The sequence below is a fragment of the Pinus tabuliformis genome, chromosome 9 (genome assembly GCF_031772625.1).
Source record: "Pinus tabuliformis cultivar Carrire ecotype Pingquan chromosome 9, CPIR1, whole genome shotgun sequence".
NCBI classification, from domain to species: Eukaryota; Viridiplantae; Streptophyta; class Pinopsida; order Pinales; family Pinaceae; genus Pinus; species Pinus tabuliformis.
Window position 1 is genome coordinate 1,566,662,059 of NC_142307.1, and position 72,089 is coordinate 1,566,734,147.

Here is a 72,089-nt window from a genome sequence, read left to right on the forward strand (position 1 = left end):
AAGGATTGATCTGATGGATGCGTACCTTGCTATAGGAGCAAAGGTCACCTGATAGCCAGTCCCCTCAAACTAAGAGTACCCCTTGGCCAGAAATATGGCCTTGTACTTTTCTATGGTTCCGTCTGCTCAATGCTTCACCTTGAAGATCCCTCTCGAACCCGCAATTGATTTGTCTGCTAGTCTTTGGACCACTTCCCAAACACTGTTGTTTACAATGGATTTGTACTTCTCCACAACTGCATCAATCGATACTGGTTTCTCTACTTCTTCCTCTAAAAAGGATGGCCAAGTATCTACTAGCTCATTCATTAGAGCCATGTATCCAATGTACTGATCTCATGACCTTCTCTGCCTGCGCTGATTTGAAGGAGCACCCACATTCTCCCTCACATCCTACACAAGTTTCTTAGCTTCCCTGGTTCTCTTCATGCCTTTCCTAGATGGTTCTTGTTGAGTGGCTGTCTCCACTCTCTACTCCTCAACTTGTGGCTTCTCCACATCATCATGAGGCTCCTCCATTGGATCTAAAATATCCTCCTCTACTGGGATATGAAGCTCCCTCTCAAGAGAGAACCATATGGATTTTTCTTCATCAAATTTGACATCCCTTCATGAAACTTTCTTTATGAGGGATGAAAAATACACACAATAGTTGTGGGGAGTTTCTGTTTAACCCACAAATAACCCCAACCCTATTATTGGCTCTAGCTTCTTCCTTGATTATTTAGATACATGGAAGTAAAGAGAGGCTCCAAAAATTCCAAAGTGTGACACATCTGACTTCCTCCCTAAGAAAGCCTCCTTCTACGCGATCATGCTAGGAATCTGATGAGGATTCTGTTGGGCCTCCAAAATGTCTTCAAAATGACATCCACTTTCACCTTTATCGCCACCATTTCACTCACATGTTGCAACTCCATAACAATATAACCTTTCATTAGCCACCATTTTCATAAATATATGGGTTAGGATCCTTATTTACCAAAGTTATTTATTTTATGTGTTTAAAGTGAATTTATGATTAAAAACTAGGAAATTAACATGGTTTCATGTATCTATATATGTGGCTTGAGTTTCATGACATGTGTAGGTCATTTGGAAGCTTCCAAGGCACCCTTATGTGGCCTCAAATGCTCAAATTCGAATTCCCTTCAAAGGAGATTTGGATAAAGGTCAAAGAAGGATATGTGTCCTATTTGGATTGTAACTCTATGAAGTGTCTCATCATTTCTTAGTTGGATTAGAACTCTATGAGACACTTAGGGGATATGTGTCTCATTATGAGCTATTTGGTTGTAACTATATGAGATTTTAGTGGATCTTCATTAAATAGGGTAACTTCTTATGTTTTTGTATAAATAGGAGAGCCTTCTTCTTTGAAAGGCATGTGTAAAGTTGGAGAAATTCTCATGTTTTTAATAGAGAATTTGGAGCTTATACTTGGAGATTTGAAGATTTAGTTTTGCTTGCATATGGAGCTTCTTCACTTGCCATCCTCATACACCATTGGAATGACCATATAATGATTGTGAGATTTAATTGCTTTTATAGATTAAAGTTCATTTGCTTTCTTAGTATTAGTTTTAGAATGACTATGTAATCCTTGCTTTTCTAAAAACATTTCAATATGGAAGATTTATGTATTTTCTAATTGGATTAAGTTTGAGGCAAGGGCTCATAGTTATTTAGTTTCCTTTCATGTTCTGTTATTTACTTTCTTAGATCAAACCATCAATTCATTGTATAATTGAATAAAGGATCAGGCCAAGAAGGTGACTTCAAATTGGGTGATTGAATGTTCAACCTATGCAATCATTGAGCTTTACTTTTTCGTGCTTTTATATTTGCTTTTAAGATCCTCATTTAAATGCATTCACTGATATTCCTAAAGATCATTCTAAGAAATTGATTTAATCATATTTCAAGATTGAATGGTTGAATATTTGATACATGCAATTACTGAGTTATTTTATGCACACTTTACTTGCTTTTCTAGGACATTAGAAGTTAAAGTATAAATAGTTTCTTACACATTATCTCAAGAAGGTAACACTTCATAATTGAATGCTGGAGTAACTAAGTATACATTAGTTGTTTTCTATTTCATAGGTTAGTTGAATTTCATTTTCATTATTTGATTTCATAAATTAGATGAATTGGTTTTCATTATTTTGTAGTTAGATTGAAGTAAACTAAAAGAAAATTTCTAGCACATACAGTGCATGCATGCTTCACAAGTTTACGAAACCCCCTGGTTGACAAATTAAATGATAGGCAATAATTTTTCCCCAAGATTTTGGCGCCATTGCCAGGGAAGTGTGCATAGGAACTAGCTTTTAGTTTAGAGTGTAATTTATTTGTTTTTGTTTTTACTAACCATTTATGGACAAAGGGTCTAGAATGCAGCCCAAAGACTACATTGAGGAATGGTATCAAAAAGCAGTTACACCACAATATTCATCCATTCTTCAAGAGATCCTTGCGGCAAATCGAAAGGTCAAGTCGATTTCGCATATCCTTACAAACAATCAGGTACATTTTTCAAGTTGGGATATGAGCATTTCAAAAATTCTAATCTGTAAATGGCTTCATTGGAAGCATGAATATACTTTAAAAAAAAAAAGGTTTTTAGATAGATAGGAAAAATAAAAATAAATTTTTATAGTTTTTAGGATAAATTTGATGTTTTATGGTGCAGTAAGAACCACCCATCTACTAACCCTTGGTAGGAAAAATTTGCAATAAAACAAATGGTTGAGAACAAAGAGCACAAGCGAAGATCACAAATGATAATTTAAGGTATGAGATCAAGCCTTTTCATTTTATTTTTGCAAAATTTACAGAGGAATCAATTGATAAAATCTTGACTATGCTAACAAAATAAATCTCTCAAGTATGCTCTCCTTCTGCACTTCATGTGACCTGGAGGATCAGAAAAAAAAATTGTTTTGTTAGTATATCATAAAAATTATTTAGCTACTGCAAGACTTGCAAATCCATGTGCAAAAATCCTTACCTCTGTAATGCAAGAGTTTTCTGCGGGATTACAAAAATGATGCGGTTAGATTTCTTCAAAGCGTTATTCCATATTTTCTCTCATTTCAGATTTTGAGTATAGTTAGATCTTATCTTTTCCTTTGCTAGAAGACATCCACGTAGCCACAAACCCAACCTTCAAAACCTGCAAATCAAAAATCATGGGAACATTTCTAGAAAACGCAACAGCATAAACACACGATTTTAAAATGAAAATTCTGAGCAAACCAAGGTGAATATGAAAAAACTGAGACATGGGTTTTCTCTGGAACAGGGGAAATTAGGTAACCTATGAATGATTTCCTAGATTTTGCAACCGTTTAGGAGAAATATGAAATTGATTTTTGCAAAAAATGTAATTTCCAGAAATCGTAAATTGTCTTGACACCCGATTTTAAAACGAATTTTCTGAGAAAACTAGGGTGAATATGAAAAAACTGGGACATGGGTTGTTTTTGGAATGGGATGAATTTAATAACTTACAAACGTTTCCTCAGATTCCTAACCATTTGGGAGAAATTGAGGGTTCTTCAGAGCTCCATTTTGTAGATTGCGTGAGGGAAAAATGATTTGTTTTGAACTGTTTTAACATGGCAAGTTGAAAGTAGAAAAATCCAAGTGAATAACAAGCTTTGATCCACATGGCATGTCGTCTAAGAGTCCAATTTGATTTTAAAAGAATCCAAGTGAATAACAAACTCTGCTCCACATGGCATGAGGTCTAAGAGTCCAATTTGATTTAATAAATTTGATTTTAGACACATATGTGTCTCATTCCCTATGTGTCTCATGATTTAAAAAAAAAATTCATTTTCTTTATTATAATTTCTTTTTTATAAAGAAAATTAAAAAATTAATAAAAAAAAAATAAAAAAATTATAAAATAATATAATATAATATATATATATATATATAATATATATATATATATATATATATATATATATGTATATGTATATATATATATATATATATATATATATATATATATATATATATATATATATATATATATATATACATATACATACATACATATATATATATATATATATATATATATATATATATATTTGCAATGATGCAATCAACTTTTTTGAAGAAATTTATAAAAATGAAAAATACTTGCAAAATTTGATGGAAATATTTTTTTTTTTGTACAAGTACTTTTTCATATTTTTGTCGCTTCAAATATTTTTGACACCATGTTATTTTTGCAGCACAGATGACGATTTAATAATGGCTTGCAGTTCAATTGGAAAATTATTTAGATGATTTATGAACATTTGGCATTAATATTATTGCTGTGTATTTTTCTATGAAGTTTTAACTTGCAGAGCACAACAAATCTTTGTGATGCCAATTGTTTTACTGAGCACAGTGCATGAAGTCATCCGACAACAGGGAGTTAATTTAATTTTCATGGTTATTTCTTAAAAATGGATTGTTATCGATATCATGAATTGGACTGAATATAACACTTCTGATTTTCCTTAGTCTGTTTCATTTGACATTTTGTGTAAGAATCAGAAAGGAACTGATCATTTCTTTTTGAACACACTTATGTTCTTATGTCAAGTTTTTTTTGCAGGTTTGGGATGATCGAATGATCATTGAAGAAACTAATTGTGTGCACAATTGGTCTTCAAAGGACCGATTCCATGAGAAACATAAGAACAAGTCCATGTCCATATCCACCAAAACCATTACCTTTCCTCCCTTTTGAATTATAAATCCAACCAAGCAATTCAAAGCAAGCCACAGTCATTTTTCCTAGCAAGACTCAGTTGTTCATTTTCCTTTATTCACATACACTTTCTGCCTAACCCACAAATAAAAGCAAGAAGCTCACTTACGTGCCTTTTTCCCATTGTCATTATTATTTTCCATTGTCATATTCCATTTTCATTTCGCAAACAATGCAAATTATTGAGTCCATAGTCCTTTGAGTCTAAAATCCTTGCAAAAACAACTTGAGGCTTGCATGCCTTAATGGCAAGTCCTCATGCTGACGAACAATGGGAATACATCAATGTCCCTTATTCATCGGATCTTCTAGGTACTAAACAACAACAAAATTATTCGTACTTAGCAAGATGTGTTTGGGCAACTTGACTCTCATGGTCATCAATGGTGAGAGTTCTCGTGTTGACTAGTGGCATCCATTAATGGCCACTGAGTCAACAATTTCCCGCTTTGTTCAACATCAGAACATTTATTCACATAGCAGGAATTGTGCCAATGAATTTTCAAGACATGAAGACTATCATTTTCAGCATTTTGCAGCAGATACAACAAATTTAGCAGCAGAAATAAAAAATCCACTTCACAACCTCATCCACCATTTATGCAACCAAGAAGCAGATAAATTCTACATTTCATTCCATGATCCAGAAGTAGCCACACTCTTCAATTTCCATATCTCATGCACATTGAAGGTAAGTGAAGGTATGTGGTTTTCTAATTTTTAGTCATGCAATTCCTTAAAATACTAAAATTGTAACTTTGGGAAATTCCTCACTTCCTCTTTCACATTGTCATATCTTTAGTTGGGGGGGATGTACATCACTTCATCTTCATATATCATACACCATCACATATTTTCATTTCATCCTAACATACTTGTCCTAATCAATTATGATTGCATTATGGTTCAAAAAGTTATATGATTTGCAAATAATGTCTAAATTAAGAGCACACTATATGGCTGATTTTAAAGATGCATTCTTAAATATGTTCAATGAATCTTGCCGCAACAAAAAGAAACAAGGTATTGAAACACAAAAACCAATACCAATTAGAATTTGGTTGAAACACAAGAACCAACCAAACATGTTACAATTCAATGTATGACAATGAATACTTTGCAAAAATAAATAAAATTTTCAAATGCAAAGTTTAAGGAAATATGATATAAGCCAAGCTCATTCAAAAGCAAAGACGTTGTGAGAAAATCAAAGGAATTAATGCAATATTTGCATGAAGACATGCAATTACTCTAGTTGGGGGGTATGTTGGGCCTCCAAAATGTCTTCAAAATGACATCCAGTTTCACCTTTATCACCACCATTTCACTCACATGTGGCAACTCCATAACCATATAACCTTTCATTAGCCACCATTTTCATAAATATATGGGTTAGGATCCTTATTTACCAAAGTTATTTATTTTATGTGTTTAAAGTGAATTTATGAATAAAAACTAGGAAATTAACATGGTTTCATGTATCTATATATATGGCTTGAGTTTCATGACATGTGTAGGTCATTTGGAAGCTTCCAAGGCACCCTTATGTAGCTTCCAATGCTCAAATTCGAATTCCCTTCAAAGGAGATTTGGATAAAGGTCAAAGAAGGATTTGTGTCCTATTTGGATTATAACTCTATGAGGTGTCTCATCATTTCTTATTTGGATTAGAACTCTATGAGACACTTAGGGGATATGTGTCTCATTATGAGCTATTTGGTTGTAACTATATGAGATTTTAGTGGATCTTCATTAAATAGGGTAGCTTCTTATGTTTTTGTATAAATAGGAGAGCCTTCTCCTTTGAAAGGCATGTGTAAAGTTGGAGAAATGCTCATGTTTTTAATAGAGAATTTGGAGCTTATACTTGGAGATTTGAAGATTTAGTTTTGCTTGCATATGGAGTTTCTTCACTTGCCATCCTCATACACCATTGGAATGGCCATCTAATGATTGTGAGATTTAATTTCTTTTATAGATTAAAGTTCATTTGCTTTCTTAGTATTAGTTTTAGAATGACTATGTAATCTTTTCTTTTCTAAAAACATTTCAATATGGAAGATTTATGTATTTTCTAATTGGATTAAGTTTGAGGCAAGGGCTCATAGTTATTTAGTTTCCTTTCATGTTCTGTTATTTACTTTCTTAGATCAAACCATCAATTCATTGTATAATTGAATAAAGGATCAGGCCAAGAAGGTGACTTCAAATTGGGTGATTGAATGTTCAACCTATGCAATCATTGAACTTTACTTTTTCGTGCTTTTATATTTGCTTTTAAGATCCTCATTTAATTGCATTAACTGATATTCCTAAAGATCATTCTAAGAAATTGATTTAATCATATTTCAAGATTGAATGGTTGAATGTTTGATACATGCAATTACTGAGTTATTTTATGCACACTTTACTTGCTTTTCTAGGACATTAGAAGTTAAAGTATAAATAGTTGCTTACACATCACCTCAATAAGGTAACACTTCATAATTGAATGCTGGAGTAACTAAGTATACATTAGTTGTTTTTTATTTCACAGGTTAGTTGAATTTCATTTTCATTATTTGATTTCATAGATTAGATGAATTGGTTTTCATTATTTTGTAGTTAGATTGAACTAAACTGAAAGACAATTTCTAGCACATACAGTGCATGCATGCTTCACAAGTTTACGAAACCTCCTAGTTGACAAATTAAATGATAGGCAATCATTTTGCCCCAACAGACTCCTGTTCTACAAATAGACCGTTGCATTGCATGCTTTAGCCCACAAGTGCAGAGGTAGGCTTTGGTCATGTAACATCTCCTACGCTTCTTCCACAATGCTACGATTCTTCCTCTCAACCACCCCATTTTGTTGTGGGTTGTGGGGTGCTGCCAACTCTTGTCAAGCGACTTCTTTTGTACATAAAATTTTAAACTCCTTTGACACATACTCACCTCCATTATCAGTCCTGAGACCCTTCACCTTCTTTCCCATTTCTTTCCCCAACGGTGCCTTGAACTCTAAGAACTTGGAGAAGGTCTTTCACATGAAGAATATCCAACACTTCTGTGAGAAGTCATCAATAAAGATGACAAAATACTTGTGCCCAGCAGTGGAGGCTGTTGAGAAAGATACACACACATCAGAGTGGATACTTTTAAGGATTACATGTGTTCTGTTCTCCCCATCATGGAAAGTGGCTTTTGTGTACTTCCCAAAGGTACCCCTTTTGCATGTATCCTACTGCTCTAATGCTCATTTGGGGAGGCCTGTGTTAATGTGTTGCATGATCTTCAAAGTTCCATGATGTAAATGGCCAATTATTCTATGCCAAAGTTCATCAATATTGCAGCTCTGCACCATCTCCGCCTTTGTTCTTAATGCAACACAATCCTCGAGATACAACTTGTAGAGGTTCTTCACATGAACCTCGATCTACTTGCCCTGTCTTGTGGCTATGTGTCTCATGAATGCCTTTTCTTTACTGAATATGACATCATAACCATGGTCTTCCAAAACTGCAATGAAGACAAGATTCTTCCTTAGACTTGGAACAAACATCACATCCTTGAGCCTAAGAGGGGAGCCTGAATCCCTATGAAAGGTGATTGTACCAATCTTGGTCGCGCTTTACCTTCCATCGTCTCTCATCTTGATGTGAATATGGAGGTCCTTCTCCTCCAAATCGCTGAAACAATCAATATTCTCTGTCATATGGAATGGGACATTATTGTCTAGATACCACACACTTCCCATCATTGTTTTGGCCATTAATGCAATGATAGTAAAATCAAGCTCAAACTGTGAAGCCAAAGCTTCACCTGATGCTCCTCCTGAGGTATTCTTATTTGTCTTCTTATGTGGACACTTTGTGGCATAGTGCCCAAATTCATGACAGTGAAAGCATTTGATTTTGGACAAGTCTTTCTTCTTGCCCCCTTGACTAGATTTTACTTTGGATTGGGATTTCTTTCCTTTCCCTTTCTTTGCCGTTCCAACCAAGGAAAAATTATCCTCATCCTCATCCTTTGATGAAGTCTCATCTCTGGTATTCCACCTTATTTCCTCCTGTACCAAATTAGACCATAGGTGTTCCTAATTTGGTAGTTTCTCCCTCCCATTCACCGAATATTGGTAGCTGTACTAGCTCTTGAGAAGGCCTAGAAGGGCCATGCTGACCAAATCATCCTCTGCTACAATAAAACCAACTTGACCAAGTTCATCATGACATTGTGTAAACATGCTTTGGTACTGTGGAATGGTCTCGTTCCTCTACATCTTGATATTTTGAAGTTTATCCTTGAGCAGCAGTTTCCTGTGATCACTACTGTTCTGGAACAAATACGTCAATTCTTGCCACATTGTATACATAGTCTCTTTCCCATCGAGATTTGAGATAATATGGTTTCGTACTCCCTCCAATATAATTCTCCTCACCTTGGATACACACTTCTTCCATTCTGCTAGACCCTTAGCATCAGATGTTGTTGGTTTCAAGATATCATTATCATTGAATTCCTTCAACCTATTATCCTTCATCACTACTTCCATGCGGTCCTTCCATGAAACATAATTCAAGCTTCCCTCAAGGGCATACTTAAGCCTTAGTCCATTGAAATCCATCTTCTCAGTCTTGAAGAAAGCCTACAACATTGATCTTCAAATTTGACTCTCTTATAATGTTAACTTTGAAATCTTTGTTCTATAGTGATTCCAACTCTGATACCATGTAGAAACTAATGTGTAAACTAAATATTGCTCATGAAATTTTCTAAATCACAAGACTTGAAGCTATTTTACTAATCTGCGGAAGTTAATTCACCATATAGAACAAAAATCATAGACCTGTGAAAGGAAACGTGACACATACACAAATATTTATCTAGGGGAAATCAATTGCTCAAAACCCCTTCCTATCTATATTGCATTAATCAAAGAATCGAGAAGAAATACATATGCTTGCTCAAGCTTGAGAACACATTGCAAGTGTATAGTCTATCTCTTTACTTGACTGACTAACTCTGGCCAACACTTAGCCAATTTTCAAGCCGTCCAAGTTCCTATTTCCTTGAGCTGTGCCTTGGGAAATTGGCCCCTATTATTTAGGAATTTCCCACAATTGAATTGTGAAATTCCCTAGGGTCCTTCCTCTGACTACATGCACCACTTGTACACATTGGAATATGCTACAACTAATAGTACACTACTTTGGAATCTCCATCTCAACTGGCTAACTTAAATTCTATACATGCAACAATTATTTTGGGTTGATTGATTAGTTAACAAGTTTATCACTAAGTGTGGTTGAACTTCCACTTCCACAACTTGATCTCCACTAGTTCTTCTAACAATTAGAACTAGTTAAATTGACAATAAGTCAAATTAACTAAAACACATTTCTACAAATTAGCAATCAAACATACTGAACTGAACTCAAGCTTCCCAAACTCGAATTAACTGAGTGACAAGTGCCATGTCACCTTAGTTAACTACCTCCAAGATTTATGTTGAAATAGAAATTCAATTTTTCTCTAGTTTTACCAAGGAACAATCAAACTAATAGTTTCTTGATGCATTTTCAACAGTTTCCTTTTCCATTTTGGCCCAAGGATCGATCCCACCAAATTGTGATGTGAAACCTTCTCGCTATTTAGAAGTTTCATAATTTTTTGTGGTATAACCTACTTTATCATGGGCAATCTAGATAGTACCTTGTTGTCACTTGGCACCCATGCTAGAGTTTTCTTCATGGGCTCAAGATTTCTCTTTAGTCCCTTCATGAATTTTCATTGAATTTGCATGCTCCTTGTTATTATTTTTACTTATACCCCAAAGACACCCAAATGTTTAGTTGTACTATTGCATTACAATTGACCACTTGCACTTATTGCAAAAATTCCAAACAAACATGTTTGAAATTGATTCTAGGAGTATTCAGGAACATTGACTTACAACCTATATATGAAATTATATTGAAATAAGATCTCAATTTTGAAAAAAAATTCACCCAACTTTCTCCTCAATGTGGTTTAATTTTCATGGTTTGAAACCTCCTAGAAATTTTTTTATAGCAAATTAAATGGCATGATGACCTATTTGAAGCAGAAAAACCCTAGGATTATGAGCTCTGATACTAAATTTTATGAACCTTACACCTTAAAAATGATAAGAAACTAATAATTACAATTCTCTTCAAAGGGGAAAGATAATTTTACAATGGATACAACATACAAGCCAATATTTGATGATCCTAAGACAATGTCTCCCTAGTCTGTGTGTATATGTGTGTGTAGGAGACCAAGGGTACAATTATAATAGAGTGAGACCTTGAATGGTTCTATCTTACAAACCAATCTCGCAATAAAAATGTAATCACTCAATATCTAGAGCTTAATAAGGGGTTTTAGGGTTAACATGGAGCTTATATAGGGATTAACAAAGATTATGCCAAAAAACATTGTGCCTAACACCTTAGATTTGAGGTGATGAGGGTTTGATACTGAATTAAAGGAAGCACATAAGCACATGTGCAAAATATTCTTGATACACTAACCACTAAGAGATAGTGTGTAAAAATTATTTAAGCAAACGATTGGAGATGATAAGTAAAAGGGAAATGAAAGAAATAACACACCATTATACAACACCTTCTTGGGGAAAACCCTTCCAATAGAAAAATCCCCTCACTCTAGATATACCAAGCACCAAGAGGGATCAAGTTTCTAAAGATGAAAACCTCTTTTCAAGTGAAACACTTGAGGGAATGTTTGCACCTAAGGGATTTGATATCTCGCAACACTTGTAAATCAATTATTGAATGTTAACATGGTTCAACGCTAGTCCTTAATAATACTATTTATATTTATGTAATGTGAATATGAACCATTATTTTAATTTATATGGTAAAATGGATCTTAATTATATTTATATTTCACATCTCAAATTATAATTTTTTTTTAATTATATGTTTATTAATTAAATTTATTATTTTTTTTGTATGTTACTAATACAAATAATTATTATTTACATTTATTTTAATGTGACAGGCATATTATGATTTTTTAACGAAAATTATTTTTAATTTTATTATAAAAACAAAATTACAATAAAAAAAAGTTGAATTGAATTGATTTATTGATTTTAATAATTTTTATTAGTTTTTTTTAACTAAGGCCATATTATGTTTTTTTTTTTAATCTAATGAGGTATTAAGTGTTGTAAAACAACTTTAATCTCATAAATAATCATATTAAAATAAATTTATAATATTAAAATTACATTAAAATCCATAATATGCATATCATATTAAAATAAATTAATATCTACCAAGCATCCATAAGGATTAAGATTAGATCTATAATGATAGATCCATAACTAAGATAGTTATATGTTGGTTCTTAATAATAATATATAAATTTCCTATGCCCTTTTCTCTCTCTCTCACACACACACAATATTATTAACAACTAGTATAGATCTATCTCTTTAACTCCGGATCTACCAAGTGGAAAGAGGAATCAAATATCTCTAAGTGAAAATATTTCCTCAAGTTCAAAAGGAGGTTTTCATACTGCTAGATCCATAACTGATCTATGTTGATTAAATGGATCTATGGTGATTATTTGAATGAAGCTTGAGGTGCAAACTTTTCCTCAAGTTTTACACTCAAAAAGAGGTTTACCTATTCTTAAATATAGAATTAAGACTTATCTGTTCTCATTATTTAAATTTAATTTTATGATATACATATTAAGCTTTTTTTAAAGAAAAAAAAGATATTTTTAATTTTATTGATAAAAACAAAATTATAATAAAATATGACAGCTAGGGGTTGTACGGGCTTATATGAGCTTAAAAAAGATTAGATTAAAAAAAATTGTCTTTGATTCCAAATGAATGGAGCATAGGTAAATAATATATTTCATACACTAACAACTGAGAGATAGTGTGCAAAAAATTGTTTAAGAAACAATTGTAGGTGAGAAGTAAAAAGGGAATAAAAGAGATAACAAACCATTATACAACATATTCACATGGTATTGGGGAAAACTCTTCCAAGAGCAAAACTCCACACTCTAAATAAAAATAACATAGATCTATCTTAAATCTACAATTTTTAGAGTGAGGAAAGGTTTACACTTAGAAAGATTTGATTCCTTTAAAAACTTGGTAAATCTCATGTTAAGATGGTTCTATCCTAGTTCTTAACAACCCTATTTATGTTTATATAAATTTCACATCTCTATATATATAAATATTCTATATATATAATGTTTTGAAATATAATGGTTATGAAAATAAAATATTATTTTAATTTATATGATAAAATGAATATTGATTATATATATTTGATACATCTTTATATAAAATATTCATATTTCTAAATATACATTATTAATTTTTTATAGGTTTATTATTATAGGTTATGAAATATCATTATTGTTCATACAAATTATTATTATATAGATTATTATTATTTAAATTTATTTTAATGTGATATGGATATTATGAATTTTTTTTGGAAAAAAAATGTTTATAATTTTAATAAAAAACAAAATTACTACACAACAAATTGAATTGAATATATTTACTATTTTTATTATATATATTTTTTAGTTTAGTCTATATTATGTTTAATAATTAATATTATGCGATTTAACATCTACTGCAACCTCTGTATCAATAATCACATTACATTAAAAATTAAAAATTACATTCAAATTTATCATATACATATATCATGTTAAAGTAAATTTAAAATATCCATGTTAACTTTTGATCTACCAAGCATCCATAGAATTAAGATTCATAATTAAAATAAATCTCTATACTGGTAGATTAAGATATATTTATGTTGGCTCTTAATAATAAATTTATATTTATATAAATTATTTCTCTCTCTCTCACAAACATATAATATTATTAACAATTAGCATAGATCTATCTTAACTCTCTATAAAGAGATATATAAATAATATTATAATAACCAACATAGATCTATCTTAACTCTCGAGTAAGAGGAGCCAACCTTTCTTCAGGTTACTCAAAAAGAGGTTTGCATACTGCTAGTGGATCTTTGCTAAATATTTAAATGTCTCTAGAAGTGCAAACCTTTACTCAAATTTTATACTCAATTTTTTTTTTGAATAAATTTACATATTAGTGGATCCTGAATTAAGATGGATCAATACTCATTATTTAAATTTATTTTAATATAATATGCATAAATTAAAAAAAATAAATAAATTATAATATAACTAATTAAATTGAATTTTTTTTTTTTAAGTACTATTACTTTTTGTTACTTTTTAAATTGAGCATAAGCATGTGTATTTTCAACAATGTATTTAACATCTGCATAAATTAAAAACTCTTTTCTTCCTTTAAATTTAACACTCAATAAATAAATATAACTAAAATATCATTTATGTTTTCTAATTTTACAAATTAGAAATTAAAAACTGCTTTAAAATATAATTAACTAACTATTATCCCTAACATTCATTACTTACTAGTGCTTTGTATTCATTCCCTTTTATTACTTCACATTTATTCCTTGAAATTGCTCGAGAGTTATTAATTGTTCCATGAGGAAGAGTGCAAGATGTAATGATACACCTTTTCCAACAAAGAGGATACCAATACATAGAGACTTCGGTCAAACATTCCAATATGAGAAGAATATTGTAAAGCCCCTGGGAATGACTAATTAGATATCCACTTCACTGTGAAAAAGAAGATGATGATTACTCCATTAATTAGATATCCACTTCACTGTGAAAAAGAAGAAGATGATGATTACTCCAATAGAAATAGACATCACGGGAAGAAATCAGGGGAAGAATATTGTAAAGCCCCTAGGAATGACTAATTAGATATCCACTTCACTATGAAAAAGAAGAAGACGATGATTACTCCATTAAAAATTGACATCAAGCTACACCGTCAATGTCAACATCGTAGGAAGAAATCACTTTTATCTAATTCTCTCACAAGGTAAGTTTCTGAAATTCTGCATCTCCTTGGACAATCTTAAAACACATATTTTTTCACATTGCTCTTCTATATGGCTCTAGTTGGTGAAACATGATTCATTATTAATAATTCGTGTATTGACTTGATATAAAATAAATTAATTAATTAAATATGGTCTAAATAAATTAAATATATTAAAAAATTTAAATAGTTTAATAAATAAATTTAAATAAAATATATTAAAAAAATTTAAATGATTTATACAAATAAATAAATTTAAATAAATATTATAACTAAAAAAATATGTTATTATTATTTATTTTGAAATTCATTATCTAATTATTAATTTAAAAATTAAAAATTATCAAATTAAAAATAATATAATATAATATATGAATGACTATATTTATTGTTTTGTAAATTTTTATTAATAAAAATAAATATTAAAAAAGTCAGGTGTAAAAATAAATATTAGAGAAGTTAAGTGTAAAAATAAATTACTAGACATAAATATTTAGATTTGATAGGTGTACTCTTTATTAAATATCATGGCATTTGATTTGGTAGGTTATACAATGACAATTCATTTTCATAAATATTTAGATTTGATAAATGCACTATTATGATACTTAATTGCAAATAATTTTCTTTTAGATTTTTTATTTTTTAAATATTTTTTCTTTTACAATTCAATTTTAAACACCATAAAATTACTCATTTTATATGAATCAATTAAAAAATAAAAATTCAAATATATATATATATATATATATATATATATATTTAAATATTTAATAAATAGAAATTTCAAAATTAATTAAGAATCAAACATTTTCAACTAAAACAATATAAGAGAGAAATATAATAATTTAATCTCTAATGAATACAATAATTATCATTATACTGTCTAAAGTAATCAATGGTCTTCTGGACCATAAACAACTGCACATGGATGGCTACCACCGTGCAAACCCTAAGTAACATGGACTTTTTTCTCCGGCCTTGCGTTTCGTTTGAAGTGCTCGACAATGATTGCTATTTATTCTTATTGTTGGGCCACTCACTATGTTGCTCTGATCATTATGGAGTGCTCACCAGGAGAGACGGCACAACTTTGATGATGTGCATTTACTATACGAGCGACTCCCTTTCTGGAGAGATTTAGGGCTCCGAGCTCATCATCGTCTGTAACCTTCCGCTATAAAACAATACGCAATTGTCCTCAATTATATCCACCAGAGTGGGCATGTTCTTCCGAAGGATGCTTGTCTGCATATATAAATATAATACTGATCTGTCACGACGATATGGGTCTCAAGTATTTGTCCAACGTAACCGGCAACGATTCTGTATATATAGAAACATATACACAATTTGTATACATCTATATCGATTTCTATGTACATATTGAATGCAGGGAAGAGTTGCCGTTTACGTTAGACAAAATATCTGAGATCCGAATATGAAACGAGAGACAGGAAGAAGAGCACACTATTATCCAGATCGTGTGCGTCTGAGAAACAGGTAACAAACGATTTTATTCATTTGCCAATGTTAGGGTTTCGAATTTTGAGATAATCAAAGTATTGGATTATTGTTTTTCTGATATTTGTACATGCAAATGGTTTTAATATAACTAGGACTTTTTAATATAATTAAGACTTTTAGAAATCAATTCTAAATATTAAAATTCTAGAGGCTAGAATAGAATTAGTAAAGGTTTTAATATAACTAAGACTTTTTAATATAATTAAGACTTTTACAAATCAATTCTAAATATTAAAATTCTAGAGGCTAGAATAGAATTGGTAATGAGACTTATTTTCATATTAATTATATCTTTTTATAGCAGTATAACTTTGCTCCTGGGTAGAACCTACACAAAGATCTAGAATTTTTGGAACACCCCCTTTGAAGGAGCGTTTTCTAGAGACGGGATCCAATCGTTCGACCAATGCACGATATCAGATGGGTTCCGGTAGTTCTGATGAATTAAAGGGTGCAGGTGGGCATTACAGAGGATGTTGATTGAAGTTTTTTAAAGATGGGGATCTATATTTGGATGGCAGATTGTAGATTTTAGGATATTTTTAGAATTTACAATCACATATGAGTTCAGCATTTTAGATTTCCTTAATAGTGATACTAAAAAAGATTTCAAGTAGTTTTAGATTTAAGTTACAATTTTATAATTATTGTATAATAAGATTTTATTTTTTATATCAATAAAATGATATAAAAATAAATTTAAATATATTATAGGAATATAAAATTATTTATTTAATATTATATTAGTAAATAAAAAAATATTTATAATTAAAATATAATTAATATTAAATTTATAAAAAATAAAAATAAAATTTAAATATATTACATAAATAAAAAATTATTTGTCTAATACAGTACATTAATAAATATTTATAATTAAAATATAATTAATATAAAATTAATAATCCAAATAATTACTCTATCCTAATTTTCAATAAAAATTAATAACATGTTTTATCCAACTAAGCATTACAATTTAAACGCGTCTATCACATGTGTATATTTTTTACTACACAATTCTCCTTGTGGGCTAGCATTACGATGTAAATGTTTCATCACATGGTTGTAATGTCTTAGTACACAAATATGATTTTATTTGTGTTGTTTACAGTTTATTTTATAAGAATTACAAGATTTATTTTATCATTTTCACATTCTTTATTTCCATGTTTTTTTATTTATTGTGTTATTTTAATTTTATCATTTTCAGATTCTTTATTTCTATTATTATTTTTTATTTATCGTGTTATTATTTATTTTCTTTTAGAACTTATTTAATATAATTGTTTTTATTTATCGTGTTATTATTTATTTTCTTTTAGAACTTATTTAATATAATTGTATTTTTATTGATAATTCATACATATGTGATGTAATGTTATATAGGTGTGAGAGAATTTGGTTTTATATAAAAAAATTAATTAAGTTTATTTTAAGTGAATAAAATTTCATTTTCTCATTAAAATTTTGTAACAATTTTAGTGTCACTTTTTTACCAATTTTCCAATGGCTAGTTGTTCATTTTACAATTTTTTTTTCAATTTTCTATATTTTAAATTATATGGTATCAATCAATTATTATATTGAGATGTAATAATTATTTTTATTTACAAAATTTTTGTATTTATATTTTTCTTTTTTTAATAAATTGAAATAGGATAATATTTTTCTTTTAAATATAACAAATTTGTTTTCATTAGCATTCTCAAAATAATTACATGATAAGAATTTTTCATTTTAATTCTAGATCTTTTAATCCATACATTTTCTTAATTTGTTTTAACACTTTTCCAAAAACCATTGAAGAGTAGTTTTTTCAATTTTCAATTTATCATGCATATAATAGAGAGCCTTTACACTTCTTATTATTTGTTTATTCAAACATAAAAGTTCAATTATAAGTGTTAACCTTAAATTTATAAGTGTAGAGAAAGATCAAATACCTTAATGTATACACTTTTTTTAGAATGCAAAACTTGAATTTATTTTGTATATATATATACACACCATGTGTAAGCTCTATGTCGAACATGGAAGGAAATATAAGTCTACATATTAAGCAATACACTAATAAAATGATAAAATGTTTTACCATATATATTTTTTATTTGCTATATTGCATTTTTTTTCTTACACTACCATTTGAAGTATTTTATTTATGACACATATTATACACATTTGTTTTTTGTTATTAGTGTATTTTTAAATATATTCCCTCTTCATATCGGAAGGTAGAAAACATCTCTATATATCTGTATATTAATAATGATTTTTTGTTATTATTATTTTTAAATGCCACATATCAATTCCATATGAAGGATTGAATAAATTACACAAGTTCTTCACAATGAAAAATGAAAATATAAAAACAATTTTTTTTTTTGAAATTAGGCACTTTGGATTATGCCAAATGAGAATTACATAGACCAATTTTTTTTTGTTATTGATCTACCCGAAGGGAGACCATACTAGTAACATAAGTTTAGAGTCTTGAAGTTTCTAAAACCTCATCTAACTAGAGTATCTTGTAAATAAAAACTTATAGAAATAGGTTGAATGTGCCACACTTTGACATACATCGACATGAGAAGACAAAAAAGACTACCAGTGATGTAAAAAGAAAATCAATTGAGCCATAACAATTGTTTGACATTTTTCTCTAGGCATTCGTATTGGCTGGTCACTACCCTCATTCATGGAGGAGGAGATGTTGGCTGATCTCATGGATAAAATGGCCAACTTGCGGTCTATATACTGTTAATTTTTTCCTTAAGCATTGCTAATATGATAGAATTATCTTATTGAGTCCTCATGTGCCTTTTTATGCCACTTACAATATTCAGATGACATTTAAACTTGCAATGCGAGAACATGCAATGTTCCAAGTATAGTGGGAGCCACAACCCCCTTTCATCTAAGCTAGTCTCATATCAAGGCAAGGGAGGAACACTCACTCATAGGCACCCTCCTTGGGGATAAGGTCCTTCATAGCCATATCTTGCTAGTGAGTTCAAATGGATTCTAGAAAGTTGCTACTCTAATCCAAGTCAAGAGGATGAGCTATTATGCTATAAGATCAAAATTAACTAGCTTATAAGATCAAAATTAACTAGCTTGTCAACCAATTTGTTGCCTTCTCTGTAGACATGAGGGAGAAAGGGAGCTGTGATTTAATTATGCTTATGTAATATACCCAACCAACCTACGTAGCATATCTAATTAACATAAAGTAAATTATTAACATACTTCTAATTGATTCATGTCAAGAACCTGTTAGGGTTTTGGAAATAGTTTTGAACTACCAATTATCGGTTATGAATAAAAAATTCGTTGTGGAATGACCAAAAATTACCACACGGCAATGATAGTCAGTAAAAAAAAAAGAGGTGGCGTAAAGAGCGTGTGTTTAGTTGTTAGGACATATTAGGTTTTCATTTTACATGAGCACAAATCCTTAATAAAAAGAGAAAAACGTTAGAAATCCATGGTTGGAAAGAGGAAGAAGATGCTGAAAATTTAAGAGAGAGTAGTATGGATTTTGTGATATATTTACTCCACGTGCACATGTTGCATTCATCCAGAATATAAATGGTTTAATGATGTCAGTTGTGGCCAATGTGGTAATCTAAAAGTGACCATCGATTGCGTGGAGTTGTAGTGTAAATGTGGAGAAAGGACAACGATGTAACAAAGATGATATGGAGGCATTGCCAGCTGCATGTTCAAGTTGCATGTTCATATGGCGGCACTGCCAGCTGCATGTTCAAGCTGCATGTTCCAACCCGCATTTTCGAGGAAAAGAAGTTACATTTAGTAAGCAAAAGCTGGCATTCGAAGGCCTTTCCCATGACATATGCTAAAAAAATCTATTGGATAATATTAGAACAAAACATGTATTTGTGTATTTGTGTGTACAATAGAGTTTTTAAATAGCTATATCTTGGAAAAGATGTTTTTGGAAAAAGGGACTTGTATTTGCATGCATAATAGTAATAATAATACTAGCATTTGCACCAGATGTTGCAAAGGAAACGCCGTAAGGCATAAAGTGTGGAAGAATAACGACATGTGAATAGAAATTGTTGAAAACAAGGGTGGATGACAACGAGATATAGTTGCAATTATTAGCTGTGTATTCTGAATATAGTTTTTTTGTAAATAATAGTAGTGTCATGCAGAGATTATCCATTATCTATGGAGTAGTTGTTGTTTATGTGAACATGTTTTGATTTTTTTTTGAGACAAAATATTGTAATTTTTGAGACATGTGAAGATATGATATTTTTCTTCACGGATGTAATTTTTCCATATGCGACCTAGTCATGGCATTGCTTTTTGATATATGGGGGAATTGAGGATTAATCATAATTTGATCTTCAGTGATGATTTTTTAAGATTCTATAGAGAAATACTATTAGATTTTAATGGAAGAGGTTAAAAAAGCAATATGACATTGTGAACAACATCATGGTTGTCATTCCATATTTGAAAATGTATCAAAACTTGTTGGAGTCAAGAATTAAAAGTTTTATGCAATTTTGTTTATGTGCATCCTATATTTTTTATCATATGTTATGTTTTTCTTTATTGAATAATTGAAATATAATTGGACCAATAATTGAAATATAATTTGAATTCAATTATAAAATTTCAAACCCAATAATTAAAATATAATTAGACTTCAATTACACTCAAGAAAACACTATGTTAGGACTCAACCTACACAAATTAGCTACCTCCATTGTGTAAATTTGAATTTTACTCAAATGAGGTAGGATCAAAACTCAAATATGTAACAAAGCATCAGAAATCATAATCAACGAAATGACATGGAAAACCCAAAAAAATATAATCTAATCTATAATCACTCAGGTATGGTGGTAGGTAGCTTAATCGCTACACAACTTAATCTTCTTGAAAACTTAGTATAAAGACCTAGTAATGTGTTGTGTGAACTTTTGTGCAAATTGGCCATCAAAAATTTCATGAACATTGAAAACAAACATAGGTAAATAAAAAAATAGGTTGCAAAAGCCCTATTTAAGTGTGTGTATTGTTACCAATGTTTCTACACCACACACTTTTAGAAACATATTTATGAAATTATATTGAATTGGCAAACCAAAAGTATATTGTAGAACATCTTACATTGTTGCTTCCTACAATTGTTCAACCATGAGGTCTCAAATTGAGATATGAATATATCATTCAACTATTATGGATGGTTCTGACCAGTGATTATGTATCAATAATCCATTAAGAATGCAAGCATAGAGCATTAATACAAACAATTAGCGCAACCACATGCCAAACAGAAATATATTTCATAGTTTATGTAAAATTATTTGTATGAAAATAAAAAAGAAATAAATCCAAGTCACACAGGCTTAAATTTAGAAATTTATATAAAAATTTAACATAAGAGATTATAATTAATAATTTATAACAAAATTTAATATATAGATATTATAATTGTATTATATTTTTTTACATTATTCAAGAACTTACTAATAATTATAATAATATAAAATTTTCTCAAAATTACAATCATTGAATCTTATATTCTTTACATAAAATTTATAAAATTACTAACAAATACAATTCTGACAATATACTTTCCTAATAATTTTTTTTTTTTTTTTCCATTTTTCAAGTATTCTACATATCATCTATTAATCATAATAATATCTATGTGTCTGAAAATCAAAATCACAATCTTTCAATTTCATATTTGTTCCCAAGAATTTATAATTTATAATATTATTAGTAAATAAGATTGTGGCCATGTACTATTCTTGTATGGAAGTTGGCGTATTGAAAGCAGGTAATAAGAATAAGAAAGCTACAGATTAAACTTAAATTAAACTGTGTAAACATGGTTACGATCATAAAATTAATGTTTTGAAGTCAATTTTAAAATGGTCACATTATTATCTAAGTTGAAATTGCAACAAAATGGTCAAATTATTATCGAAGTTGAAATTATATGTTCTACTTTATTTTCCATTCTCGAATGAATTCTCCAACTATTGATATTTTTCCTCAAAACTAAATAATATATTGAGTAGTGACACCAAAATGCAGTACATATAGATAAGTAAGAGATAAATATGTATTAATATTTATTTAGGAAGAAAAGCGCTATAAAAATAATATAAAACCCTAACCATTATATATATATATATAGAGGTAAGCAAGAAAAAATATGCATTCTTATTTATAGGAAGAAAAATCATTTCTTTATTACTGTTAATACATTACACCTAACAAACTCTAAAACCTAATATAAAAACATAGATATATTTATATGGAAAGGAACATAAATCATTTCCCTATTGCGGTTAACAATATCCAAATAATGTTATTTAAAATTCTAAAATAATCTCCAAATAGTGTTATTTAAAATTCTATAGGCCTATGATAGAACAAGGTCACTCTCACCACTTTTTTTTTATTTTAACATAGTACACAATGGTAGTTATAGTATCATGCTATTGTATATAGATGCCATGTTTTTTCAAGCACATAACATGTAGGATTAAAAAACAATTAGCTAATCATTTGCAATGAATATGAGAATAACAAAAGATAGGAAAAATATTGAATTAACATTGTCTACAATGGTGAGTACATAAAGAAGGTATTGGAAAGATTTAAAACATAGGATGCAATGCTAGTTAGTACATGTTTCGAAAGCTATTTCAGATTGAATAAGGAGATGTGTGCAAGACATAAGAGGAGATACACTCCATGTCCAAATTTCTACACATTTACATGTTGATCTATAAGGTGTGCACAAGGTAAGATATTTCACATGAGTTGAACAGTCCATGTAAAGAGAATTAGTAGACAATAAAGTGGAGTCTCATGTATTTGAGAGATATGAATACTTGACTTTATCTTCTTGAGTTTCAAATATTTTTTTGTATATGAGTATTTAGACATGGTATGCAATATATAGTATCGTAAGATAAGGATGTGGTTTTACTAGAAATTACAAAAGGAAATAAATAAATTTCTGCATGAGTTAGGAAATAAGAAATAAAATGGTAGGTTGTATAGTGACAATGAGAGTTCAATTTATCTTGTAAGTAAATGAGCCTTCCATTATAAAAAAAAAAAATGAAAAAGATACATACTACCTAAAATATTGTAGACATGTTAACAAAGGGAGTAACTTCGGGGCAATTGTTGCCATTCCCTCCAACCATGATGGCCAAGATGGAAAAATTTCTAGGTCCAAATTTGAAGCATAGTATATTAGGTGCACTGTCTATGGAATTGCTTTTATTAGTGTTCAATAGGATAAGATATTTTTGGTTGTGAAACTTGATTATCCTACCTTTTTCTCAAACTTAAAGAGTAAAGGATAACTATCCCAAGTCAATTAAAAAGAAATCTTATGTTAAATCTATTTGTGTAAACAATTAGTGTTGTTAAATTAAATGTATTTTTTATTAAATAAGTGGTATTTATAAAACTTCATGTAATTAAACCTTTAAAAATCATATTTCATTATGAAAGAGTCATTAGAAAAACAAAAAACATAATTATTAATATGGATTGGAAGAAACTCACGAGAAATCATGTTATTGCAAAAGTGATTAATGACTTCATAATCTTTACAAATCGAAATGATAAAAAAAGCACATACGAAGACCGGGTAGCATAACAAAAATGTGAGCTTCACTAATATGTAAGCTCTAGTCATTCCATTCAAATTGCACTGATTATACGAGAAAAGTGTGACTCGGCCTAACTCGTTCAAAAACATAAATAAACATGATTCAAATTAAAACAATTAAAAATATTTTCTTAAGAAGTATAAGATATTTAGACCATTAATTCCACCATAAGAGTTCAAATTCCATTGTTAGTTTCGAAATTTACCTTGAAAAAATATAAAGTTTATGATCCAAAAGCTGTATGATTGGAATTCTATATGATCGGAATCGTATACTACTATCATAATGGAACATATTGATTGTCACAATTACATGGAGATAGACGAGGCATACTTGCAAATTATATTATATGAAGTCTCAGCTACCCTGAATAATTACATTTCAATAATAACATTAATATTTTAAGGATGAATCTTTGTGAAACCTAGTGTTTTTTTCCCTTCCAGCTTTACCAGGATGCTCTATCTCAAAGGATTCCTCTCATCAAAGCAAATTTTGAGTCAAAGCAAAAGGCAATTTAGCAAAAGTCAAAAACGTTTGAATCCCAAGATAACTCCACCTTACCACTCAGTGATAGCACTTACCATCTTATTGCTCAGTGCCATTCCTTACCACTGCTTGGGAGTTTCATTCGTTCGATTGGCTCTCCATTTGAGACTAAGAATGAGATACATATGGTAGGAAGACGAGGCTAGGGAGGGGACTTTAACATTTCCAAATAAAATTCATACGCCAATCAAAAGAAAAAGTGGAAACAGTTCCAACAGTATTAACTTTGCTAAGGATAATCAAAAGGCAATAGAGACATAATTTACCTTGCAAAAATATAAAGTTTATGATCCAAACGCTGTATGATTGGATTTCTATATGATCGGAATGCATTGCATTGACATAAGAAAACTTCTGCATGGACTGTTGCAGACCCTAAAGGAGGGAAATTCAAGCATATGAAATCCACACCATGGGAATGGTGGATATACTTCATGAATTTCTTCATAGAGGAACTGGTTGTGTGACCTGACAACATTACAACAACAACATTGCCATATTACTTTTCATCTTCAAACTTGCTTGTACATGTGGTCAGTCCAAACTATAGGAAGTAATTGGTTTGGAGTATTCAAATTTGTTGCCTTAAGTACATAATCTCTTCCCAAATGTTATTTTCAAATGGGATTTTTTTAAAGAACTCTAGTATCATTAAAAAATTATTTGATGATATGACTTCTTCAGTTCATTTCATGAAAATTTCTTTTCTGTAGCTATTCCCTTACCCTTTTCATGTCTGGGCAATGCTTATGGTCACATGCTTAAAACCGTAGACCATTAATTCCACCATAAGAGTTCAAATTCCATTGTTAGTTTCGGAATTTACCTTGGAAAAATATAATGCTTATGATCCAAACGCTGTATGATTGGAATTCTATACGATCGGAATCGTATACTACTATCATAATGGAACATATTGATCATCACAATTAGATGGATCACATCCTTGAATGAAAAGCCTTTGAAGATGAAGGCACTCCAATGCCCACTGCTCCATGCAAGGGCAGTAACAAAAAGAGAGTAGTGTCCTCCCATATATTGCAGTTTCAATATACGAAGGTCATCAAGATGTTTACTGCCAGGAAAAATGCACTGCTGATCTACTGGAATCCACTGAATGAGCTCCAAGTAATCAACAAACCACATATTAACCTTGTGAGTCCATCAGTGTCGGATGTTTTGGGCACTGTATTCAACAAGAGGAGAGGAAACAGTTCCAACAGTATTAACTTTGCTAAGGATAATCAAAAGGCAATAGAGACATAATTTACCTTGCAAAAATATAAAGTTTATGATCCAAACGCTGTATGATTGGATTTCTATATGATCGGAATGCATTGCATTGACATAAGAAAACCTCTGCATGGACTGTTGCAGACCCTAAAGGAGGGAAATTCAAGCATATGAAATCCACACCATGGGAATGGCGGATATACTTCATGAATTTCTTCATAGAGGAACTGGTTGTGTGACCTGTCAACATTACAACAACAACATTGCCATATTACTTTTCATCTTCAAACTTGCTTGTACATGTGGTCAGTCCAAACTATAGGAAGTAATTGGTTTGGAGTATTCAAATTTGTTGCCTTAAGTACAGAATCTCTTCCTAAATGTTATTTTCAAATGGGATTTTTTTAAAGAACTCTAGTATCATTAAAAAATTATTTGATGATACGACTTCTTCAGTTCATTTCATGAAAATTTCTTTTCTATAGCTATTCCCTTACCCTTTTCATGTCTGGGCAATGCTTATGGTCACATGCTTAAAACCGTAGACCATTAATTCCACCATAAGAGTTCAAATTCCATTGTTAGTTTCAGAATTTACCTTGGAAAAATATAATGTTTATGATCCAAACGCTGTATGATTGGAATTCTATATGATCGGAATCGTATACTACTATCATAATGGAACATATTGATCGTCACAATTAGATGGATCACATCCTTGAATGAAAAGCCTTTGAAGATGAAGGCACTCCAATGCCCACTGCTCCATGCAAGGGCAGTAACAAAAAGAGAGTAGTGTCCTCCCATATATTGCAGTTTCAATATACGAAGGTCATCAAGATGTTTACTGCCAAGAAAAATGCACTGCTGATCTACTGGAATCCACTGAATGAGGTCCAAGTAATCAACAGACCACATATTAACCTTGTGAGTCCATCAGTGTCGGATGTTTTGGGCACTGTATTCAATAAGAGGAGAGGATATGTGAGCTGTGCCATCTACAAATGGTAAGGAAAATTTCATCTTCGGGGAACCATCTAGCATGAGATCTAGGGCAGATATTTTTGCCCATTTTGCAAGTGAAGAGCATCCATTTCCACTTTCATCTAATATCCTAATCACTGGCGTCTGGTTGTTTACACATATCATACACGATGAGGTGAGAGTCGAGACCAAGTATAACTTCTCCCTCTAGGGCCAGTGAAGTCATTCCCATGAGGTTTTAGGAGAACCTATTCTCGTCATGGACCAAATTGGTATTCTAATCTATGCTAACCCTATATCATGAGGCTCTTTCCTTCAGACTCAAGTATTGGGAGTCTCTACTTATAGCTCCCATGCTCCTCCCAAGTCACCTGTCCAAGGCCTCTCAACCCTGGGTTCTCTCCAAACAACATCTTCAAATAATGCATTAGTACCTACTTAGGTACCAACATGTGGCAACAAATACTTATTCCTCCTTGCTCTCTACCTCCTCATCTCACATCTAATACTTACACTTTATTTTCTTTCTTTCCTTGATGTATTACTTTTATTTCATGTATTTCTTTTATTACACTAGGATGTTCCTAAAACTTAGTATCATTGTTTTACTTCCTAATCCCATTGAACTATCTTTCTGATCATATGCTAGACAATAAAATTATCTTATCTCATCTTAAAGAGAGTTCTAGATTGATGGTAAACACTACTAAGGAAATATTGATCCTTACTATACACAATTGATCACCCATTGACCTATCTTTTTGGTCAATTTTTGGACATTTGTAAAATTCTCTTATCTTAAAGAGAGCTCTAGATGATAAAAGTTACTGAAGAAATGTTGACCCTTAGGATACACAATTGACCTCAATAAGAAATAATAATTTATTTAAAAAATCCTAACATGACGAACTTGAAGGTAATTTCTGTCACAAAAATCATCCCATTTTAAGTACTATTGCAGGCATGACTGAATAGCAAAACCCTAATATGGATATCAATCACTGCAATAGTAACATACCTCAGTTTTCCTACATAAGCATTGGTTCCTTGGGACAGATCATCAGCGTCAAGAGAGATTGTGTATTCAGTACTAGTTGGATTCGTGAACCTCCTTGGAGCCAATAGAAATTTCCCATTTTCCATGAACGCTGCAAATCAAGTTGTGGATGAGCTTGATAATGAGATCAGTAAAAAATATAAAGAGGTAGAGGAAAAGATAAAATAACATGAAACATATAACAAATAAGATTGCAAAAGCTACAGAAAAACATGGCATGCAAATTGAATGGAAAATGAACAATACAACTCTACTCAATTAGCATAATTAGAGGACTATAAAACTAGATGATATTGCTCAGAGAATTTCTTAAACATGGCCAAAAATGAGACATGTGGGAGCAATTTAAGATTTAGTCTGCAAATTAGAAGGGTTACAGTGTTCAAAAAGGTGTCTACTGATTCTGATTTTGAAAATTACACATTTTGCTTTCAGTGGTCAAACATCTTTCATTTATGTCATCAATCCTCTTCCTTCGATGGAGGTTGATTTCAATAGAATGTTCACATGAATTGAATCTACCTTGCCTTTCCAAGACTCCACTAAGTTTCTTAGTAAATTATAAATTACAATAGGTCACATACATAAAACTGAAGCAACAATTTCTTATTAAAATAAGTAAATTGTATCGAACATGAAAAACTAATTCCAAAAATTAAATTAACACAATTTTCAATGCATGAGACATTCTTGTATCATATCAAGTCAATTATTGCATCTTACCAATAATCATTAGAAGTATAGTTGTCTTAAATTAAAGGGGCTTTTTAATCTAATTGCCCTCTTGGCTTCAAATATTTACTTCAAAGAAAATGGCAACCCCTTTGGTTTGAATCTGGACATTTGAATTTGTGGTGGCTGCAGAGTCTTCATTTATGGCCACATTTCAGTAAATGTTTCCACCTTGAGAGTAATCTAAAATTTCACTGGAACTTGAAGTGTAATATGTCAATGGTTGTTGGATGTTCAAGGTACAGTCTGTAGATGTTTGAATTAACTAAAATATTACACAATTACCGCAGTAGATGGTTCAGAATTCCATGCCTTTTCTTGGTATTGGAATCACGAATATATTTACTTCAAAGAAAATGGCAACCCCTTTGGTTTGAATCTGGACATTTGAATTTGTGGTGGTTGCAGAGTCTTCATTTATGGCCACATTTCAGTAAATGTTGCCACCTTTAGAGTAATCTAAAATTTCACTGGAACTTGAAGTGTAATATGTCAATGGTTGCTGGATGTTCAAGGTACAGTCTGTAGATGTTTGAATTAACTAAAATATTACACAATTACCGCAGTAGATGGTTCAGAATTCCATACCTTTTCTTGGTATTGGAATCACTAATGCTTATTTAGCAACTTAAACATTTTTTTATTACAAGAGTCATCTGTCATGATTGCATTTATAAAAATTAGTTAAAAATGGAACTCTTATTATCATATTATGTTTATTATTGTGCTTATGAAGTATTATGTCCATTGACTTGAAAGAGTTAAACAAAGAATTTAATCCCCTCACTTCGATAAGGACTGAAGTGCTTTGTATGGTCGAAATAGGAATTTGTACTTAAATAAAGTATTTGCAAAAATGACTAACCAAATGTAAAAAAAAACTAAAATCACCAATAAAAGCCAAACAAATCATGAGCATCCATTCAATTAATTTTTCAACAATCTGTGCCCCCGCACCGCACCTCACCCCTTGATCAAATGAAATATAGCAAAAAAAGATCACAAATGCATAATCCAATCAATTTGGTACAAAATGTATCTCTTCAAATGTAGCTTCCATGGATTCCTAACTTATTCAAACGCTGTACAAAATATAACAAAATATAACTGGAGCTCAGACAACCAAAAGCTTTTTGGTCAGAACAATTTACTTCAAGGTGAATCTCAGCTAACTGTACACAGTCCGTACAGCCCACGTTTCGTGTTCACAAGGAAGTATAAAGAAAAGAAGTCAATAATGGACAATATAAGGTCAACAACTCTTGTTAATAAACACCAACTACAATGTGAGTATTGACAGAATAATAGAAAACCAATACTGTACTTAGTGAAAAATAAACATATAGAACAGGTTATTTTCAGGCTCTCACTCAATGTGTTAAAAGGCACAAATGCAAATTACATACTGCTCCAAAGATCAAGTCAAACGAAATATCCAATGAAATTGCACAGATCTTCAAACTTAAAATAGGTTTTCATCAAAAAGAGAATAAACAATAAAGTAGGTTTTCATCAAAAAGAGAATAAACAATAAAGTTTGTAGCCTTTCAGCTTCAAACTTATCAAGCATCATGGTTGATGACAGATTCGAAATTCAAATTAGTGATGGATGCATACTTGGTGTAAGCCCGAGATACAAGTAATATGTGGATGTTTCTTGGCCGCTTTTAATGAAACACTGCATCGGAGGGTCACGTGCACCAGGCTGCAGCAAGAAATATTGACAGGCAAAAACCCTCATTGTCAGTATGATTTCATTTATGACACAAACTTTAAGCAATAGAAAACAAACCTGATATCCTCTCATCTAATTTCATTAGAAATTTGAATGCATCCAAGATGGACTCCTTTCCATATGACATAGTTAATAGCCCAAAGGTGAATTTCCAAGGTAAATTTCCAAGGTGAATGGAAACAGAAAAACAATAAGACTGGTCTCATAATATTTCAGACACAAAATTCAGATGAAATCAGTGTGCAGAGAGCAGTTAGGGCTAGAGAAGTACCTTTGGTAAAAGCTGGCAATGGTGTTGTGACCTTGGAAAATGGCGTGATTCCAAGAAAACGTTTAGTTGTATATGAAGGACGCCGAGAAGCGTTTAAGACTGGAGAACTTTGGCATCAACGTTCAAAATTTGCTGCAAATGAATCCTCGGTGCTCAGCTTCGTCTGCTGAGAACGCAAGCAGCGCGGAATAGTTAATAGACCAAAGGTGAACCAAAACCAAAGGAAGAATAAATACATTTCACCTTTTGAAAGGTCTCGGGATCAGTAACTAGGCTTATGTTACCAGAACTACTTATCTTCACATTTAATTCAGAAGCTACTTGACAAAGGGAGAAGCCTGCAGCCTTAAAATCATATCTTTTACATGTATGGATTGAACAATCTCTTGCAGTGATCTCAATGAACTCACTTCCCCTGCATGTACAACAATGAATTTAATCATTCGTTGATAATACAGGCAACTTATTAATAAGAATCCACGTGACCATATATATCTTGTTCTTATAGGCTTTGGAGAAAGCTGTCTGAGGATGAAAATGAGCGATAGGTTCACCTGAAATGTCGGAACATAAATCCTCCCGAAGTTTTCTCCAAAACTTATATGAACAATATGAACTGCAGATATGTACACTCCCTAATCATATATATCTTTTCAACAGATGGAAATGTTCCTGATTCCAATTTACATGTAAGAATAAAAATGGGCAGACAAAGGTCAGCTCAGAGCTGGATCTTTCAGACACACCTTACCATAGTTGTCACTTAGATAAACACATCCTCGGGATTGTCAAATGCAAAATTGTCATTTTTTAATTCATTTAGCATCGCTTGTATATCAATGACTGTTTCCCCTTTTCCTTCCTCAGCCTGCAAGAGACGACAAAACATCAGGTTTAGGCTGCAGTGGGAATAAGTGATAGAATGTGATCCATTATTAATAATTCTGTGGGATGTCACCGAAATCTATAAGCAAGAATACAGTGGTCTGAATCATTTGTCATGGCATATAGCAGTTTATCCATTACTAAAATGGACCAGAGCCTCAAGATGATTGGTAAGTGTGTGGGCTCTCTTAGCAACCGCACACCTGAGAAACTCATAAAAATGCTACATCTAGAGATCTAAGTATGATGCTATCAACAATTCCAGCAAAGCATATGCAGAGCTTACTACAAGTTGAAGTTAGGCTAAGATTAACTTCACCTCATCTACATTCCCAAATTTGCAGCAGGTTCAGTGACCCCTATCGTTAATACGTTCCCTTTCTACGGTGAGAAGACAAAAATGATATACATATTACAGACCTATCAATTCCTAGAAATCTTCTTGATTTCAGATTAAATTGAGTGTTGGGATGGCACTATAATTCATAATACAATACAAACATATCCAGATTATTGAAGCAATCTGTCAGATACTTCGAAGAGAACAGCTCAGCAGAAAAATTGCATATTCAAAAGCTACGAAGCCAACAGTCGGGACTCTGGAATGCTTCTGAAAAAAGTGCAATGCTGTTACTCAGAATCCAGTAGTCATGGCAATGAAAAAGTAACAAACAAATTTAAAAGACAGAAGGCATGCTCTGTTTGAGACAGACCACTTCCAAATAACTTGCCTTGCATCACCAGGGCCAACCTACTCCGCTCAGGGAAGGTCCTGATCAACCCTTTCATTAGGTGGGTTTGGATAATCTTACCTTCATTACTAAGGGAGAAGGATAGGTTATAACCTTTATCTGGGACATTTACAGCAAAAATATTCAAGTACTTCTATATCAAGCAGTCACGGATCAGGACTGGAATCTACCTCATGTATACATTTGATCAAGATCATCCAGTTGGTTAATCCGATTTTCACCTTTACTCTCTTTTCATTATGAAGAGGGTTCCCGGTAAAGAAATCCAACAGGGAATCTTGAATGGAAAGCTCAACTTCCCCGGTCTTGAGTTAAAAGACAGCCACAATTACTGCCCCAAGAGTATTCCAAGGATGCCTTGTGGATTTGATTTTGATTTTGAGATGGCAAAGTTCAGGGCTGAAATGTAATTCCATGCTTATTAGGCACCCAGATTGTCACCATGGCTTGAGAGGTCTGTGCCGGTTCCTTAAGAAAAACCAGGGAAATATTCTATTCAACTTGCAACACCAGTTTGCAAATACTAAACAATATACAGATTGCACACACAAACACAGCTACACTATCCTGCAAATGAAATATCAAGGTACACAGTCATCATTCTTCCCTCGACCTCTCGCTGACACAACTATATTTCAATGCCCTTAAACATGAGCAATACGCCACAGACTAACACCCAAATGGAAAATACGAGTTGATATTTCTTTGTAGACCATGTCTGTTGTGAGTTCCACAAATTTAGGAGTTACAAACAAAATAGGGTTCATTACATATATGTCACGATTCAGAAAAAATCTTACAACACTTACAAATCTTGAAGGCCCAACGTTCATAACTTCTTTAAAGTCATCCCGAGTAATGTTCCCCTTCATCTGGATATTAGAGCAACCAAACAAACGGTCAACTGAAAGGCATAGGCAACCAATGTATGCATCTATATATATGGGCAACCAATCTAATGAACCAATTACAGAAAGTTCTGAAAAGGTAAACTCATTCTGTAATCTCTAAATTGAATGAAAATAAGATAATAGGCATCTTTCTCTGAAAAAAAAAAGATAATAGGCATCTAATCCAATGATTCAGTTGCAGGGCCATAGATGCAATCACCAGATTGAATGAAAATAAGATAATGGATATCCAATCCGATGATGAAATTGCATACCCATAGATGTACTGACCAGCTTGAATCAAAATAAGAAAATCAGCATCTAGTCCAATGATTCAGTCACAGATTCACAGATGCAATCACCAGATTGAATTGCAGTGATCTCAATGAACTCACTTCCCCTGCATGTACAACAATGAATTTAATCATTCGTTGATAATACAGGCAACTTATTAATAAGAATCCACGTGACCATATATATCTTGTTCTTATAGGCTTTGGAGAAAGCTGTCTGAGGATGAAAATGAGCGATAGGTTCACCTGAAATGTCGGAACATAAATCCTCCCGAAGTTTTCTCCAAAACTTATATGAACAATATGAACTGCAGATATTTACACTCCCTAATCATATATATCTTTTCAACAGATGGAAATGTTCCTGATTCCAATTTACATGTAAGAATAAAAATGGGCAGACAAAGGTCAGCTCAGAGCTGGATCTTTCAGACACACCTTACCATAGTTGTCACTTAGATAAACACATCCTCGGGATTGTCAAATGCAAAATTGTCATTTTTTAATTCATTTAGCATCGCTTGTATATCAATGACTGTTTCCCCTTTTCCTTCCTCAGCCTGCAAGAGACGACAAAACATCAGGTTTAGGCTGCAGTGGGAATAAGTGATAGAATGTGATCCATTATTAATAATTCTGTGGGATGTCACCGAAATCTATAAGCAAGAATACAGTGGTCTGAATCATTTGTCATGGCATATAGCAGTTTATCCATTACTAAAATGGACCAGAGCCTCAAGATGATTGGTAAGTGTGTGGGCTCTCTTAGCAACCGCACACCTGAGAAACTCATAAAAATGCTACATCTAGAGATCTAAGTATGATGCTATCAACAATTCCAGCAAAGCATATGCAGAGCTTACTACAAGTTGAAGTTAGGCTAAGATTAACTTCACCTCATCTACATTCCCAAATTTGCAGCAGGTTCAGTGACCCCTATCGTTAATACGTTCCCTTTCTACGGTGAGAAGACAAAAATGATATACATATTACAGACCTATCAATTCCTAGAAATCTTCTTGATTTCAGATTAAATTGAGTGTTGGGATGGCACTATAATTCATAATACAATACAAACATATCCAGATTATTGAAGCAATCTGTCAGATACTTCGAAGAGAACAGCTCAGCAGAAAAATTGCATATTCAAAAGCTACAAAGCCAACAGTCGGGACTCTGGAATGCTTCTGAAAAAAGTGCAATGCTGTTACTCAGAATCCAGTAGTCATGGCAATGAAAAAGTAACAAACAAATTTAAAAGACAGAAGGCATGCTCTGTTTGAGACAGACCACTTCCAAATAACTTGCCTTGCATCACCAGGGCCAACCTACTCCGCTCAGGGAAGGTCCTGATCAACCCTTTCATTAGGTGGGTTTGGATAATCTTACCTTCATTACTAAGGGAGAAGGATAGGTTATAACCTTTATCTGGGACATTTACAGCAAAAATATTCAAGTACTTCTATATCAAGCAGTCACGGATCAGGACTGGAATCTACCTCATGTATACATTTGATCAAGATCATCCAGTTGGTTAATCCGATTTTCACCTTTACTCTCTTTTCATTATGAAGAGGGTTCCCGGTAAAGAAATCCAACAGGGAATCTTGAATGGAAAGCTCAACTTCCCCGGTCTTGAGTTAAAAGACAGACACAATTCCTGCCCCAAGAGTATTCCAAGGATGCCTTGTGGATTTGATTTTGATTTTGAGATGGCAAAGTTCAGGGCTGAAATGTAATTCCATGCTTATTAGGCACCCAGATTGTCACCATGGCTTGAGAGGTCTGTGCCGGTTCCTTAAGAAAAACCAGGGAAATAGTCTATTCAACTTACAACACCAGTTTGCAAATACTAAACAATATACAGATTGCACACACAAACACAGCTACACTATCCTGCAAATGAAATATCAAGGTACACAGTCATCATTCTTCCCTCGACCTCTCGCTGACACAACTATATTTCAATGCCCTTAAACATGAGCAATACGCCACAGACTAACACCCAAATGGAAAATACGAGTTGATATTTCTTTGTAGACCATGTCTGTTGTGAGTTCCACAAATTTAGGAGTTACAAACAAAATAGGGTTCATTACATATATGTCACGATTCAGAAAAAATCTTACAACACTTACAAATTTTGAAGGCCCAACGTTCATAACTTCTTTAAAGCCATCCCGAGTAATGTTCCCCTTCATCTGGATATTAGAGCAACCAAACAAACGGTCAACTGAAAGGCATAGGCAACCAATCTATGCATATATATATATATGGGCAACCAATCTAATGAACCAATTACAGAAAGTTCTGAAAAGGTAAACTCATTCTGTAATCTCTAAATTGAATGAAAATAAGATAATAGGCATCTTTCTCTGAAAAAAAAAAGATAATAGGCATCTAATCCAATGATTCAGTTGCAAGGCCATAGATGCAATCACCAGATTGAATGAAAATAAGATAATGGATATCCAATCCGATGATGAAATTGCATACCCATAGATGTACTGACCAGCTTGAATCAAAATAAGAAAATCAGCATCTAGTCCAATGATTCAGTCACAGATTCACAGATGCAATCACCAGATTGAATCGAGATAAGGTCGTGGCCATCTTATCCAATGATTCAATCGCAGACGGTACACCCACAGATTCAATCACTAGCTGGATTCAACATAAGACAATAAACTTCTACTATAATGTTTCTATTATTGGGCCGCAGATCGCCAGTTTGAATCAAGATAAGATGATGGCCATCCACTCCAAAGAATCAAAGCCAGACCCATGAATACAATCACCACTCGACTGGAAAATAAATGTGCATTTAGTCCAAGGATTCAATTACAGACACCCGAATGCAGTGACCAGTAGAATCAAAGTACGACAATGGGCATCTAGTCCAATGATTGATTACAGACCCATAAATGCAATAAGCAACTTGAATTAAAATAAGATAACAAGCAACAGTCCCGAGATTCAATTACAAACTACCAAAACTCACTCTGTGAACCTCTTCACGCTCTTAGAAACCTACCTCTACGGTATTATATTCCTTCTCGCGTTCACTCAAAGTGGCTCTGGCAACCATGGTTTCAAACTCTTTTCCAATTTTGGAAAGATCGGGAGCTGAAGAATTTCCATGGCTGCTGCAGCTTCCTCCACCGCTGCTGCTGCTACTGCTGCCCCCACAGCAGCCACCTCCACTGTTCGCTGCAAGGACCACCATTTTCAAACCCCGATGCCTCCCTGATATTCTTCCCTTTGCAAAGTTTGTGTAGTTTGGTAGCCATGGATGTGGCCCTTTACTCGTGTTGGAGGATAAAAATGCAATAGGAAGAGTGCAAACAGAAGCCATGACCATTCCTACACTGAGGAAAGATGTATGGGACGGACCGTGAAAACTAGTTTACTAAAAATTCGGAGCAGTGAGATCGCTCACAAGAAGAAAGACACGAAACCAAGAAGAAAGACACGTTTCATCACTGCGAAGACACGTTTCTGAGAGTTTACTGCGAAGAGTCTCATGGCCTGTCATTTCATGGCCGATTGCCAGATCCTCCCTCTCGGGTGGAAAAAATAATATTTTTGTATGAAAAATAGATTAAATCAACGGCAGAAAACACCCCAATCGTCTAACACATAAAATCAATGGCTCAGAATCGCACACTTCACATTTTAGGGATGTCTTTCTCAGAGGGAACGCCTTACGGCGTAAATATCTATTGTATTGGAAAAATTACTTCGTTACATGCATAAGTAAAAGTTGAGGGCCTAACTTTCTTTGAATATGTTTTATGTAATTATATGCACGAAAATCAAAGCTAAGATTCTAGTATCCTTTAAATGAAAATAGATGGTTAAAGTGGTTTTCCTTTGGAAATTAACGCGTGCTTGTGCGAGAAGGATCAAGTAATGTGGTATTTATTTTGACATGCTTTGATAATTATATGCTTATAATTAATGTATGAGAATTGTTGTTAGAGGAAGCATGTTGCAATATTTTATTTACATTTCATGTATGCACATGAATATATGTTGAAGGATTACTTTTAAAGACTGATTATTGGTTGATTAATGCTTGATCTAATCATGATATCAAAACTTGTTGGTGACATAAAGGGCAGGAAATGAGGATGACTTGTGTATATTTAACATTGTGTCAAGTAAAAAACTAATGGTCTATGCAAATGACTATGAATTGCACCATGGTCCACTCATGGGACAACTAGGCCACAAAGATGTAAAGATTGAAGATTTATGGGTAAAATATATCACGATGATTGTAATAGCTTTTATCTAGATATATTGTATTTAAATGATATTTCCTTGTAATATTTTATGACAATGGTCAAGGGACGGATTACCTTATAATAATTGAGTGAGGGGTGAACACCCTCACAAGAGTTTAATAATAAAATTAAATGTTTGTTTGTTTTCACTCTACAAGGTTTCCAGGGTATATTAGTGTTCAATGATGTGATGGATTATAGTGTCAAATTTATGATGATGATTCCTTGCATGATGTGATGTTTATAATATCAAATATGTAATTATCTAATCTAGTTAATGGAATCATGGAAATGACGCAAAATTATGTTAGAAAGTTTATGTTAATATGCTACAATATTGGTTGTTAATGGTTATGTAACTCACTATTCTTTACTAAAGTTACTTTATGTAATGATGAAGATTATATCTAATGGTTAATGAGGAATATAGAATACTAACTTGGATAGTTACCCGTTGGTAATTTGTGTAAAAAATTTCTAACTCCCTACATTTTCATGCGAGGTTACCAATGGATGTTACACCTTATTTCAAGTTGGTAGAATTTTGTTTTATCACTAAAATTTTGTAACAACTTTAGTTTCCACTTTTCTACCAATTTTCTAACTAGTAGTTCATTTTACAAATATTCTTTTTTAATTTTCCATATTTTAAATTATATGGTATATTATATTGAGATGTAATATTTACTTTTATTTACAATATTTTTGTATTTATATGTTTGTTTTTTTGAATAAATTTAAATATGATAATACTTTTATTTTAAATTTTACGAATATTCTTTTTCAATTTTCCATATTTTAAATTATATGGTGTCAACCAACTATTATATTGAGATGTAATATTTACCTTTATTTACAATATTTCTGTATTTATATGTTTCTTTTTTTAATAAATTGAAATAGGATAATGCTTTTATTTTAAATATAAAAAATGTGTTTTATTAGTATTATAAAGATAATTACACTATAAGTAGTTTGCATTGTAATTCTAGTTCTTTTAATCCATACATTTTCTTAACTCTTTCAATTTTTTTCCAAAAACTATTGAAGAGTAGTTTTTTCAATTTCCAATTTATTATGCATATAATGGAGGGTCTTTACACCATTCATTATTCATTTATTCAAACAAAAAGTTCAATTATAACTACAACCAACATAAATTAATGTTAGCCTCAGATCTATCAAGTGTAGAGAAAGATCGAATATCTTATCTTCAGGTGCAAACGTTTCTTAGAATGCAAAACTTGAATTTCTTTTATGTGTGTGTGTGTGTATGGAGAGCTAGGAACTCAAACATTTTCAAAGGCCATTTTCTAAATGTGGATAAGATCCAACAACATCATTTCTGTTTTCAGGCCTTCCTTGTTTACTACTACTACTCAGGGATCCATAATGCAACACAAACATGTGCCATATATATCCTACCTTGCAGGTTTTTTTGATGGTGCAATGGTTGTGGGGCTTTGATTTGCATGGAATACGAACAAAGCTACAACATCCACTCATATGGAGGACTAGGCTCAAATTCGAAAGCAGAAGCCATTGCTTTATGGGGTCATATGTGGTTTGCTACCTTCATTAACATCCCCACTTCACAGGTTTATGGAGACTCGCAGATCATTATAAGACTTGTTCAGGGCCTGGCATCCATAAACCATACACACCTCCAGAGGTGGTTACGAAATATAAACCATCTCAAAGATTCCTTTCAGCAGGTCCAACTCCAACACATCCACCGAGAGTACAATTCCACTGTAGATTCGATGTCCAAGCTGGGCATCTGGGACCCACCCGACAAAATGTTCATCACACTCCAGATTGGCTGCTTGCAAATGGATGTAGGATACATGCAAGCACCTATTTAATATTGTTTGGTTTTCTTTTCCAGTTTTAACTGTCATAGGTTTTTCTCTTATCTATTTTTGCTCCCATTTCTATGGTTGTTCTCTGTTTACCTTCCTTATACTCGATTCAGCATTGAGTAACAATCCTATTGACATACATTTTATTTTCTATTCTAGATGTTCCCAAAGGGGCCCTCACGATTTAAAATCAACATGGTTGAGTTTATGACCACAGTTGGTGTGTATTTATGTTCTTCACTATCTCGCTTATATGCAAGCTGAATGATAGAATCACATACTTATGTACTGGTTTTTACTTTTTCTTTTTCTAATATAAACTATCGATTTTTTCTTGGTGTATATATATATATATATATATATATATATATATATATATATATATAGATATATATAAAAGCTCCATGTCTAACATGGAAGGAAGTATACATTTACATCTTAGGAAATACACTAATAAAATGATAAAATGTTTTACCATGTATTTTTTTTATTTCCTATATTGCAATTTTTTCTCAACGTGTCATTTGAAGATTTTTTATTTATGACACATACTATACACATTGTTATTATTATTGTATTTTTAAATATATGCTCTCTTCATATTGGAAGGTAGAAAAAAAACACACACACACACACACACACATATATTGATTTTTGTTATTATTATTTTTAAATGCCACATATCAACTCCATATGAAAGATTGAATAAATTACACAAGTTCTTCACACTGGAAAAAAAATAAAACATAAAAATAAAAATAAAAAATAAATAAAATAAATAAATAAATAAATATAAATATATATATATATATATATATATATATATATATATATATATATATATATATATATATATATATATATCTATATATATATATATATATATATATATATATATATATATTAAATCTATGCACTCTAGATTATGCCAAATGAGAATTACATAGACCAACATTTTTCTATAATTGGTCTGCTTGAAGGGAAACTAAACTAGTAACATAAGTTCAGAGCTTTGATGTTTCTAAGACCTCATCTAAATAGAGTATATTGTGAATAGAAACTTATAAAAACTTTCTAGATGTGGTATAATTTGACACGGGAAGACAAAAAAGACTACTAGTGTTGTAAGAAAAAAACTAGTGAGCCATAACAACTATTGGGAAGAATCTCTAGGCATCTGTACTGGTTGGCCACTACCCTCATTTGTCATGGAGGTGATGTTGGCTGATCTCATGTCTAGAATGGTTAACTTGCAGCCCATACTATCAATTGTTTCCTCCAACATTCCTAATATGATAGAATTCTCCTATTGAGTCCTCCTATACCTCTTTATGCCACTTGCAATATTCAAATGGTGTTTAAACTTGTGTTGAATTCATGCCATGATTGATGAAGTGATGGGAGCACATGTAATGTGTCAAGTATAATGGGAGCCACAACCCCCCTTTCTATGAGATGTTTTCATATCAAGGTAATGGGGAACACTCACTCCTAGGCACTCTCCTTGGGGGATAAGGTCCTTCATAGCCATATCTTGTTAGTGAGTTCGAATGGATTCAAGAAGGTCCTCACTCCAATCATGTCAAGGGGATGAGCTATTATGTTGAGACCAAAATTGGCTAGCTTGTCAGTCAGCTTATTGCCTTCTCTACAGACATGAGGGAGGAGAGTAGCTATAATTTTTACCAAGTATTTCTAGGTTATTGTTTTGTATTTGCACTATTGTGTTATTGTTTGATGTGTGTAGGTTACACTAGAGAGTAGGTCATTCCTCTAATATTGAAGAGTGGTGTTATCTCTTAGAATTTCACCAAAAACAAAGGATTAGTAGCCATTTTGAAGAAAAGTTCCCTACATAAAGCTAGGAAGGGGGACTTGAAGTTACATTTTGTTGAGTATCCATGTTGATTAAGTGAGACAACTATAAGTCCCTCATAATCGATCATAAGGTATTAGAGTAGTTCAATTCTTGGCTATGATACAATTAATATTGCTTTGAAGATAAAGTATACTCATTAGGGGTAAAATAGATAGAGAAAATTGTTGATAAGTGTAGCAAAAAAGGGTCAATTTGACTTAGCCTTGGTAAAATTGAGTAAATTCGAAATTTCCACATCACCAGACAACTTGGAGGTACTTAGTTGAGGTGACATGGCTCTTGTCGCTTAGTTAGCTTAGTAAATTTGAGTTAGTGGGCTTGGAGTTCAGTTTACATGTGCTGATTGCTAATTTATAGCAATCCAACTTAGTTGCTTCTAGTTGTACTCAGTTAAACTAGTTCTAACAATTAATAGAACCAGTTGGAGGTTAGTTGTGCAGTGGGACAACAATCTAACTTAGAGATCATATAGTTAACTGATAAGTCAACCCAAAATAGCTCATGCATGCAAATAATTTGAATTGCTCAATTGTGGTGGAGATTCCAAGTCAGTGTAACATCAATTGTAGACTATGTTTGAGTGTACAGGTGTTGCATGCAATCAATGATAAATCCTTGGGAATTGTGAAATAATTTTGGAGGAAATAACCAAAGAATAGGGGTCAATTTCCTTAGGGTTTGCACAAGGAAATAAGAGCTCAGATGGAGGAAGAAATTTACTAAGTATGGATTATAACTTTTCATTGAGCAGAGAGAACAATTATTCACTTGCAAGTTGAGCTCAGAGCGAGCAAGGAATTGTAATAAACTCTCTATTCATCTGATGAATGCAAACAAACTCAAGGGGTTTTGCCAGTTGGTTTCCCCTAGATAAATATGTGTACTTGTGTATGTGATTTCTGCATGTTGTTTTAAATTGTGAATTAATTTCCTTAGAGAAGTAGAGTAATTATGTCTCTGTAATGTACCCCTTTGGGCCTACTCTGGAAAAATAGCTAGTAGGCTCCATTAATTTTATTTTATTTTATTTATAGTTAAATTTCAATGGACTCATAGGTGGAGTTAACCAAATCATTACATGCACAGTAATCATCCACACAACTATACTCAAAATCTTAGCTACTAAATACGAGTAAGATAATGAACCATATTTCACACTCTTAGATTAGTCCTTAAGCTTAATCTCAACTTGGAGAAAGTGAATGAATCTTGATATGCGACCAACAAAACTATGAAATAACTCTTGTAAGCATTAATGGATATTAATTTAAGTTTACTGTGGCTATCATGGCCATACATCATGATCATAGTTTTGTACATATAGTCAATATGTTATCAGCCAACCTTTCATTCCCATGCATAACTAGCTAGAATTAGCCTAAGTGGAGGCAGTCTTATTGACATGCAAACATAGATAATTGAACCATTGGTCATACCATGAGAAGCATTATTTCCACAATTGTTCCACTTGCATAAGAAATTACTGATTTAGGAAATTATAAGCATACTATAATCCATTGTTAAATGTGAGACGATCAGGTATATTTATATATGATTTCCTTATAAACAAAGTTAGTATTTACAACTACATATTATGCTTTTGCTATTAACTCTGCCCTTGAATGAAAAAGGGGTCACATGTGTAAAATTGCAATCATTCTCATAAGAAAAACATTAACAAAAGAAATCTATTTATGAATAACTGTCACATGCAAATTCTACCATGAATGGGTACTAGAACTGTTACCCACTGAATATGCTTCTACAGTTAACTTCACACTGGATTGCAACATGCATAAGAAAATTTGTCATTCCCATAATAGAGATAGTTTTAACCATCAGTATATCTGAGCTAAATGATTTAACCTCATAACAAGTAAGGATTAATAGAAAACACATTCCATGCAAGTGAATCTCATGAGATTAGAGGGAAATGCCATTAAATCTATTAATACATAAGCATATGTAATTCACTCAAACATTCTCATGGCGAAGAAACTTAAGAACTCTTCTCATAAACAAACTAGAACTATAATAATGAGAGAGAGTAAGAATAATCATACAAAACATTCCACGTGTTTGACACCAACTAAAACCTCACTTGGAGGGAGGAGCGCCACCACCCAACCGTGAATCACCTCTGATTCCCCCTGAGTTGAAGATCTTTCCAAGGATCAACTGTCCTCAATTGATCAATGCACTGGGTATTTAATACCCTCTTTCATGATTTAATTTCCATTAACGACATCCCGCTTTTATGGATTTTTCCATTTCCCTAGGTCTTTTCCGGATAGCTCCCATTATCTCCCACGAGGCTTTTCCTCATAAAATCTTGCCTTTATCTCCCGCAAAGCTTTTATGTCCGATGGATCTTTATTTCCCATCCATCCGATGGATATCAAATCCATCCAAGCTTATCTAGAACCACATCTAGAAGCTTTACCATGAAAGATTCATCTCTATCACATTCCTCAATGGGATTTGGCAAGGTCTCCTCTTTCTTGGTGCTCCACCCTCCAAGTGATTTACTTTATTAATTTATTTAATAACACATTTGCTTTTCATATTACATATCACCTAGCTTTCCTCAGCTTAGGTTTAGAATAGTTTAACCCACAAAGGAGGGTATCACACCTAGCTTTCCTCAGCTTAGGTTTACAATCATTTAATACACAGGGGAGAATATCACACCTAGCTTTAACTCTGCTTAGGTTTACAATAATTTAGCACACAAGGGAGGGGTGTTACACTTTCGATTTAGATTAAATTTATGAGAAGTTGCAATTATATCACCATATTTCTACAAAAACTTGGAAGATCTATAAAACATCAATACTTAGCTTCAAAAAGAGAACAAGCTCCTTAGGAAAATGTCCAAATGTTTTAGAAGAGAAAGGAAAAGATAACAAAGAACCTTGATACCTCAAAAATACTATTGTCATTGCTAAAGAACCAATTTAATGAACATTAAGGCTCTGTGACTATAGTTATGTTATATTAGGACAAGAGTAGAGATCAAATTGTACAATTAGGAGAGAAGATCATTCAATTGGATACATAGGAAGATGGTGGGAAGATGATAGGCTCACTTAAATGATGACTTAGCTACAATAAGAATTGGAAGAGAAAGAAGAAGCATTAAAAGATACATGAAGCTTTCTAAGAGCACCAAGAAACAAAGTGACTTCTCATTTCCATAGCCAAAGCTAGTACCATGGTTGACACAAGTTTCAAGTACATAATTGTTACACGTTTCAAAAACAAAAACATATTTATCACATGAATTTTTAAATGGATATGGTTGATGTTAGATAAATTATATCTCATTCTATCCCTTTTCTTTTTTTAGTATGGCTTAGGTACAAATGTCAAGATTAGGTCTAATCCCTAGGATCATAATCTATTACATGAAATCTTAGGTGCATTGTATGGAAACTTTTTATGTATAGACCATGACTTTCTCTATGTTGACCCAACTAGTTGAGGATGATGAAGATGATAAGGAAGATGAAGATGGTGGAGATGGAGGAGGCTTTCCTCCATTACCCTTTGAGTCCTTCTTTTCATTTTTTTTATCTCTTGAGCCTCCCTCTCCATGTGGGGGCTTAGAACTCTCTCCAGCCATTCTAGTATTCCTCTCTTCATAGAGGACTCTAACCATGTTAGTTAAGTCATATAAAGCTTTCTTGAATGCTTCCTCTTCTCAAAGACCTTTAGTCTCTCTTGCTCTAGACATAATGGCTTTGGATTCAAGCTCAACTTTTGGTACTGCTTGTACCTCCTCAATCTCAATTGAAGGTAAAACTTGAGGTGTTTCAAGTGCAGTTGGGATTGGAAATTTGGGTGGAGATTATGGCCTTGTGGCTCTCCTTCTTTTGGGCATTACCTAAGGAGTTGAAACCAATAGTTTCCCTTCTCCTCTATGCAACTTTAACCTTGTAAGCATCACAAATTTGCAACCATTAAAACCCTACTTGCACAAAACTCAAGCAATCAAGCAAATAACCTTTTCTCTAATACCAACTTGATATGTTCTTGAATGTTAGTTTTGATGTGCTAATTTCAACTTCAGAATTAAAACAAATTCTTATCTTTTGCTTCATGTGCATAGGTTCCCTTATGGTGTTTGTGAATGATAACAGGTAATTTTGTCAAGTTTTATGTAAAGTTCATGAGAAAAATAACATGAAAATCAAGTGCTGAACAACAAAAAACAAATGTATAGCAAAACATCAAATTGAATACTTAACACAATGTTTTGATGAAGGAGTTCACCCCTCTTGGGCTACATCTCCTTGGTCTAGCTTCCATGGCTTGGGCCTCTGTATTAGCTCAATAATGGAAAAAGTGATGTTTACAATGCTCTACTTCTCTTGAAACCTGCTTCAATGTGCTCAGAACATCAAAATAATCTAGGAACACCTTTTCCTGATCCCAATTTGGTCGAATTTTGCAAAAGTTATGGAAAAAATTATTTCTCCTAGTGAAACTCCACAAAAACTGGAGTTACCGCCGAATTTGGAGGGACCGCAAAAAACTCTGGCGAACTAACTGCGTAATTAATTCTGGATAAGTGAGATTAATTAGGCATTAATCAGGATTAATTAGCACTAATCACGCGTTTATGTAACCGTTGGCTTGCGGTTTATGTGGTAGTGGTCACATGGTGGCATAAATGCAGGCGGTTTTGCTAGCGGTTTTGGTTAACCATAAACCATAGCCGTTGGGGTTAATGGTTGTGTTCACATGGGAGGGGGTTGGCCTCCGGGCTGGCTCCCTTCTCCCCCCAACTGTATAGTGTTAACACTTTAAATATATGTGGAGACCATAGAATATTAAGTCGTAAGTGTGCAGTGTAGTGGTAATGCATGGAGTTTGTTCGGTGAAAATCACAGGTTCGACTCTACTGATCCGCCATAATTTTTTTTGAAGCACGCCGATAGTTTGAAATTTGTGGAAGGACATGTGGCAGCCTCTATGCTTGCCACTTGTCCCCTCCTCATTGGTCCATCCTTCATCCAATGAAAACAAGCCAAGTCACCACACCTGCGGACCAACCACCATATGAAACTTGGTGAAACCTGATAGGTAGTTGACCATCTTTGACCCTGCCCAGTCACCTACCACATCAGCAGTACCGACTTTTGACTGTGCAGTGACTATACTTTTTTTTTTAAATTCTTTTGTTTGGCAAAGCGAACAAAATGCGATATCTTCCTCATACGAACTCAGTTTTGAGTGAAAAGAGTTGTGTTGGGATTGTATTGCCGAGGCGGACATGATCATTTAGGTTTTGAGTGATTATGAGAACTTTTATTTTTGAGCTAAATACTGAGCACCTGATCAGTTTGTATGAATCATTTTAACATCCGAGTCTTCTAAGTACATCCTTGGTCCTCATCTTCATATGGATTTGTAAAGATAGTTGGTCTTATATTTAGATTTTTCCTATAATGAAATCATTGTTGGTTTATTTCTTTGATTAGCTTACTACAAATTTATTTTGAATTCATATTGCATTTTCTTTTTCATTATCTCTTTCAAACATTTTAAAAATGTATTCTAAATTTCTTTATTCATAGTTTGTTGTACAATCACTTTACTTTATTCTTTGGGCTGTTATATATATATAGTAGAAAATATAATTCATATTTCAAGATATTTTTCATCTTGAAATCTTGGAGTTGTTCTAAAGGCTATAAACATAGGGTGACATTCTAGCCTATCTCACCTAGCCTAATGAGATTCAAGATGTTTTGTGTGGAGCATCAAAACTTTATCCCCAACCGATGGTCCATGTATGTAATGGTATAATCCATTTTACAAATACAATGTTTCTCAAAGTTTATTAATCTATTACTAAATTAGTGATACTATTACGACTTTTGTTTCATTATTATATTTGGTAATTTTCATGAAATTATATTGGATTAGATTTAAGTTTGGATTATATTTAATGCGAAGGAAATGGTAATGTAAATCATAAAAACCTCTCAAGTCTCCCAAATGAATTTGGATACCTTGATCTTCTTCAAGGTCCAAGGGTCAACAAGCTTTATGATTGCAAAAACTTTATGTTTAGAAGCATACCGAGTTCTCCAATTCCTTCATGCACATTCTACCTCTCTACAATAAATGGAATTTTGAAAAATATTGTAGAACACTTTGAACATGGACTCCATTATGCATATCACCTTCATTCCTCCCATGCTCAATAATCTCTTGGAGGTTTAATGCAATTATTGAAGGAGATTTGTGTATGAAAAAAAAAAAACCTTATCTCTTGAAGGGAAGTTTTAGTAACCTGATACTTGCATTTGTCATTAACTAAAAATTACTCAAGATGAATACCAATTGACTAGTAGTTTTCCCCCTCCTCAAACTGTGAAACTTGATGAGATTGAGATATATAAAAATTGAACCCTTGATAAAAGGAAAGATAAAAGAGACTAATTAAAGAAGAAAAATATACTAAGATTTATTTTTATTTCTTGTTTACTTGGTCACATTTGTTTGCACGGGTGCCAAAAAAATCAATTAAATAAACCTAGTCTCATTTTCATATTTAAAACCTTGAATCAAAATGTACCACATATGGAATATATTTAGAAAAATATATTTATTGCATATTTGAAACCCTGAATCAAAAGTACCACATTGTGAAAAGCTAGGATAGAAAAACATGTTTAGGAGAGTACCATAAAGCATAAGTTAAAGAAGAGTATACCACTAGCTTGTAAACTTTGATTTAACTTGTCTATCCTGGTTGTTGTTATGTATATAGTGATGTTTTGATAATAAAATGAATATCTCACATTTTTCTTTGTCATATCCTCTTATGATATGTCTAAATTCTTATCCCCTTAAATGATACATTTAATTAACCATTCATGAAACATTAAAAACAAACACTTCTAATAGCTTGAAGTAATGTAGTTCAACCACCCTAATCACTTTGGTGATCTATTTCACTCCACCTTAATCACTTTGTTGTTCCCTTTCCAATGGTTCAAGGGTATGCTAGTTCCTAAAGAGAACACAAATATTATTAAATATGAACATGTATCTGTGTAATAGATTCAAATATAGATGTAGATGTATCTAAATTTCCATTGTTATAAACCATATTCATAATGCATATCTTAGTCAAACATCTTTTAGATTTTATACTCTTCTTTTCTTTCCAAAACGCTATAATTTTATTAGAAAAAAGATGTTGTAGCTCCATTGTTTAATATCTAATACATGAAAGTTGTGTATGTACATGGATACTCGTAAAGAAAGATATTTATGGAATTAAATATATTGATTTTTTTTATAAAAAATGTGGTTTTTGGGAGGATTTTATGGGTTACACAGAGACTTGCCTAAAAGAAACCATGGCATAATCACCCAAACCAATTTATGGTGGTATAAATACACAACTTGGTGGCCCTTAGGGAAACCATTAACCTTCATATCATCACTCTAGAAAAGTTTCCCCATATTAGGTCTGATCTTCCCATGCTTTTAAGCACCCCCCTATCTCCAGGAAACCTTTGTTTATGTATTGTGATGTTTATTCATTCCTATCTCACACCTATATAGCTTCTATTGGAGGAGGAGACCTTTAATGGCTCAGGAAAGGAGGATCCAAAATAAGTTTCCACCTAGTGCCAAAAGCCAGGATCATGTGATCTTGTAACTACCTATCTATTGTCTTTACCAATAAAATAAACTCATATTCCATCCCATTTCTATTGTTATTTCTTATGTTATGAATATAAAATGGAATCTTTTATGGGCTAAGTTATCATATTTACTTATATACATTGGAGTTTCTTGTTATGCTTTGTGTTTCCTTGCTAATATTGCAGGTCTGCATCTCTAGGGCAAGAATGATGGTTTGGACCCTATGGACTGACATCAAATGTAGGACCCACCTGTGCGACCTCATTCCCTCTTTTGTTAATTTTATACAAGTCATGTTATGTTCTCAATATTCTTTATTGATTTTCTCTTTTCTCTCTATTGGGGTTTTCAACTCTAGCCTTAAGGGATTTTCCCCACATCAAAATTGGAAACTCCACTAGGTAAAATACTTTTGAGTATTTTTCTTGAGGGATGTACCCTTGATATGGGTGATCAGTAGGTGTCCTAGTTTATTTTAGACTTTTTAGATCCCTCCTTCTATCTATCCTTTAAGCTTGATCCTTTGGATCTGGGCATTTATTTTTTATTTTTTTCAGTCTTTTGCACAGATACATGTTTTTCTTTTACAACAATCATGTATATATGCTTTTTGATTATTTTTATATCACATATGCATGAGTTTCTGTGGTAACAATTGCATATGCACACACTCTATTTATAGAACAATCACATACAATATTGAAGGTTGCAAAAAGTTCACTTTTATTTGTGTTCAGAAAGTTTGAAATGATTTTTTTGTGATCCATTATGTTGATTTGATCCCGAGATATCTGGAATTGTGGGTATTTTTTATATACTTCATTGGTTTACGTGAATTTTGTCTTGTATAAGTCTAGGGTTTCTTGTTGTGTGTGGGTTTTAAGGTCTGGGTTGGATTCTTGAACTTAGTCTCCAAGTTCTTCATTCCTTCAAGCCTTGTACACAGTATTTTTTTTTATTTGTTTGACAATATTTTAATGCTTCTTCATTCCTTTTTACTTGTGTTATACCCCGTTGCAAGTTTATATGTTGGCTTTGCTTTGGTTTTTATTTTCGCTTATAAGAAAAGAAAATAAAAGAAAAAGTTTCTATGTATTTATTTTTATTTCCTTTCTTTTGCTTTTGTTTTGGATACCATACTAAGTCCAATTTATTTGGTTTCCATCATACATAAGGAATTGGTAGTTTTTTCTATATTTGTGTGTTTTTCAAGGTAGTTTGCAGATACTCTTTTTATTGCTTGTGACTTGTGCATTTGGCTAGCAACTTGAAGGTTTTTTTTTTTTTGCTTAAGTTTATTTGATGTTTATAAGTGTTTTTAGTGCTTGCGGTTTGTGCATATTTTTATTTTCTTTAAAGCTTGTTCTTTCTTTTGTTGCATACAAGTTCATATGTTCATATTGGCATCTAATTTTTGTTGCATACAAGTTCGTAAGTTCATTTTGGCATCTTAGATCATAGTTAGTTGCATTAGTATAGTGTGCATTTTGTATGGTATGAATAATTCCGTGTCATTGTTAACTTGGATATATAGTGTGAAAAAGTTTATCTTTTGTATTTTAAAAGAGAAAAAATATTGAATAGGATTTCGTAGAACCCAAACTGAAATCACTTTTTTCTAAAAAAAATAGAGTTGCATTGCATGTAGTTAATTGTTATTATTTGATTTCTTTCACATTAGAACATCATTAGTTTCACCCTTGTTACACTTAACTGAAATAACAAAAAATTAAAATTAACGCTTAATTTAAAATTAACTAGACTTATTTTGTCATAGCGAACGAGCTAGTTTAGGTGATTTAGGGCCTTCAAATAGGTGTGTGGAAAGTAAACTCTCCATGCCACTCAAATTGAAATTAGAAGTTGAAAAAAGAGTAAAAAATCAGTGTCACATAAGTTATTGGGGAATATTCTCTAAGACAAGAGTTAAGCACTAGGCCGTGTTATGATAAGGAAAGAGAGATACCCCCTCTCCTACTTGTAAGAGCACTTACCCATGACTATCCCCCTCATCTTCTGATTATGAACTAGTGGTTTTAGTTGCATTTCCTAGGGATATCCTAGGTGATTTTAAGGGGGAATACTTGTGGCACCTAATACAAACATTGTATCATTATTAGATTACTTCTGAAGAGTGCCTCACAAAACAAGGCTACTTGCACCGGTCAAGGTTATTATTAGGAGGACAACGTATCTATTTTTGTTATCTTCGATAGTAGGACTTGGGCCCTCATCATCCAAGATTACCTTTAGAAGTCCCTTTATATACTCTTTGATATTCTGATATCTGGTCCTAATCACCTAGAGTGGGAATATTGGAGGGTTATTTGCTTGTTATTTTCATAGGTTTTCTTTTATAGTGGTGTGATCTATGCTATTTTTTATTTAATTATCCTTAGGTTATTTTTGTCTTGTCACTCCTTAATCTCTGATTATGAGTGGCTGACCAACCATTCCACTAGTCTTGAAAGGCTCTTGGTTTTTCACTTGAAGCTATGGAACCACCTCCTTATGGGAGAAGATTTGATTGTATTAATTCTCTTCCTCAAAAGTAGTTAAAGAGACTCAATTTACATTGAACAATCCTGCAAGGGAGAAAAATATTCATAATTTGGTTATGGCCAAATTTCCTGAGGATACCAACCAAGGAATCCCTTCAAAAGGGAATCTTTGTATTTTTCCTTTCTTTGGAAACATTGGCGCCCACTTGATGGCCATCTTAAGTATTCTTGGATTGAATGTTTGACTAGCAACATGGCTATGGCCCACCCTAAATATTCTGAACGCTCTTAAAGCTTCTCAAATAAGCACTTTATTTTAAGGGAATCGTATGGATGTTAACCCTTCATATTCTTTGCTAGAGAAATTTGGGCTTCCTCTTTCTCCCCCATCTCATGAAAGTCTAGCTATTAGTGACGAGAATTATAAAAGGAGAAGAAAGAGGAGGAATAATAATAAGAAGAAATTTATTCATGAAGAATCACTCGCCTCTATAATTCATGTTGGTGACGATTCATTAGCCTATGCAAGTTATGTTGGGGAAACAAGTCCATTCACTGCTAGTCATACTAGAAAAGAGTCACTAACCTCTACAAGTCATGTTGGCAATGAGTCACTAGCCTCTTCAAGTCATGCTATGGGAACAATTCCAGTAACTGCTAGTCATACTGGAAAAGAGTCACCAACCTCTGCGAGTCATGTTGGGGACTAGTGATGCAGGAGCATGTGACTCAGAGGGAAAAAGTCTTCCAACTTATTCCAAAAATCCAAAAAAATCTACAGGCAAGGGAGTGGGGTCCTTTAGCCTGCAATTTCCATGTTTTTTAGTTAAAATAGGATAAAATAGAGAATAAAACATGCTATTTATGTCACAGATGGATAAGCTGTAATAAAGCTTTTACGCTTTAAATCATTTCTGTAAAGCATGCTTTTGTAACGGATAAGGTCTGAGAAGACCTATCCATTATTATAAATAAAGAGGCAACCGAGGCTCGCATTAGAGAGGAGCGGTGCCGGAAGTATTATTCATGAAACTTTTCTCTCGGTCTATTTGATATAATGGCCTTCTGTTAATTGAACTGTATGTGCGGTTATGTGTTTATTTCCTGTGTATCGAAAATTGTTGAATTGCATTGTTTTTCCCGCTTGATGGTTGATCGAAGCCTTTATGGGTGTTTTCTTTTCATTTCGGTGTCCGCAGGCTCCATAATTCTTTTTATAAAGTCCTGTGTATGTTTCTGTTTATACTAAGGATTCACGCTATTTTCCCTTAAGCGGGCATTGTGGCGGACGTGAAATATTGTTAAGACTGGTTCATACCCTATCGGGTCCGAAACCCATATCGCGTCGGAGGGGTGAGAGGGCCTTTAACATTGTGAAAGCTCCGACTTATCGGAGCCGAAACATTATAAAGCAGAGTTTAGTGGGTGTCGGGTCCGTAAGGGCTTTAGAACTGTGCGCTCCGAAATCCAGAGCTGAATTGCTATAAAACGCAGCTTAAAGGGCGTCGGGTCCGAGAACCATTATTTTACAGACCCGCCGATAAGGGACCGCCGATATGCCGGACCCGAAATCTATACAGAAAGGAACATAAAGTGTGTCGGGTCCGCGTGTGTGTATTGGAGGCATTGGGCTTTGGAGATCTGCCGATAGCGATCCCCGATATCGCATCGGGGAAAAGGGAAAGGGACAATATAAAGCGCGATAGTGTATTACCCTCCATAAAGCGCCGACAGTGTTATAAGGTAATTCTTTTAGAATTACCGCACCGCTAGTATAAAGCCGCCAATAGTGGGTTTTGGGTGTATTACCCCCTATAAAGCCTCTGATAGTAATTTGGGGTACTTCTTTTAGAATTACCGCCCGATAGGAACAAAGCCACTGTTTCTATAAATTAACAAGGGTTATGGGGCTCAGAGAGAATCAATGAAGATATCAGTTTAATGACTGATACACCTAAAGAAACAGAAAGGGAAATTGAGGCTAATATAGAAGAAATTACAGCCAGATTGGGAAGATTATCCCTAACGCCTGCACCCACGCCATCATTAGTGGTATCAGAGCCATCAACTGACATTGAATTGAATCTCAGGAGCAGGAGAAGGATGGCTTTTAGATTTGGAAGAGGACGAGGACGTGGTGGAAGAGGACGGCCTGTTGCAAATGCTGAAATAATGGAAACAGTAGAAGAGCTGCGAGCTAGATTGGATGCGTTAACTTCAGATAGAAACTTAGATGATGGAGATGTTAGCGAACCCGAAGTTGAAGCTACAGAAGAGGAGGAAGCTATACAGGTTACTCCTGAGATGAGGTTCTTTCAGTCAGTATTGAAATCCACAGCCAGGCCAAAGACCGAGGTACTGGTATACCAAGGAGGACTGAATCTAGAGGAATTGATAGACTGGATTAATGGCATGGAGAAATTCTTCGATTATGAAGAAACAGAAGATGAGAAGAAAGTGAAGTTTGCTGTCACCAAGTTAAAAGGCCATGCAGCGCTTTGGTGGGATGGTGTGCAGGCAGAAAGGAAAAGACTTGGTAAGCAGCCAATCAAGAATTGGAGCAGGATGGTAACAAAGTTAAGAGGTAAGTTTTTGCCAAGTAATTATCAGCAAACATTGTTTAGACAAATGCAAAATCTTAGACAGAGATCTTTGACAGTAAAAGAATATACAGAAGAGTTCTATAAGGTGAGCATAAGAGCTGGAGAAGCTCAAGATACAGATGAGAAGGTGGCCAGATATATGAATGGCCTCAGGATGAGATAAGTCTGCTGTCTCCAAAAATAGTAGAGGAAGCTTATCAGATAGCACTGAAAGCTGAAGAAAAACTCATGAGGAAGCAGTCTGCCAGAGGGAGAGGGACTTTCAGAGGAAAAGGAAGTCAAGGTGGTAGAGGAAGGTCTACAACACCTAAAGATGGAGCTAGCAGTAGCTCAACCCAGCATGCACCCATAGGAGGTGATGCAAGAGGCAGAGGTAGTTTTTCTAGAGGAACAGGAGGCAGAGGAAGAGGCAGATAAATAAGATGTTACAGATGTAACAAGCTGGGACACAGATCTTTTGAGTGCCCAGAGAATGCAGAAACAAAACCGAGGAATGGAATTGTTGCTCCAGCTGAAGGAGAAGCACCAGTGGCAGTAGTAGCAGAAGAAGAAAATACACCAGAAAGCGGAGAATCCTTGGTAGTGAATAAAGTCCTACATAAGCCAGAAAAGGAGGTGGCTGAACTGCCACAAAGGAAGACTTTATTCAGGACAGTATGTAAAGTTCAAGGGAAATATTGCCAGATGATCGTTGATAGTGGTAGCACTGATAATTTGGTCTCTACAGAAGTAGTGGAGAAATTGAAGCTGAAGACAATGAAGCATCCAACACCTTACAAGGTGTCATGGTTGCAAAAGGGACATCAACTGTTAGTAAGTGAACAGTGTGAAGTGGAATTTCAAGTGGGCAAGTATAAAGATAAAATTGTTTGTGATGTGATGCCCATGGACGTGTATCACATATTGCTTGGAAGACCTTGGCAATATGACAGAGGAGCCATACATGATGGGAAAAGAAACACCTACAAGTTTGGAAAGGATGGTGTCAATCATACATTGCTGCCTCTGCAAGAAGAAGATGTACCGGGACAGAAGACTGACCCAAAAACTCTGTTACTTGGAGGAAAGGAATACCTGAAGCAGATTGAAGAAAACGAGGTAAATTTTGCTGTAATTTGCAAGCCCAAGGTAGTAATGACTTCTACTAAAGTTTCTGATTTACCCATTGAAATTCAAGAAATGATGGAGAAATATTGTGATATTATTGTTGATGATTTGCCTAATGAATTACCACCCATTCGAAGAATCAGTCATCATATAGATTTGATTCCTAGAGCAAGTCTACCTAACAAAGCAACATATAGAATGACTCCTACAGAAAATGAAGAAGTTAAGAAACAGGTACAAGAATTGCTTGACAAGGGGCTGATCAGAGAAAGCTTGAGCCCTTGTGCAGTGCCAACAGTGCTGAGCCCAAAGAAAGATGGAGGCTGGAGAATGTGTACAGATTCGAGAGCCATCAATAAAATCACAATCAGGTACAGATTTCCGTTACCCAGAATTGAAGATTTAATGGATTGCTTGACTGGAGCAAAATATTTTTCAAAACTAGATCTTAAAAGTGGGTATCATCAGATAAGGATAAGAGAGGGGGATGAGTGGAAAACTGCTTTTAAGACCAATGAAGGGCTATATGAATGGAGAGTGATGCCTTTTGGGTTGTCAAATGCACCAAGTACATTCATGAGACTCATGAATGAAGTTCTTAAAGAGTTCATTGGCAAATTTGTAATAGTATATTTGGATGATATATTAGTCTATAGCAAGTCCAAGGAGGAGCACTTGAGGCATTTAAATTATGTCTTACAGAAGCTACAACAAGAAAAACTATTACTGAACTTGAAGAAGTGTTTGTTCATGAAAGAGGAGCTGGTGTGCTTGGGATTTGTTATTTTTGCTGAAGGGTTAAAGATGGATCCAGAGAAGTGGTGGGCTCCAGTATTGCAGCAATAATGCTGCAACTCCTGGGACTCCCGTCTTTAATTTTATCAACCCGGTAGTTCGTAACAAACTTGGAAGCGACGGTGCTGTATGTACAAGTACTAGCTCTTTCCGCAGCTGTCACTTGGTCAGCTGTCACAAGTCCGCTAGGGGCTTAAGCCAACTTCTATGAGCTCTTAGAAGAAGCTTTTTAACTGATGGATGAAAGCTAAATCAAAGGAAGCTAATCTACTTGCGGAAAGAAACTGAAAGCCAAAAAGAAACGCAAACCCTAACAAACCCTAATTCTACCAGCTAGTCCTACTGGTGCAAAGGAGAGGATGCAAACTACTGGAAGAGATGCCATTACTTCTATGAAGGTAAAATGCATATGTCTAGACTACCTCTATCTGAAGAAAACATCTTTTTGTATTTTTGAATAAGTTATTAGAACTATCATGCATGTGCTTTTAACTGGCTTGTTACTGTGCAGGGGTGGATCAGGGAGGAGAAATACTTGGAAGAAGTCGAGAAGGTTCAGAGAGGGTCTAAGGAGTCCCTAACACCCTTCCAGAGAGTTTCACAAAGTTTGGCTATCAAGAAACCTCATTCGTGAGCTTCTACAGGAAGTCTGCAGGGGTTCTACAGGATGTTCAGGAATTTTTATAGGATGTTCTGTAATTTTTCTACAGGATGTTCAGAAATGGGATTTTGGAGCATGGAATGAGGAAAAAAGATGGAGGAATGGGTATGGAGGTGAGATAAGGGTGTGAGGAGGTCCAAGACTTGGTGGATGGAGCTAAGGAATGGCGAGGAAGGTTCGATTTGTTCAAGGGAGAGTGAAGCAATGTCGCACAAAAATTAGGGTTATGTGAGAAAATGTGGCAAACGTGAGGTAAGGATTCTAAGTAGAGGGTGGAATGGATGGTTCTAATGGAGAATAAGGAGGTGAAGGAGTGGCACAGGTGCTCTGCAAGTCGTTTTTCTAATCTGAACAAACAAAGACTTGTAAATTCAAAGACCTAGTTACGTTGACCTAATTTGTTAGCTGTCAGTAAAGAGAATGAACAGAAGTGTGACCTGCAATGAAACCATGTATTTTAACTCATGCAACTAAGAAAATGAAAGTCTAAACTTGTAACCAACTTCTACACATGAAGATTAAACACTAGTGATTGCATGGCAAAGAAAAATCAGTGTTTTTGTGGGCAGCAAAGTCATCCTAGTCACAACTCCTGATCCCACTGAGGGAGAGGTGAAACCATAGATGTTTGATGGCCCTTTTCTTGAAGCTTTCTCTGTTAACAACCTATCAACTAAATCTGAGCATGAAAAGCTATTTTACTCGTCAAAAACAACCTCAATAACAAAACAAGATTTAAATCTAAATAGCAGATTTTATTCTAAGAACGTAGCAAAGACACATGAAAATAAACAAAGGAGGTACTGGGCACTTGAGATGGGCCCAACCCCAAGAGCTACAGCCTCCTAAGAGAGATTTAGAGCTGGTGCAAAGCTAGATTCATCTTTATTGAGCAAGAAATGTTACATTCCAAAAACTGTCCACAAGGAGAAAGCTTGAAAATGTGCTGAAATGCAAAGCTAATCTACTGACTAAAATCGAACTACAAACTAGCTAACTTCTGCCTACAAAGTGACTAACTACTGGCTAACAAAAATGACTATAAAGTGACTAACTACTGGCTAAAAAAAATGACTATAAAGTGACTAACTACTGGCTAACAAAAATGACTAACTGAAATGAGGCCCTAAGCCCTCTTATTTATACAAATTGAGGACCCCAACAGTCCTCCTAAACTTTAGGGACTCGGCTGCCCAAAACTTGCAGTTAACAGCAGTCCTACTTGACTTGCTTGGCTACCCTTGTGTTAATTGATTTGGTGGCCCTTGAACTCCGAGTTGATGGTGGAGAATTTGAGGTAAGGGCCCATAAATGAAGGGGACACCTTCCTACAAATCCTCTCCCTTGTTCTCCCACGAATTTGGCTGCCAAGTGCTCATTTAAACCTTTGATTTTGTCTCCAAATTGACCAAAAAGGCTACACAAAGCACACATTAGACTTGTTGGCATAATGACTAACCCAATTCACTCTATTAGCATAAATATAATCAAAAACATGCAATAAACTAATGAGAATGGTGGATTAAGTCGAATTAGGAGGTTGAATGAGCCCAAATAATTATCCATTTTTGGGGCTCATCATCACCCCCCTACTGAAAGTGTTGCTCATCCTCTGAGAAACCAATCTATCTCCTCATCTTTGATGGCCCTGGTGGCCTCCCTGTCATGCCAAGCTTCTGAAATGATGTCCTCTTCTCGGTCATGAAACCATGCTTTTCTCTTTGCTTCTTCCCACTGCCTGTGCTCCTTTTCCTAGAGAAGTTTCAGCTTTGGTATGATTGTGCAAGTATATTCAATCAGATGGTGGCAATGGTGGTGAAAGGCGATGAAACCAGTGGAGGATGGAAGAAAAGAGTGGTTGCATGCCTCCTCAACAGACTTCAAGCTTCAAATCCCTCTCCATAATCGATTCTGGCCTGCCCAAAGGCTCTACAGGATGTTTCTGGTAGAAATACAGAACTTCCTGTAGAAAGTCCTGTAGCTTCCTATAGAAGGTTGAACCATGACTAGATTGTGTCCGAACCTTGAAAAAATGAGTGTTCATGGAGGGGATGGATGTGAGGATTCCTGGGAACTTGGTAGGGACCCTTCTGCTTATGTTGGGAGGCCCCCTTTCCGCATTGTGTCCCTGCAACCTGCAACAATTTCCAGGGATTAAACTTGTTTTTTTTCCCTCTTTGTTTCTTCCTTCTTTTCTTTCTTGCTTTTCCTCTTGCTTCTCCTGTGGCTTTTCCTGTGATGGCTTGCCCTAGGTTTTCTTTCCCTTAGCTTCCTTACCCTTAGTTTTCTTCTCTGCCTCACTATCTTGCTTCCTCACGCTCTGTTTTGGCTTGTGCACTGATCAGAATGGGAATTTTGTATATGGTTTCCTCCCCAGAACGTGGAGGACAGTATCCCTCAAGTGTTTTTTTCTTTGCAAACCATTCAACCAGTCCTGTCATGTTTTTCACTCTATCGAGTCTTGCCATAGAAAAGATAATGGGATTTTTACGGTCATTCAAAATACACATGTGTTCAGCTGTCTGTTCAGGATTGAACAAGAGTTCCTCAATTGAACCATGTAACGCAGTAAGATGATGCTGCTTCTCTGTATAAGGGAAATAACTCTGCATGTCTGCTCCAGGAGAAACAATGTTGAACTTGGGATCAAAAACATCAATTCCATGAACCACATGATAAAGACCAGGAAGGGTGAAAGCAGTGTGGCTCTCATACTGGCCAACAGTATCCTTGCTTCCAGCAATCTCTTGATATGTGCTAGTGATAATAAAATCTGCATGATTCATTGCAATTAGATCTGCAGTAAACTGGCAAGAGAAATGGTATTTTTCTTCATATTTTTTCAGTATATGTCTGAATCTGAGTATTTGGTCTTCTCCAAAGCATGGGCTATGTTGCACTGAAGACAATTCCAGGCAGCAATAAGAAAACGACTTTTGAATTCATAGACAGACTTGCATTCACATTTTCCCTACCCCCTCAACACGTCGAATTCACCACCTTTTGAATTATTTGCATGGGAAAGTTATGTTCAGGCCTACCTCACTGAGAATTTCCACCCTCGACGTGAACAGTCCAAGCTTCTTCGTATGCTGGGTCTCCTGTAGCGCAGCTTCCTGTAGAAACGCCTGTAGAGTGCCCCTGCGCCTCTGAGCGAGCCTGATACGCAGCAGAATATCGAAGACAGGTAGAAAAACTCAGTGGAGGACGATAGGTTAACCGATTGTGCACACTTCAGTTGAGGATGTGGAAAGTGCAGATGAACAGCAGTTCGTGAGTTTCAGCTAAGCCGTCTTTAATTGCTGTGTGATTTGTGGTGAGGTGGAAAAAACATGTGCGCTGGCTTTTTTCGAACTGCAGTGATGTTATGAACTGCATGTCTTCTTCTATCTGTTAATCATTTGATGTCCTGTGCGCTGGAGTTCAACACGTCTACCACTGCCTGTGTTTTTCAACTTCCACGTGAATGACTATACACGCATGCTGCGTGATTTTTGCCTGGATGAGTGCAATCGAATATGGCTAGCTTCCTGGCTGAATCCCCCCATCTCATTCGTTCATGCAGTGCTTAGATTAGATTCATGCAATAGAGGAACAAGTTTTAGTCACGTACTTGAAGTCAAATGGTTGCTGTGAGGTGCTTTTTGCTGCTGCATGCATCTGTTTCGGTGGCTGCATGATGGCTCCTTTGTGCTATAAGCTCTTTGCTGTTTGATGTGTAGTTATTTTGCTTGTGCAGGTATCCTCTAGCCGGATCTAAGCTGCAGGAGTTCATTTCCACGTTCAGATTTGCACCCTCAAGCTGCTGCTGCTGAATTTTCACAGGACCGAAACTTGTTTTCACCACTGCTCCCGAACGATAGATCGGATCGATCTAAAACTTACTGAGCATGTTCCTATCATCATGATTCACCTCCCATAGCAAAATTGCGATCAATGGATGCATAGATTTTGAGAAAAATGGAAAATGGCTGAAGATTTCAGAGATCAATTTCTCGGAAACCGTGCATCAGAATTGGTTGAAACTACTTGGGTAGGTTACTGTCACCCATATGCATCTCCCCATGAAACATGTTTTGAAACGGATGCACAGATATGGAGAAAATGCAAAAATGGCTGAAGGTGATGGAGGCTGATTTCTTGGAAACCGTGCACCGGAATTGGCTGAAACTGCTCAGGCATGTTGCCATCACCCTTGTACAATTCCCCATAAAACGGTTTTGCAAATGGATGCACGGTTTTCATGTTATGGAAAAAACAAATTCTGTTCTATGTATTTTTTCTTCAAAGCATTCTGCAAGTTTTTGCATGGTGAAAAAGAATGAGCTTGGGCTGTGATGCAGGCATGGAGATGATAGAGGAGGAGTTTGAAAATTGCAGGAGGAATTTTGAACCCTTGAGGAAGCTACCATGTTCGCCAGACTACTTTTTTTCAATCCATTTTTAACTTTTTGTAGTTTCTACAGGAACTTCCTGTAGAAAACACTGTTTTGAGGAAAGAAGCACAATGACATGGAAAAAATGATGGAGAAGGGTGAGGGATGGAAACATGGATGCTTGCAGGCCTCATGGACATATTCCCAGCCTTCGGGTCCTCTTCGGAGATCAATTTGGCTTTTTTGTAAGCTTCCTGTAGAAGACATAGAACTTCCTGTAGAAAACACAGTTTTCATAAAAGAAGCACAATGAGGTGGAAAAAATGATGGAAAAGGGTGAGGAATGGAAACATGGATGCTTGCAGGCATAACCAATAGATTCCAAGCTTTAGATTCCCTTCCAAAATCGAATCTGGCTCGCCTGAAGGTTCTACAGGATGTTTCCTGTAGAAATACAAAACTTCCTGTAGAAGGCACAAAAACTCCTTTGTCTTTGTTTTGAGTGATCCTCCTGACCTGCAATGTCCTTCTTGCAACCTGCAATTATCCACTGGAAATTAGGTTTATTTTTATTTTTCTTTTTCTCTTTTTTTTTGAAAAACAACTAGGGCGCCTCATGGAGGTTTTCACCCTAATTGCCTGCCCTGGGTGCCTCCAAGGGAGGTTTTCACCTAGAGATCTTATACTCTTTTCTCTTTTTTCCAACCCATTGACTGCCTCATGGAGGTTTTCAATCAATGAGCCAATCTAAGGTGCCTCCGAGGAGGTTTTCACCTTAGATTTTTATTTTCTTCTTATTTTCATTTTTCTCTCTCTTTTTTTTTTTTCTACCCTACCCTACTTGAAAAACAAAATCATTTTCAAGTGTAAGAATGCTTCCAATGGAGCCATGTGCACATCGAGATTAGAGACAAAATGATGTGGAGGCTTGAAATGCATGCTTTGATAACTATCCGGATTTCAGAGACCAAATGATCTAGCTTTGAAGGGATCAAACATCGCTGAGGAAGAGAGTACCACTGCAACTTAGTGACCTTCTGCAACCATATCTCAATATAGCTCTGATATCCTTGGTCCTTTTGCTGATCTGGATCATGTTTCATGTCACCTTCTACCATGACTTTCTCATCTTCCTCTTTTTGCTGATCTTTCTCTTGAATACATGGAAGATTTGATGGTAACCATGAGGGAACTCTCTCAATCTCTGATTTTGATGCCTTCTCTTCATCTAGTGCAACCCATGGTCCTTTGATCTCCTCTTTTGAATCTTCTTTTGCTGGATGTGGTCCTTCAATGCTTTCAAGATAATCTCTTTTTTGCAATACTCTTCCTGAGCTATGGTGAACATCTTGGAGCTCAAGAGGAGTTGTTTGGACATGTTGTGTCTCAACATTGCAATTGTGTTGAGCTACTCCAATGGACAGGTTTGGAAATGGTGGTATGGGTAGCTAAGCGGGGGCATAGATTTGAGATGGATGTGGATGGGGTTGTGGTTGGGCAGGCATGTGGGGCTGCCTTGGTGGAGGAAGAGGCGATGGTTGCGGTTGAGCAGGTGGTGGAGGCAAAGGAGTGGGAGGAGAGTTGTACTGGGGCCTCCACCCTTGATGAGGTGCATTCCATTGAGGTTGTGGTTGAGCATAAGAGTGAAATGAATGAGCAGCTGGTTGGGCATAATATGGATCTGTGAAGGAACAAGGAGGAGGTGTGAACCAGGAAGGATGAGTAGGGGGGCCCCAAGAAGGCATGAAAGTGGCTTGATAGGGGTCATAATAGGTCTCGGATGTCCCTTGCAGTTCCTGCTGGTAAGATCTAGGTCCATGTGGCCTCCTTTGGTTCATATAATAGAGTGATTCAGTGGCTCCCTTGGCTCTCTGATATGCAGCTTTGATTCTGGGCAAGGAGGGGCACTGATTCGTAGGATGGTCTCTTTCACAGACAAAACAAACTTCTATGGAGTGCAATGGACATTCATTCCTAGGATGCTTTCTAGTGCACCTGGGACAAAAGATGGCCAAAGCCCTCTTGGCTTCCTCTTGCTTCCTTTGGATTTGTAAGGTATCCAGTTGCATGGCAAGAAATTGCCTCATATCACTCTTGAAATCTTCGATCTGATTTGCAAATTCGTTTTTGGACAAGGTACTGCTCCCAACATTTCTATTTGTAGCCATTTTCTCCAGAGGAATGTTTTCTTCTTCTTCTTCCCTTGAGGTTCTTCAAATATGTCTTGCAGTCCACCTAAGGGTTGTTTAATCACAGCCATCGAAGAAGAGAGAAGGTTGGCTATGTGAAGCAGTGGGGGTGTTGTGCAATCATTTTTCTGAATTATCTCTACTCCTACAAGGCATGAAAGGAAATATTTTTGGTTGATTTTGCTTTTTCTGCTTGTATCTGCAAAACTAAAATAGATTGAACTGCAAATAACTATCTTCCTGAAATGGAAATGCGGAATTGAAATGAAAGTAGGAAAGGACTAATCTATTTTGCTCAAATGAAATTGCAGGAATGAAATGCTAGGCTACGCTTGCAGAATTGAAATGCTAATCTATGCTTGCAGAAATGAAATTGAAGAATTGAAATGCTAATCTATGAAAGCGGGAAATGCATAAATGAAATTGCATAATGGAAATGAAATAAACTACTTAGCAGAAGGTTGTAGTGGAAAATAGAAGAAAAGCAGCAATCACCAATACTCTGACGCTTCCCCGGCAACGGCGCCAAAAAGATGGTGGGCTCCAGTATTGCAGCAATAATGCTGCAACTCCTGGGACTCCCGTCTTTAATTTTATCAACACGGTAGTTCGTAACAAACTTGGAAGCGACGGTGCTGTATGCACAAGTACTAGCTCTTTCCACAGCTGTCACTTGGTCAGCTGGCACAAGTCCGCTAGGGGCTTAAGCCAACTTCTATGAGCTCTTAGAAGAAGCTTTTTAACTGATGGATGAAAGCTAACTCAAAGGAAGCTAATCTACTTGCGGAAAGAAACTGAAAGCCAAAAAGAAACGCAAACCCTAGCAAACCCTAATTCTACCAGCTAGTCCTACTGGTGCAAAGGAGAGGATGCAAACTACTGGAAGAGATGCCATTACTTCTATGAAGGTAAAATGCATATGTCTAGACTACCTCTATCTGAAGAAAACATCTTTTTGTATTTTTGAATAAGTTATTAGAACTATCATGCATGTGCTTTTAACTGGCTTGTTACTATGCAGGGGTGGATCAGGGAGGAGAAATGCTTGGAAGAAGTCGGGAAGGTTTAGAGAGGGTCTAAGGAGTCCCTAACACCCTTCCGGAGAGTTTCACAAAGTTTGGCTATCAAGAAACCTCGTTCGTGAGCTTCTACAGGAAGTCTGCAGGGGTTCTACAGGATGTTCAAGAATTTCTACAGGATGTTCTGTAATTTTTCTACAGGATGTTCAGAAATGGGATTTTGGAGCATGGATGGAGGAAAAAAGATGGAGGAATGGGTATGGAGGTGAGATAAGGGTGTGAGGAGGTCCAAGACTTGGTGGATGGAGCTAAGGAATGGCGAGGATGGTTCGATTTGTTCAAGGGAGAGTGAAGCAATGTCGCACAAAAATTAGGGTTATGTGAGCAAATGTGGCAAACGTGAGGTAAGGATTCTAAGTAGAGGGTGGAGTGGATGGTTCTGATGGAGAATAAGCAGGTGAAGGAGTGGCACAGGTGCTCTGCAAGTCGTTTTTCCAATCTGAACCAACAAAGACTTGTAAATTCAAAGACCTAGTTACGTTGACCTAATTTGTTAGCTGTCAGTAAAGAGAATGAACAAAAGTGTGACCTGCAATGAAACCATGTATTTTAACTCATGCAACTAAGCAAACGAAAGTCTGAACTTGTAACAACTTCTACACATGAAGATTAAACACTAGTGATTGCATGGCAAAGCAAAATCAGTGTTTTTGTGGGCAGCAAAGTCATCCTAGTCACAACTCCTGATCCCACTGAGGGAGAGGTGAAACCACAGATGTTTGATGGCCCTTTTCTTGAAGCTTTCTCTGTTAACAACCTATCAACTAAATCTGAGCATGAAAAGCTATTTTACTCGTCAAAAACAACCTCAATAACAAAACAAGATTTAAATCTAAATAGCAGATTTTATTCTAAGAATGCAGCAAAGACACATGAAAATAAACAAAGGAGGTACTGGGCACTTGAGATGGGCCCAACCCCAAGAGCTACAACCTCCTAAGAGAGATTTAGAGCTGGTGCAAAGCTGGATTCATCTTTATTGAGCAAGAAATGTTACATTCCAAAAACTGTCCACGAGGAGAAAGCTTGAAAATGTGCTGAAATGCAAAGCTAATCTACTGACTAAAATCGAACTACAAACTAGCTAACTTCTACCTACAAAGTGACTAACTACTGGCTAACAAAAATGACTATAAAGTGACTAACTACTGGCTAACAAAAATGACTATAAAGTGACTAACTACTGGCTAACAAAAATGACTAACTGAAATTAGGCCCTAAGCCCTCTTATTTATACAAATTGAGGACCCCAACAGTCCTCCTAAACTTTAGGGACTCGGCTGCCCAAAACTTGCAGTTAACATCAGTCCTACTTGACTTGCTTGGTTGCCCTTGTGTTAATTGATTTGGTGGCCCTTGAACTCCAAGCTGATGGTGGAGAATTTGAGGTAAGGGCCCATAAATGAAGGGGACACCTTCCTACAAATCCTCTCCCTTGTTCTCCCACGAATTTGGCTGCCAAGTGCTCATTTAAACCTTTGATTTTGTCTCCAAATTGACCAAAAAGGCTACACAAAACACACATTAGACTTGTTGGCATAATGACTAACCCAATTCACTCTATTAGCATAAATATAATAAAAAACATGCAATAAACTAATGAGAATGGTGGATTAAGTCGAATTAGGAGGTTGAATGAGCCCAAATAATTATCCATTTTTGGGGCTCATCAAGAAGATCAAAGCAATTATGGAGTGGCCTTCACCCAAAAGTGTTTTTGAGGTAAGGAGTTTTCATGGTCTTGCTAGTTTTTACAGAAAATTCATTAAGAATTTTAGTAAGATTAATGCACCTATTATTGAGACCATAAAGAAGGATAAACAGCCATTTAAATGGACTGCTGAAGCAGAGAAAATTTTTCAGCTGTTAAAGAAGAAAATAACTGAAAAGCCTGTTTTGGTCCTCCCTGATTTTAACAAAACTTTTCAAGTAAAGTGTGATGCCAGCGCAGAAGCAATTGGAGGAGTTTTAAGCCAAGAAGACAGACCAATAGCTTATTTTAGTGAAAAGCTAAATGATGCAAAAAAGAAGTATTCTTCTTATGATAAGGAGTTTTACGCAGTTGTGCAGTCATTAAAGAAATGGAGGCATTATTTAATGTCAAAAGAATTCATTCTTTATACAGACAACCATGCATTGCAGTTTATAATGCAGCAACCAAAGCTCAGCCAGAGACATGCTAAATGGGTAGAATATCTTCAAGGCTTTCATTTTGTGTTGAAGCATATAACTGGGCAGTCAAACAAAGTTGCAGATGCCTTAAGTAGGAGAAATATATTGCTTCAAGAAATTCAAATCCAAGTGTTGGGTTTTGATTTTCTTAAGGAATTATATGAGACTGATTCAGATTTTAAAGAGGCATTTGAGGCTTGTAAAAATACTTCTTTGGCAGATAGGAGCAAGTGGTTGGACTATTTCTTACAAGATGGACTGTTATTTAAGAAAAATCAGCTGTGTATACCAAACTGTTCAATGAGAGAGAATTTAATCAAAGAGAAACATAGTGGAGGACTTGCAGGACATTTTGGTGCAGAGAAAACTTTTGAATAGCTCAACAGATTTTATTTCTGGCCGAAAATGAAATCTGAAGTAGAGAAGTACGTAAGAAATTGTAAAGTCTACCAATATGCAAAAGGAAGGAGCCAGAACATAGGGTTGTATATTCCATTACCAATTCCAGATAGGCCTTGGGATATGGTAAGTATGGATTTTGTGTTGGGATTACCAAAGACTCAAAGAGGTTATGATTCAATCTTTGTTGTAGTGGATAGATTTTCAAAAATGGCACACTTTATTCCATGTTATAAAACTAGTGATGCTTCTCACATTGCTAATTTGTTTTTTAAAGAAATTGTAAGATTGCATGGGTTTCCCAAAAGCATTGTCTCTGACAGGGATTCAAAATTCATTGGACATTTCTGGAGAACACTATGGAAGAAGCTGGGAACTAAATTAAGTTTCAGTTCTGCCTATCATCCACAAACTGATGGATAGACTGAAGTTGTGAACAAAAGTTTAGGCAATCTTTTGAGGAGCCTTACTGCAGAACATCCAAAGCAATGGGATCAAGTGTTACCACAAGTTTAGTATGCATATAACGACTCACCGAACAAGAGTACAGGACAGAGCCCATTCCATATTGTTTATGGAATGCATCCAAGAGGAATATCTGAATTAAGGAATTTGGGAAAAGAAGAAATGAGAAGTGCAGAGGGTGAAGACTTTGCTTCAAGAATGCAGGCGATACATGAACAAGTGAAACAACAGCTGCAGGATAGCAACATCAAATACAAACCAGAGCAGATATGAGGAGAAGAGAGGTGAACTTTGAAGTTGGGGATCTGGTTTTAGCACATCTCAGAAAAGAGAGATTTCCAAAGGGGGAGTATAATAAGTTAAAATCCAAGAAAATTGGACCGTGCAGAATACTAAGGAAATTCTCTGCAAATGCTTATGAGATTAAATTACCACCTGATGTGGGAATATCACCAATTTTTAATGTTGTAGACTTGTACAAGTATGAGAATGAAACTGCAGATGATACAACACAGGATTAGGAGACTCCAGAGATTAACTGGGTAAAACAGTTATCCACAGCAAAGAATTTACAGCCAGAAAGAATTCTGGACAAGAAAGTGCATAAGAAGATAAGGGGATGAGAGTACTTCCAGTATTTGGTAAAATGGAAGGGACAACCAACTATTGAAGCTACTTGGGTGGCAGAAGACGTTCTACAGAAACTGGGCAAATCTGTAGACGAGCTCATGGACAGGAGCCCATGAAGAATTTTGTCCTCAGGAGTCTGATGCAGGAGCATGTGACTCAGAGGGAAAAAGTCTTCCAACTTATTCCAAAAATCCAAAAAAATCTACAAGCAAGGGAGTGGGGTCCTTTAGCCTGCAATTTCCATGTTTTTTAGTTAAAATAGGATAAAATAGAGAATAAAACATGCTATTTATGTCACAGATGGATAAGCTGTAATAAAGCTTTTACACTTTAAATCATTTCTGTAAAGCATGCTTTTGTAACGGATAAGGTCTGAGAAGACCTATCCATTATTATAAATAAAGAGGCAATCGAGGCTCGCATTAGAGAGGAGCGGTGCCGGAAGTATTATTCATGAAACTTTTCTCTCGGTCTATTTGATATAATGGCCTTCTGTTAATTGAACTGTATTTGCGGTTATGCGTTTATTTCATGTGTATCGAAAATTGTTGAATTGCATTGTTTTTCCCGCTTGATGGTTGATCGAAGCCTTTATGGGTGTTTTCTTTTCATTTCGGCGTCCGTAGGCTCCATAATTCTTTTTATAAAGTCCCGTGTATGTTTCTGTTTATACTAAGGATTCACACTATTTTCCCTTAAGCGGGCATTGTGGCGGACGTGAAATATTGTTAAGACTGGTTCATACTCTATCGGGTCCGAAACCCATATCGCGTCGGAGGGGCGAGAGGGCCTTTAACATTGCGAAAGCTCTGACTTATCAGAGCCGAAACATTATAAAGTAGAGCTTAGTGGGTGTCGGGTCCGCAAGGGCTTTAGAACTGTGCGCTCTGAAATCTGGAGCCAAATTGCTATAAAACGCAGCTTAAAGGGCGTCGGGTCCAAGAACCATTATTTTACAGACCCGCCGATAGGCCGGACCCGAAATCTATATAGAAAGGAACATAAAGTGTGTTGGGTCCGCGTGTGTGTATTGGAGGCATTGGGCTTTGGAGATCCGCTGATAGCGATCCCCAATATCACATCGGGGAAAAGGGAAAGGGACAATATAAAGCGCGATAGTGTATTACCCTCCATAAAGCGCCGATAGTGTTATAAGGTAATTCTTTTAGAATTACCGCACCGATAGTATAAAGCTGCCAATAGTGGGTTTTGGGTGTATTACCCCCTATAAAGCCTCCGATAGTAATTTGGGGTAATTCTTTTAGAATTACCACCCGATAGGAACAAAGCCACTGTTTCTATAAATTAACAAGGTTTATGGGGCTCGGAGAGAATCAATGAAGATATCAGTTTAATGACTGATACACCTAAAGAAACAGAAAGGGAAGTTGAGGCTAATATAGAAGAAATTACAGCCAGATTGGGAAGATTATCCCTAACGCCTACACCCACGCCATCAACTAGTAATGAAGCACTGCAAATCATGTTGGAGACTTACCACTAGTTGCCGCAAGTCATGCTTGGGGCATTGCTGTTAATAAGAGGCCTATGCATAGAATATTTACACTTAAGTTCCCTTGTAAGCTCTACAAGGGAGATCACCTTACTTATTTATGCCTTGAAAATTTAGTGATGCAAAGGTTGTGGTCCAAGTTTTAAGATTCTTTTACTCTTGAACCTCCTATGGTTTCTCACCAATCTATTCTACCATTGGTTGATGAAGTGGTCCACTCAATGGAATATTTGACCGATCCCACCCCTCTCTTTGGGGGTGAAGTGTTTACCAACCAAGTCTTCTTCATTTCTATTTTAGAATATTCTAAGCTAGGGGGAATGTAGGTCACTTTGACTGTACCCCCTCCAAGTTCTATGAATGTTTCCTTTGATTAATATTATCTGATTGAGCCTTAACTTCCTTCTTATACACCTTTTCAAATAAATGTTTGAGTTTATTACACAAATGTCAATCAATTTATAGTGGGGGAAGGATCCTCTACAAATATTATATCTTCCTTAGCTTGGAAAACTTTGAGTTCTCCCAATCTATTAATAATTGCTATTTAGTTGTTTGGCCTATGATAGAAGACTTGTTGAGTCTTTGGGTATTCTTCCTCAATTTGTTATCAAATTAGGTGGGAAGATTATATTAGTCAATGTGGTCATGTTCAATGGCCATTTAGACTTCAATATGATCTCGAGGCATGATTATGTCTAAGCTATGAATGTTGTGTTGTCTACGCTCTTTTGATTGTTGTATTTTCCTCACAATGGAAGCATTGTCGTTATTGATAAAATTGCATCTAGCAATCGCCGTCCTAATTCGACTTTAGTTCAAGATACCCCTTGGTATGTTCCTAGTGTTCAAGTACAATCTACCCTGCCATAGGTGAATTATGTGGCATCGTATCCTCAATGTTGAATTTCTTCTGAGAATGGTCCTTTGAAATCATGTTTTCCTTCTCAAGACTTGGTCCCAACAATTGATCAAGTGATCTCTCCAATGGGGACATGGGAGCCCCTGCTTCCCCTTGTTGATCCTTCTAGTTCTCATGATTTATTTGATGTTGAATTTCCTTCACAAGAGGATTTTCTTGATGCCATGACTATGGTTGATTTGATCACATTTTCTTCTACAACTAGACACTATGGGTTCTAGCTTCCAAGGAGTCTTTGGCTTGAGCCTTGCAAGGTGTTGGAATCATGATTTTTGTTACACCAAAGCCTGCAGGTGTTAGTAAATGGATGCATTACTAGAGAAAATGGATCCTCAAGATGTGGTTAAGCACATGTTGCAAAACACAAAGGGAGTGCTAGATTATCCAATTCCCAACAATCTCCCCCCAATGTGAGACGAGGGTGTTTTGAACTCGAGACATTTGGATCTGATGCCACTTGTTGGAATAACGATTTCCATTACACCAAAACCCATAGGTGTTATTAAATGGAGACATTTATAGAATTAATAGATCCCCAAGAGGCAGTTAAGCACATGTTGTGAAACACACATGGAGTGCTAAATTATTCAGTGCCCAACATAGATAGCTTGTCATGAAGAACTATTATGCATAAGCCACAAGGTTACGTGGTTCCCTTTACCATATTGTACATATAAGGTACATGTTTTCAAGTTTTTTATTCTATAACACAAGCTTTTATCGAAACTTTTCATATTGGATGCATTTTCTTTTGGCATAGTGTTGCTAATCGTGTCTATAGTACTTTGAAGACATATTTTTTGGGTATTTTCATGTTGACCATCTCTAACAAGTATTAGATCTCAAAACTAGCATATAGGTTAGGTTCACCACCTCGCATTGTGCATTATTAGTTTATGTAGAAATTAATGTGTAGATTCAATATTGCTCATGAAATTTGATAAATCACAAGACTTGAAGCTACTCTATTGATCTACGGAAGTTAATTCACCATATAGAACACAAATCATAGAAATGCAAAAGGAAACATGACACATGCACACATATTTATCTAGGAGAAAGCAATTTCTCAAAACCCCTTCCTATCTGTATTGCATCAATCAGAGAATAGAGAATAAATACATATGCTTGCTCAAGCTTGAGCACACCCTGCAGGTGTATAGTCTATCGCTCTACCTGACCAACTGACTCTGGCCAACACTTAGCCAGTTTTCAAGCCCTCCAAGATCCTATTTCCTTGCATTGTTCCCTTGCGAAATTGGCCCCTATTATTTAGGAATTTCCCACTATTGAATTGTACAATTCCCTAGGGTCCTTCCTCTGGCTGCATGAACCACCTATACACTTTGGAATATACTACAACTGATAGTACACTGCCTTGGAATCTCCATCTCAACTTGGTAACTCAAATTATCTGCATGCAACAATTATTTTGGACTAATTGATTAGTTAACTAGCTGATCACTGAGTGTGGTTGAAGTTCCACTTCCACAACTTGACCTCCACTAGTTCTTCTGACAATAAGAACTCGTTAAACTGATAATAACTCAAATTAATTGAAATAGATTGCTACAAATTAGAAATTAAACATATTGAACTGAACTCAAGCTTCACAAACTTG

General features: G+C 34.7%; 1 protein-coding gene across 12 annotated transcripts; it reads right to left on the minus strand.

Moving 5' to 3' along the window:
- Positions 1-30,881: 30,881 nt before the first annotated feature.
- On the minus strand, positions 30,882-36,914 carry LOC149154619 (uncharacterized). Of its 12 annotated transcripts, none has more exons than XR_016262717.1 (7): positions 36,390-36,914; positions 35,494-35,556; positions 33,794-33,915; positions 33,602-33,663; positions 33,354-33,462; positions 32,982-33,044; positions 31,315-31,403 (listed from the first exon to the last, which is right to left on the minus strand). XR_016262717.1 is itself a non-coding variant. In XM_089440211.1 (4 exons), the coding sequence occupies exons 1-3, from the start codon at positions 36,714-36,716 to the stop codon at positions 31,299-31,301; spliced, it is 495 nt and encodes a 164-aa protein (XP_089296337.1). In that variant the 5' UTR covers positions 36,717-36,914; the 3' UTR covers positions 30,882-31,151; positions 31,287-31,298. The 12 variants fall into 12 exon arrangements, 5 of the variants coding, with proteins under 5 accessions (XP_089296337.1, XP_089296336.1, XP_089296335.1 ...); XR_016262713.1 differs by having other exon boundaries at positions 33,338-33,462; XR_016262718.1 differs by lacking the exon at positions 33,602-33,663 and having other exon boundaries at positions 33,799-33,915.
- Between the last annotated feature and the right edge of the window lie 35,175 nt (positions 36,915-72,089).

What these genes read in the sequence shown, in the direction of transcription:
- LOC149154619 (XM_089440211.1), bottom strand. Translation starts at nt 36,716, where the DNA reads ATGGTCATGGCTTCTGTTTGCACTCTTCCTATTGCATTTTTATCCTCC. An exon ending in AGGAATATAATACCGTAGAG is followed by an intron (nt 33,045 to 36,389) that starts GTAGGTTTCTAA and finishes TCTAATATCCAG; the next exon opens with ATGAAGGGGAACATTACTCG. An exon ending in ACGTTGGGCCTTCAAGATTT is followed by an intron (nt 31,404 to 32,981) that starts GTAAGTGTTGTA and finishes CGTCTCTTGCAG; the next exon opens with GCTGAGGAAGGAAAAGGGGA.